This window comes from Peromyscus eremicus, chromosome 8b, assembly GCF_949786415.1.
Source record: "Peromyscus eremicus chromosome 8b, PerEre_H2_v1, whole genome shotgun sequence".
NCBI classification, from domain to species: Eukaryota; Metazoa; Chordata; class Mammalia; order Rodentia; family Cricetidae; genus Peromyscus; species Peromyscus eremicus.
The window spans coordinates 5,316,392-5,388,480 of NC_081424.1; the positions used below are offsets into that span (position 1 = coordinate 5,316,392).

At 39.2% G+C, this 72,089-nt stretch overlaps 1 long non-coding RNA gene across 2 annotated transcripts; it reads left to right on the forward strand.

Annotated features, from left to right (window-relative positions):
* The first annotated feature begins 28,243 nt into the window (after positions 1-28,243).
* On the forward strand, positions 28,244-39,912 carry LOC131918720 (uncharacterized). Of its 2 annotated transcripts, none has more exons than XR_009381073.1 (3): positions 28,244-28,406; positions 38,138-38,334; positions 39,277-39,912. It is a non-coding gene; the product is annotated as an uncharacterized LOC131918720 (long non-coding RNA). The 2 variants fall into 2 exon arrangements; XR_009381072.1 differs by lacking the exon at positions 28,244-28,406 and adding an exon at positions 29,781-29,878.
* The last annotated feature ends 32,177 nt before the right edge of the window (positions 39,913-72,089 follow it).

Sequence of the window (72,089 nt, forward strand, 5' to 3'; positions counted from 1 at the left end):
TGCCCTTCTTTTCCCAGATTTTTATTATAGGGCAGCTTGGAATAAACAAAATGAATGAATAAAAATGCCACATATGTGTTCAGTTGGATTCACATATTCAATTTTTGAAAAGCCCAATTCCAAGCCAAAATTTTCTAAGTCAGATCACTCACTTCCAAGTGAACCACTGCTATAGACCTGGCAAACTTGCCACTTTCCACTGTCAGCAAATGTTCCTACAGAAAGGCTGCGAACAGTCACTGGCTGTATTTCCCCCCTAACTTTGTGAAGTTGTTTAAACGACAAAGTATTTCAACTTATGGTGAGTGATCTATAGGTTTGGTTTGTATAAACCCAGAATACATTGTTTAGCATTCTAAACTGCTAACTTCTAGCATAAATGGACATGTTTTTCTCACACATTAATGCATTTTTAGAGTAGCAATATGGCAAGTGCAGGTGGCATGGTTATCCATAGATAAACTCCCCAACAGAATGCCTCCACTCTCAGAGGTGATGACGGCCAAACCCTGTCACTCCTGCCCGCTTGCATACATGCTGATGGCGGTAATCAACAAGACTTGTAAGGCATGTGCAGAATTTATGAGCTTTGTCCATTTGCTGATTGTGTAAGCCACTAACACTTCTGGCAAGGCTGTGTACACTTCTACACTGTCATCATAATTAAAAAGTTTTAGTGTGTGGTTTTGTGTTGCGACACCATCCATCAAAGTCCATTTTCTGACAGGGGTAGCAGGCGCAATACGTTCCACATAGGCTGTCTCTGGAATTGTATTACTTACTATAATAAAGTCCTGTCATGTCACTCTAGTACATCAACTTTACCTGCCCACTCTGCTGCTGCTACCTGTGCTGTGTGTACCTTTTATAACCCATGGAGCATGCACAAAATGGGGGAGATGAGGTCAAGAGAAATATATTTTAAGAATTATGGTTTTTTTGTTTTGTTTTGTTTTGTTTTGTTTTTTTCCGAGACAGAGTTTCTCTGTGTAGCTTTGCCCTTTCCTGGAACTCACTTTGTAGACCAGGCTGGCCTCGAACTCACAGAGATCCGCCTGCCTCTTCCTCCCGAGTGCTGGAATTAAAGGCGTGCGACACCACCGCCCAGCAAGAACTATGTTTTCTTGATGCTGAGGAAATGTCTCAGTCAGTAAAGTGCCTGCCGTGCAAGCAAGATGACCAGAGTTCAGATCCTCATGTCCACACAAAAGCTGAGCAGACAGAGTGTCATGCTTCTGCAACCCCAGCTCTGGGGGAATGGAGACAGGGAGATTCCTGAAGCTCGTTAACCAACTACCTAGCCAATGGGAGAGTTCTAGATTCAGTGAGATATCCTGTCTCAAAAACTGAGGTGGAAAACCGAGGGAAGGAAAAGAGAGAGGGAGGAAGGCAGGATCTAATATCTACAACCTCTGGTTTCCACACTCTGTGACACACACATGTGCACATACTCAAACAGATACAGACACACATCACACACACGCACACATAGAAAAAATTATATTTTATTGACAATTAAATCCAAATGTGGTTCTCTAGATATACTTTAAAACATAAACCCCCAAACTCCTATACTTCTTTGTTTATTTTAAATCCACGCATGATATAAGAGCCCTCTGAAGATGAAAGTGATTGGGGTGGTTCCCCTCATTAACTGTTTAGCAACTAACACCATCTTCCAGGAAATATAAAATATTTACTGTTTTAAAGAGCTTCTGATCTATTTTATGTTACTTTCTGTTACAAAACATGCTCCAGGCAACAGATAGTCCTTGTGTTTAAAAAAAAAAGCTTCTCTAAAATAGGACACAAGAGAAAAACGGTTCTTTCATGCATTTGATTCCATGTTGGGTTGCACAAGTGTTTCAAGGGCAGAAAGAGGGTTGAAAATGGAAACTGACAACATGATAAAATAGGTCTGCTGGAATCTGACAGGAAATTAGAGTATCTCTAAGAGGCGCTAAAGAAAGAGATGTGTATATTGAGAGAAGAGCCTGCTTTAATTGTAGGGAGAAGAAAATCCCAAATGTTGCCAAATTTAATTTCTTTCCTAGAATTTAACTAACTGCATAAGCGTTGACACACTACACCAATGCATTATGAAAATCAGTCACAATTACTGTCAAATGCACAATGTTCTGCTCTAAAAAGCTTTTGAATTATACTCACTTGAAAATATAGCATGGAAACTGTCTTATTCCTTCTTAATACCAGGACCATATCGTTTGAAATAAATCTGTTATGATTATAGTCTTCATATTTGAGAAACTGGAGGACTGAATGTGTAAATTTGTTCATTTTTAATCATCGGCAGTCCAAAAGAAAACCTCAAAATTAGAAAAGCGGCAAGGTCAAAAGAGATAATTCTTTCTTGCAGTTTCACTTTTTAAAAATTAACTAAGATTGTAATATTCATAATACAACAGAAAAGCTACTGAATATTATCATTATAATTGATTTATTTTAATGTTATCACAAATTATGGGCCCAAATTTATATATGCAAAACCATTTGAAATGTATAGTAGAGAGGGTATGCATATGCAAAGCAAGAAAGGAAAGAGAGAGAGAGAGAGAGAGAGAGAGAGAGAGAGAGAAGAGAAGAAAAGAAAAGAACAGAAGAGAAAAGAAAGCTTATATCTCAAGGGGGAAACACCTCAACTTAATAACAAGTAGCAGGACCAGTAGTAAAATCAGTAAGGCAAAGATTTTGCAGATACTTAGACTATGAATAGGTTGAACTGTATTTTCCTCTGATATAAAATCAAATTTATCACTTGATTCTGGTTATTTTTCTAAAGTTTAATTAAAACTACATAATTTTATTATATATATTCCCACCCTATTGTACCAAAATTTCCATCTTTAATTAAAAGTTTCTAAGAATACTTGTTAATAATTTGGGAAATGTGCCAGGGGTCTATTCTCTAACCAGAATGTTTCATCTGGCAGAAATATAGAAAGACAAAATCATTAAAAGATATTATAACTGGAAATGAGGGTGTCTGTTATTCATATTAATAGAATTGCTAGTTCATAGATGACTTCCAGCTCCATTATCATGTATTTGTAGACTTCACAATTTCAAAAAGGAAACACAATCTTAAAACATACCTCCTGCTGAGCGCATGACAGTGAACCTCTGTGGAACAATAGAAGAGTTACAATCACTCTTTCAGAATTTCATGGTTGAAAAAAAAGTGCCATAGACGGCTCCAGGATCAGAAAGTGACACTGACATTCTTACACACTTGTCAGCTCATCGGAGCAGAAGTTAGACCTGTGATAAAGCAGCCACAGAGATCACGCGTGTGACAGTAAGTTAGTGACATCAGTCCATTTCCAGGGGCCTCCAACACATCATAAAACTCCTCATTAATTAGGACATTTATTTGCAGACTGACCCAGAACCTAAGGGTTAAACAGACATGGGAGGGGCCAGTAAATCTGCCTTCACTTCTGGACAAAGTGCTATGGTCATAAAAATGCCCGTTGTCTTACATTTTGTTTTAAGTCAATATGACTGTGTTAATTTGTACCCATTCTGTCTTCTATTATGTATAAAATCAATACAATGCCAAAATGGAATGTATGTATCAAATAATGGTGGCTCCTTTAAGAAAGTCTTCCCTGACTTACCCAGTTTTGTTTGGGTGTCCCTTTGTTACTCCCACAATGCCCAGGGGATCTTAGCTGTTGATCTCATGAACATCTCATTATTTATTGTGTGTGGTATTTCTGACACACTTTCCAGGTTCTAAGCACCTTAGAGACACAAATCCTGTCTTGTTCTTGAATTGACACTTGGGTTTCACCAATGATTATTAGAAGCATAGACTCTAACACAGTTCTCCAGCAAAGTCAGAAATAGTTTTAAAAACAGTAGGCAGGGTTTCAGATTACCTTAAAGGAAGTCACACTGTGCCTGTTACCAGGAAGGTAAGGCGTAATTCAAATGGCCACACTTCAGATGGCAGATGGCAGCCACCTGCAGTCACAGGCAGGAGTATTGTTCTTTTGCCTTCTGTATATCTTGAACTTTAAGCCATCTTCTGATCCTCTCCATTGATAGTATGAGGGGTGACAGTTATGTCTGTAGTTCATATCCAATTCAACATCTCAGAAAACCACAGACAAGGACTCTTGGTAAAGCAATAAGGGGCATTGTGTGTAATCACAAGGTGAGTAGCTCCTCTGCCTCTTTTCATTAAGTATCTTAGAAGAGAAAATTGTGGAATGCATGTATACAAGCTTTATATACATATAGAGAACATATACAGACCCTTATGTACAAGAAGGTACACAAGTGTGCTTTCCTGTGTAGCTCCAGCTCTCTGTTCTGTGTCTGACTAAAGTATAAAATCTATAGCATCATAGAATATGTGGCTTTTATCTTTACCATTTATCAAGTGTCTAATACAGTGTCTCACATGTCAATCATAGAATATGTGGTTTTAATCTTCACCTTGTATCAAATCCCTAATAAAGTATCTCACATGTCATATATCTGGAGTCCCAAATATCCATGCCAAGTGAACACTCCCAGACATACTGATTACTTCAAGGCATGCCCATCATTGCTGCTTACAGCTTGGAAACCTTTATGGAGGAACATGAAAGGAAGGAACTTTCAGGTTTGGGTGGCCCTTGGTGCTGTTCTTAACAATGACAGAAAATAAAGCATGTGATGGGTGAAATCAAAACTTCCTCAACCTGGACTGCCTTTGGGGGACCAACACTCTACAGTTCAGAAAGAAAACAAACACTTGTCCCTATATGTAGGCTCAAAATTCTTAGTCTTCTTGGGTTATAAAAAGTAACTATGTCTCTCAAAATTGAAATCCAAGGAAATCAAAATATCATAAAGAGGATTCTGAGCCTATTCCTACAGTTAAATGCATTCTAAGGGTTTCCCGCATAAAAGTGTCTCTTATGCCCAGAGGAATGCAGGAGAGATGTAACAGATGTATCTCTCCAAGATGCTTACAGTCCGTGAGAAAGAAAAGAAACATTCAAAAATTACCAAACCAAGGCAATAAATGAGTGTATGTGAGTGGCACAAATAAATGTTCATGAAATATCAGAGATCAACTTGGTTTGGGTCCTGAAAAAAGTGAAAAGTAGCATTTGGTCCAAACCTTAACACTGAATCAGATTCTACAGCCAAGATAGGAGTGGACAAGGACATGATTGGCAGTTAGACTCTAACAATGAAATAACCAGAGTTGGGAGCTTAGAAAGAAATGGCTTTGAAAAATGAAAGCTATTTGAAGAAATGCATCGTACAACAATAGAAAATAGATTTGAGCACATATGCGGCAGCTTTGAATGTGAGGCAAAGATCTTGGAGTTTAATACGCAAATCAAAAGAAGTCTTGGAACATCTTGAGGAAAGTAGTGCTTAGAAAGAATAACCCTCAGCAAGTCTGCAAATGTATTGTTGAGGGGAGGCAGGTCTAGACAAAGAATGATAATCCCAAGTTCTGAAAACGCTTATAGAAACTATTGCTGCCAATACCATAGAGAACAGGAATATACAGAGACCTGTCTGATCCAGAAATGAAGGGGACAATATAACAGATAAGGTCTCTCCCTGCCCCCACACGATAGGAATAATATTGAGTTGCTATTTAACATACATTTAGGAAGAGTAATCTGTGCAATAATTTAGAATACTGTATTGTATATAATAATAAAATAAGCATGAAGTAGTTACTGTTACTATTGTTACATGATATAGCAGAGATAAAGAGAAACCAAAAATACTACTGAAATCAAAACCCAGTTAGCTGACAGAGCTGGAAAAAAAATCAATAAAGATGCAGACACAGACTTTATAGTAAAGAAGGATATAAAAGAAAGTCTTGTTATGTTGATTACAAAAGTATTGGGTTTATATGGAAATAATCAGTAGACAAGAGAAAAATACAGCCTAATCTCTCTTAAGAAAGCCACATGTTTTAGAATTATATATCCCAAACAATGGCAAGCTATGAGAATAAGTGTTATTCTCATAGAGAATAATAGAGGAAACCGAAAGTGAAGAAATCAAAGAGAGTCTTTTGGAGTGCACAGGCGTGGGGGTAAGAGAGCTAATCTTCATTGTCAGTCTGTCTGGGTCCTGAAGAATCTAAGAAGCATACATCTAGTTGTGTCTGTGAGGCAATGGAAGGGTGTTTATAGACATGATTAAAATTTGTTTAAGAAATTAAAATCTAAAGTGATATAAAACTGGTTTGGACAAATAATGTCTTGTTAAAAATCATTCCCCATCACTAGATTTAAAGAATGTTCTAAAGAATGACCTGTGGCTTCTGCATTTTCTGGACATTTGCTCAAAAGCATTCACTCCCCAGGGACTAACCTTCTATTATATGTCATTGAGCCCCTTCCAAGGGGTGTTGTTGAAATTGTTCTGTTTCATCTAGTGATTTCTAGTCTCATTGCAAAACAAAAATGTATAATCCTTGATATGTTTCAGACAATAATCTGAAATGAAAACATTCTAAAATATCAAATTACATGAAAAACAAGAGAATGACTGCCTATCTTACCACAGACCAGCTTACCTGGGGCAGGAAATCCCAGGCTCAGTATCAGCAGCACCATCCAAGGACAGAAAAAACACTGAAAAAGAAAAACCAGTGTGCAAGGTTCTCCACTTCTTGTCTTTGTAGCTGTGAGGAGAGCCAGCTGTGTGCTCCTGCCACCATGACCTCTGCAGTGTCCCCCACCGTGGTGGACTGTTGACTTTTAAGTGATTACGATGTGAAGTCATGATGTTCATGACTTTTATGTCATAAACCAAACTATGCTTTTCCCCTTAAATTTTTTTTTCGGGTATTGTGTCAAGGCAGTGAAAAGTGGTTAATAAAGGGAGCCAAGGAAGAGGGGCACTGAAAACAGGCATAGAGGACATTTAGAATATAGAAAATAAGGAATTGTGCTGTTTTCCAAATGCCATGGCAGAATTTAAGCAATTGAAGATGGGTTAAATTTCCAAGATGTTTAGGAAGGCGAAAAAGTCGGTGAATGTCAGTAAAGATGCAGAAGAGACTTATTGTGATGGGTCCTTGGGAGACTGACAGAGGCACCCCAGCAGTCAGTGATGGACAGATGAGAACTGGAGGAAGGGGGTAGCTTTCAAACCAGGGAGTGGGCAGCCAAAATTAAAGTGAGAATAAGATCAGGTGCACAACCAGGTAGACGGCCAGGCAGCCTACCTAACCAAGGCCGCTGCCTGAGAGGTTAGGGAAAGGCAAAGTTCAAAAGAAGAACCCAGCAGCAGAAAACCCAAAGCAAAACAGAAGCAATTCAGTTCAGTGGCTTAGAACGTTCTGAAGTCTAAAGTGAGACTGAATTCTTATTAGCTTTGCAACCTGGAGGGTGTTTTGTTCTACTGAATGTCTCTAGCTCTCACCATAGGGAAAATGCTAGGACCCACTGCACAGTGCAGGGTTTTTGTGTGAAGTAAGTGAGATGATACATGAAAAGCACTCAGTGCAAATCTACCTCATAAAGGGTGCTCCAAATGTTAGCAATCCCCATTATAGTGGGTAAGAAACAGAGATGGAAGCATTCTGCCAATATGCTAGACACCAAATTGAAGAGTTTTTAAAAGCTGCCCAAATGCTAGGACACAGTCAACTTGAGAATTGAATCACTTAGCACATTTGAAAAGGACTTTGAATATCATTACGCCTTGTGGTCACTGTCATGTAGGCACTGAAAAGGCATTTAGGTTATATTATTAGTACGAGACATGATTAAAATTTGCTTGAGAAATTAAACTCCAAAATGGTATAAAATGGGTTTGAGTAAATAACATCCTGTGGAATTTATTTCCCATTGCTATTTTAAAGAATGTCTTGTGTTTTTTTTCTATTTTCTGGATGTTTGCTTCAAAGTAAGTATTCCCTCCCCAGGGATTGTCCTTCTATTATGTGTCATTAGCCCCTTCCATGGGGTGTTGTTGAAACTGCTCTTTTTCTTCTAGTGATTTCTAGCTCAATGTAAAACAAAAAGGTATAATCTTTGATATATAATAATAATCTGAGATGAAAGAACCTAAATTATCAAACCACGTGAAAATAAGAGAATGGCTGTCTAACTTACCACTGTGATTGACACATCCACTTTATTTAACTTTATCACCTTGAAATCTAGCTTATTGTTATCAGAGGTTGAAGTAAAATACACATAAAGCATTACTGGTTTTCAGAAATGACAAGCATTTCTTACAAGTGGGATCCCAGCTTGTGACCTGCCCCTCCTCCTTCTCCGTGGGTCTAGAGGCTCGCCACATGCCAGGAATTCTGCAGGCCACTACCACATTTGCTAAAAATAATTGCTCTTTTCTATGTCTGTTCAGGCATGATGCTCTGAACTAAAGTACAAAGCACAGCAACTTCAATTAACAAATACAACTTCAATATTATTCAATTCAATGTAGATTCATTTTTACCCTAAGGATATTACAACACATCACAAAATTGAATATTATTCTGGAACATCTGTCATCAAAACCAGAACCATACACTTAGATCCATATAAATCACAGCAAACTCGCCATCCCGCAGCAAGAGTCAAACACCCACCCTGTGCTGCGGCCTTTAAAATACTGAGATAATTGACGGACGCTCTTCCTTGCTTGTCTCATCACCAAGGTTTTGCTTCAAACAAACACCACATGATGAGTCTACTGTTTTTGATGCTAATATGCAAGTGCTGTTTTCATAATTTAGTATGCAGCATGCTGGTGTAAATCGACATGTTTGTAAGGGATCCCATCAAGTCAAACAGAGGAGAAGAGAAAATCTGACAGCAGGCATTTGTCGGATAGAGCCAAATCTCTGCAGGATCCTACATTCACTGCACAGTCCCTGAAGCATAGAAAACTTATCGTACTTTTATAAAACCATGCATGCATGAAACTGAGGGAAGAATTTCAACTAGGAATTGATGACTTAGTAAAAATGTGTATGATTTCACCATATAAAAGAGAAATGGAAAGCCCACCAAGAAAACACTGCTCCCACACACGGTGATCAAAAATTCAATAGTCTCTCTTTGATGTGAAAAAATCAAAATCTCACAAAATTCATCAATTGTGCTTAAAGGTAGACGTCTTCCATAAGACAGGTCATACTGGAGAGTGAAGAAGCGGCTTTTCTATTTAATGTACATTTAGTATAGGAAATCCACTAAAGCAGAATGAAATCAGGGAGATTAATTTGGTAGATGAACAAATATGTGTGCTTTTCAAGGTACAACCATTTTGATTATTTCAAATAAGGATTGTCAAGGAAAAAAAAATTGCCCCCCCCCAAACTCAATGGTTAGATAACTAGACCTGCATCTTCTAAGCCACATTTATTATAAAGCCATTATCAAACTATATAAAACATTGACATGTTTGTAACTTAAGCTAGTGGGGAAATTTTTCAAAGGAGTAAAGACCAATTTACCATGGGGGAAGACATTCCACTGATTTTCGTAAAGAAGGCAATTCACATTAAATTCTGATTTTATTCTGTGGGTTATAGGATTAGAGAATAGGGAGTTGAGAGGGGAAAAAAGAAAAAAACATCTACAGAGTCTGCCTTCCTGGTCTCAGATTCCAGCTTCACCACATACTATGTGACAATGAACGTGTTGCTTGTCAAGCTGGGTCCCAGGTCCTGGATTTGTATTCTGCAGTTAATACATCAGAAGACTGTGTAACTTGTTGGTTTACACTTGTACTTGAAGGTATAGTTATAATTCTATTCTCTCCTTTATAGAGAGCAGAGGAAGCCCTGAGTGTGTGAGGTCCTGAGTGCATGTGGTTGACATGGGCATGACCATGTCAAGGGCCCTAGCCTGAGACACACAGGTAAATGGCAAAGCCTCCCCTTCTGACTCAAGAGTGGATGTTGACAGCATGTGCAGAAATTGTTCACCATAGCTTTCTCCAATCCCCAATATTTACCACCTGAAGACTGCTCCCCACAAAGATTGCTCCTACTTAGATTAGCTAAATCTGTCCCCTTGTAGACTGTGTCACTGTGTACCATAAACCCTGCCTCATTGATGATCATCTGTATTACCTAACCTTTTTGTTCAGCTGTGTGCAATGACCTTACCTCTCTGTTCAACTGTGTTTAATAAACATGCTGAGCTTCATGGATGTTGTACTTTCTCCATCAGAGAACCTAGTTCATCAGCCCCCAGTTGTCGTGTTTCCCTGAGTTCCTTCCTCTGACATTTCTCCACTCCTTTGCCACACTAATTATTTTCATGTCCTTGAAGCTGTACAAAGAGTTTGTGCTCCTTTATCTTTCTTCTTTTGAAGATTTTATTACTCTCTCTCTCCCTTGCCCTCTCCTTCTCTGTGTTTGTGTGTGTGTGTGTGCTCTCTCACACACACACACACACACACACACACACACACACATGTTCAAGCACATATGAGTGCACTGCCTGAAGAATTAGAGGCATCACATTCCCCTAGAGCTGGAGTTATAAGGGATAAGCTGCCATTTCTCCATTCCCTCATCTCTTTGCTGTTCCTAAAATCTTATCTATATATAACCAATTGTCTATTTCATAAAATCACTCCTAATTGTGGTTTATATTGGAGCAAAGGAAAGACTTGCATGTTCATGAATGGAGTTGAACATATGTCCAGGTAGGGGAGGAGCAGAGGACATCCACAGGTTGTCATTCCTCAGGTGTCATCTATCTTTTTTTGAGACAAAGTCTCTCACTGGCCTGGAATTTCCAAGGAGGATAGTGGGACTAATCAGGAATCTCCCTGCCACTGCTTTTCCATCACTGGAATTAGAAGGACATATCATCATGCCTGAATTTTAAGTGTCAGTTCTTGGAATCAAACAAAATCTTCATGTTTATAAGGCAAACATTTACCAACTGAACTGTCTCCCCAGCCTAGTGAAAAAATTTAATACCACAATATTCTGTAATAATGTCTTACAGTGCCATATTTTTATTCTTTGAAAATGTCACACATGTATGCAATATATTTTAATCATATCTACCCTCTATTCTATGCTTCTAACTCCTCATAGAAGCCCTCCCAACACAGCTTCCTTCCTACTTCATGCTCTCTCTCTCATAACTCATTGCATCTGATTAATACTGCTAATATGCACACAGGTGTGAAGTCATCTATTAGGGCATACCCTTTGTAGGCCACTCACCTACAAAGAAGAGTGACTCTTCCTCCCTCAGCATCCATAAACTGCCAATGACTCCTTGGCTAGGGGTGGGCACCAGAAGCCCTACTCTGCCCATGCTGGAACTTTCAACTGGCTTGTTCTTGTCCAGATCTTGAATGGCAACCAGAGAATCTGTGAGTCCATTTGTGCAACAAACAGGTATTGTCTAAGGAATAGCATTTCACAACACTCCTCCCATACCCTGGCTCTTACACTCCTTTTTTTCCAACACAATATTTGTATGAATTATTTAGGAATTCCCTACAATGCACCCTGATCACACTCATTTCCCAGATCCACCCTCCCACTCTTGTACACCCCCCCTCAAAAAAAAAAAAAAAAAACCAACCAAGTCCAATTTGTGTTGCCCGTATAGAATCCCTAGAGTGTGGCCAAACTCGCGGTGGCCATCCCCTGAAGAAGACTGAATCCTTCCCCACCTCTATCCCATGCCCGAAGCCATCAATTGTGAAGAGGTGCATTTCAGCATCTTTAACAGTTCTTAAGGGCTCTCTTCAATAGCTTCCTGTCTGGACTGTTCCCTTCCGGGAAGGGTATTGTCGCAGAAGCCCTCGAGGTCCCTCATCCTCAGTTATGAGTCTGCAGTCAACGACACCACTGCAAAGGCTTTCTTACTCACAGCAGCCAGCCCCAGTCAGATCATGGACGTCAACCTGGTGGCGGCACAGTTCACCATCTTAAACTCTTTTACAATGCCATCCTCTTCTGCAGCGTCACTAAGCCCAGAGACGTCACATCTGAGGCTGAGCATTCACAATCACTTCTTTGTAGCACCTTTGGCTGGTCTAAGTCTCTGCATTAACCAGTCCACCGCAATAAGAAGCTTCTCTGGTAAAGGTGCAAAGCAGTGCAAATCTATGACCATTTAGCAAAATAACATCAATAGGTTTTCTTCCTGGGTTATGGATTTGTGGACTGAGGAACTTTTATTCATTTTGCCAGAAGTGTAAACTGGTGAAGTCACTTTGGAAATCAGTATGGATGTTTCTCAAAAAGCTAGAAACAGAGCCACTATACTACTCAGATATATATCTCCTGGGCATAGCCTCAAGGGACTTTATGTCATACTACAGAGACATTTGCACATCCATGTTCATTGATGATCTGTTCACATGGAATCAACCTAGATGTACATAATTAATAGGTGGCACAAATACACAGTGGAATATTATTAAGCTACGGATAATGAATAGGAAATGAGTGGATATATTTTATTTCCTTACTCTGAATAAGAAAATGGATGGATATACTTTAAGAAAACAGTCTGCACACCACACTGGAGCAGCCCAACAAAGACAGTAAGATGAACAGCAGAGCTCTGCCACACAAGGGACGATGCTATAGGGAACACCAAGTGACAGTACCTGTTGCAGCCTGAACAGGACAAGTGTCCTGGTTAAATTTAACTGTCAGCTCGAAAAGCCTGGAGTTTTCTGAGGGAAAAGTCTCAATTGATGAATTGCCTGGATGAGATTAGTTTATGGGCACGTCTGTGGGGAAAATCTGATTGCTAACTGATATCGAGGGCCCAGTCTACTGTATCACTAGGCCGGTGGTCCCGGGGAAGACTGTATGAGTACATGTATACAGTGAGTCAGCCTGCAAGAAGCATCCTGCATGGTCCCTGCACTTCTTAGCTACAAAGTGAGTTTCTTGTTCCTAGGCAAAGGCTATGGTGTAATAAGCAGGTCTGCTTCCAAGTTTCCCACGTGAGTCCCGACCTTGATTTTTTTCACTGATGGGCTCAGACTTAGAATTGTGAGACAAGTAAGTCCTTTCTCCCCTTAGTTGCTTTAGTCTGAATGTTTTATCTATCACAGGAGTAAAGATACGAATTTCCAAGCATGATGAGCTTGGAGATGAGAACAGTGGGGGGAGGGCTTTGCAGTGCATTAGAGAACTGTGAGCTCTCAGAATAGATAAGTAGGGAACCTGGGAATGACAATACTAAAAGATGTGGTTGTCGTAGTCAGTGGTCATTAATGTCATAATGTCAGCTCTATAACCCCAGAGCGCTCTCTCTCTCTCTCTCTCTCTCTCTCTCTCTCTCTCTCTCTCTCTCACACACACACACACACACACACACACACACACACACACTCTCTCTCTCTCTCTCTCTCTCACACACACACACACACACACATTCACACACACACACACACACACACACGCACACGCACACGCACACGCACACACACTTGTGGACAATCCCTGAAGTCCTGATAGAATGAAGTCCTGAGTGAATGTGTGTTATTTGATATAAGCTGGACATAAGGACCAAGGCCAAATAGGATCCATGGGGAATTATCAGAGCCTTCTGCATATGGGTCAGGCTCAAAACTGGCAAAGCTTTTCTCTGGTCCAAATATGAATGCTTGCAAACACTTGACTACTATGTGCAAAGACTGTCCCTTCCTCCCCTGGGATGTTTACAGCCTGGGACTGCTTCCCTACAGAGACCTCCTAACTAGACTAGCGAGCCCCATCCCCTGTTGAATATAATGAACCTGCTGGTGTTCCAATTGCTGCAGTAGTTGGTACCATCCCATCAGAGTGCTCACGAAGGACGTAACTCAGCTTTTCTGTGTGTGTTTGTGCAAGTGTTCGTCTTTTCGTTGTTTCTCCACCCACTAGGTTCCCATACCCAGGCCATGCAGGACACAGCATACACTAAAGTGAAAAGGAGTCACGATAATTAAAAAAACAGTAGTTACCTTAGAAAATACACCAGGATGAAGGTTATAGAACAGAGGAATTACAGGTTGTAAAAGACATTATCCCTTATTCCACGGGAAGGAAGGGCTCTGGACCTGAGTGTACATCAGTAATGTTGAGTGTGTGTTTCCTTGCAGTGAGACATTCAAACAGCTTCTTCCTGGCAGCCTCTGCCTTCTCGGTGAGCATTGTCTGCAAGAACGTGGCAGGGGTTGGGGTGAGAGAGGGCAGTCAGGGTGCTAAGCAGAGAAATTAGTTTGTAGACAGGGATGATAAAGTAAGTTCCCTTCAGGCATAAGAAGGGTCAACCAGCAGTATTACAACTTAATGTCAGATGGAAGACCCAGTTTTATTGAAGTATCTGCTGGTTTTGCTGGTAGCACCCTATGGCCAAGATGTCTGGACTACATGAAGGGAACGTTTGCCTTCCTCTGGCTTTAGTGCCATGGGTTGTTCCAATGAAAGAAAGTTCAAGGGCCAATAAAGAAGGATGAAAGACAGAAATAGTTGAGGCAATAAAGTAACAATAATAAATAATTTACACTGACTGGAAAAAAACTGTTACAGTGTGCCTGTGATTTGTTCTCTCCAAACTAGCCAAACTAGTGTAAATTTGGACTCCGAGTTAACAGTGCTGCAAAGTGATGGGGGTGGGGAGATGAGTTACCGAGTGACTATATTTTTTACTTGAGCACAGAGTGCAAACCCTTCCTTCTGTACAACCTTAGCTTCCTCCTGCAACCTAAATCTACTCCCCTACAGAGACCTCCTAATCACCTCCTGCTTCTTCAGATGTACGTATAAGTATTAAACCCTGCCTTCTCGTTTGGCTATATACAATAAACCTACCTTCTCAATCTGAAATGTACAATAAGCGTGCTGAGTCTCTGGGCACATGACCCACCAGATCCCAGCTTTTCTGTAAGTATGTCTGAGTGTCTGTTCTTTCCTCATTTCTTCTTTATCCAAGTCAAGTCAACACAAACTGTAGAGCCTGAGCAGATGGAGATTTTAGAGGTGTGTAGATCTCATGGGACTGGGTTATTTTTCCATGAATACAGTTTCTATAAACCTGGTCAGCAGCTATAATTCTCACTTTCCCTTCCTTCTGTATGCACCTGTTTGTCCTTCGACATGCCACTCTGATAAAGCAACGTAAAATCCTCACTCTTGCTGTGCCCTTGGCTTCCCAGCTTCCAGAACCATGAACCACAATAAACTTCAGTCTTTTAAGTAATCCGCTCTCAGGCATCTTTTTTAACAATATAAAATAAACTAAGACAATAAGTAGAACTAAGAAAGAGTGATTAAAAGAAAAAGATCATATAAAAGATGCAGACAGGGGAACTAAATAAATACCTCTAACATCTTGTTATCTTTATGATAATAAGAACATTTAACATTGGATATACCCTTCTAACGTATACTTAGGTACATAATATGTCATTGTTAATTACAACTTGTACAGCAGACTTCTACAGTTTACTCCTATTGAATAACTAAGATTTTATACTCATTAAATAGCAAATCTTCTTATTTCAAAGGGATAAAGGATTACAAAAAGCTCCGTTATTTTTGACAACTTGATCACCTCTCCTTTTCTTATGATAAATGCATCTATCAAGGCTACTGAAAACACTGGAATAAAGTGGCTGCAAACTGAGATGCCATTGAGAGGCAGGGAGTTGTTAGAAATTATCCCAGAGGATGGACATCAGCCTGGACTATCATGGGCACCAGGAGATGTGTGACCACTTGATACTTAGTGAGTTAAAGAGTAACATAAAGGGGCTGAGGAGAGAAACTTTTGATAATTGAAGGTCCATAAAGAAAGGAAATTATTTCAGCTAACTTTATAAATTTTGCTTATAATTAATTCTATGACTAACTGTCCTATATCACAATATTCTTCCACAAGATAGTATCTCTTATGAATTTAAATATTTTGTAATTATGAATGAATTATATATCTTAACTAGTCCTTGGGGTATTGAATAGATCAAATCAGTGTGAATTTTTGTTGTTTTCAAGCAAAGGAAGATTGAATTACACTAAGAAAAATTCTATAAAGAGAATTTGTTTCTCCTTTTTAAGAAGAGATTGTGTAAATACCTTTGCAAGAGTTAATATTGTGGGGATTGGTAGAGAGCGTGCTACCAAATGATCCTGTTCACATGACCCTCTGCCTTCATACCTTCCTCAAGGCTGGATTCCTGTAAAAGGGGATTTTAAATGTCTCAACATCAGGCACCCACATGCTGCACTAATCAGTAATCAGGGTGACATATTGAAACCCTACAGAAATAATGCTGAGCAAAAAAAAAAAAAACACTCTGAGACAAAACATGTGCATTTAAACTGTTCTTTTCAATTTGTATAGCTTACCAATAGATGCTAACTTATTAATCCTACTCTACTTTTATTCAATAGTTCACACATGCAAATACAACTCAGGTTCTTGGATATATTCAGCAACCATAAAACTGGAGTCAAGATATATTCAAGTATAACGTTAAAAAGTTAAAAATAGGTGTTGCAATGGTGAGGAGTTAGCTCGACAGTTAGTACCTGCTGTTCTTGCAGATGATCAGAACTAAGTTTCCTATGCCCATGTTGTATCGCTCACAACTGCCTGGAACTCTGCTCCAGGGTCTCCAGTACCTTCTTCAGTCCTCTGAGATTATCCACACATATTATTGCATGCACACAGGAACACACATTGTAATGGCTATTCTCGGACTTATGATGGCTATTCTTGGTTGTCAACTTTACCATACCTGGAATTAACTAACACCCAGATGGCAGAGCACACTTGTAAAGGGCTGTTTTCTTAATTAAATAGTTTTTAAGTGGGAAGACCTTTGATTCTTGGGGTGAGAAGATCCACCTTTAATCTGGGCCACACTTTCTGCTGACAGCCTGTAGAGGATGTAGGAAAAGAAGGTATCTCTCTCTTTGGTGCTTGCCCTTGCTAGCAAGTCCATTCCATCACCGGCTTTAGAACCTACTTCTTCGGGTTTCTGGTGTATACTGAAGACTAGTTGAGACATCCAGCCTCATGGACTGAACAACTACTAAGTTTTTGGACCTTTAGTTGGTAGACAACCATTGTTGGACTAATTGTAAGTCGGTCTAATAAATCCACTTCAGATAGATAGATAGATAGATAGATAGATAGATAGATAGATAGATAGACACACATGCATACATACATACATACATAGATTCTATAAGTTCCTTTCCTCTAGAGCAGTGTGGTTTCTCAACCTTCCTAATGCTGCAACACTTTAATACAGTTTCTCATGTTTTGGCAATCTCCAACCATAAAATTATTTTGTTTCTACTTCACAATTGTAACTGTTATGAATAGTAATGTGGTATCTGATATGTAGGATATCTGCTATACAGAATATCTGGCCCACAGGTTGAGAACCAGAGCTCAGCAGACTGCTGACTAATCTAATACACACACATGAACACATAAAATAAAAACAAACAAATCTGAGTGGTAGGGAAAATTTCCTTGTAAATGACCCTCCAGATGGGCATACACCTCTTGGAAAATTAGTCAAATTCTTTTTAGTGCTGACTAAATGAACTGCAATTACTAGGTGGATAGAAGAAGGAATATGGTAGAAGGAGCTCTGGGGAATTAATTCACCAGTAGCATGGATTAGACTCTTTATCTAATCTTTGTTCCAAACAATAAACAAAGGCCTACTTTCTTAGTAAAAGGCCATTAAAGATACATTTTTCTATGCCAAAGATCATTGAAATGCTTCCTCTAATGTGAATAATTTCATAAACCTATCATAGTCTTAAATGAGAATGATTTGTCAATAATCAAAAATAAAATCTCCAAAATACGAAGTTGTACCACCACTTTAGTTATTAGGTTCTCTGATGGTCAATTACACACAGCATCATTTTGTAATCAGAAGTTTGCATTTTTAATAAATGAAAAAAAAGTGTCCTCACCATTTATTTCACTGTGTGCATACACCTAATTCTTTACTCACTTCTTGTGATATTCTTTCTTTTACATAAAAAAACCCTCTAAACCCACAGCAAAAGTCAATTGAAGACCTGTTCAGAAATGTGAAAATGTTTTAAAACATACACTGTCTAGTTAAGTAAGACTGGGCTGTGTGCTAAGAGATGTTAATGTTATATCCTGAGGATTTAAGACTTCAGAGAAATGACCAGGTCCAATTTCTAACAGGCTAAAGCATTTCATTAACATTGATTGAAGCAGTGGCCACAAGCCTTCTGCCTTACTTTGTGGTTTGAAACTGGATCCTAGGTGTAAACATCAACTATGACAAAAAGAAAAAAGTAGAAATAATGTAAAATGTTTATTTAACCTTTGAGCAACTACAAACACAACAAACGTTTGAATGTTACCTCAGCTGTGAGTTTTGTATAATTTTTAGAACCAAAAATAAAGCTGCCCTTAAAAAAAAGTCTAATAAGAACCAGATTTCATATGTAATTTCTGGGGTTCAACTTATCACTGTTCTAAAATCCCAGAGCAGCCAACTAACAACTGAGTTTCATTTCATATGATAAGACATTTTAGAAAGCCAAATGTGGGGACAAATGAGGAAAGTTTTCATTAAGGACAATGTTGTGTTTGGAGTTTTACTCTTCAAGTACTGAATAATTATATCCCTTGATATCTAAAAGAATTATCTTACATGCTGCCCATTTCTGTTCTTATATTTTATCCCCTTCCTTCAATCATCTTTTAAATGAATGAAACCGATATATTAAAGTAGTATTAGCTTCTCTTCCCTTCTTTTTACACTCTGTGACACAGGAGTATCCTCTGAAATACTTTTCTCTGCATTACTGAGGAGTATATGAAAGAAAAAGACTAACTTTTTAATATTGTGTTCATGTTTATTTTTATTTATCGATGTTTTGTCTACATGTATATCTGTGTCCATGTGTGTACCTAATGCTCACAAAGGCCAGAAAAAAAGAGATCAGATTTTGTAGAGCTGGAGGTAGAGATGGTTGTGAGCCACTTCGTGGTTGCTGGGAATCCCTGACAAAAGCGAACTTAAGAGAAAGAGCAAGGTTTTATTTGTCTCACAGACCTACGTCACAGGTCAGCACAGCCGAATGTCATAGGAGTTGCAGTCACATTATACACATGGTCACATTAGCAGCTGGTCACACACTCACAGCCAAAGGAAGAAAACAAAGAATGCATGCATGCTATTGCTCACTTGCTTCTATTCCTTCTTACACAGTCCAGAATCCCTTTCCCGGTATCCCTCCACATCAATATAATCAAAATAATCCTCCACAGACATGCCCACATGCCAACATAATTTAGAAAGTTCCTCATTGAGACTTCCTTCCCAGTTCATTATAAATTGTGTAGCGTTAACACTAGCTACTGCAAATACTGAACCAAGATCCAGAAGGTCTGGAGTAAAATATTCTGTTCATAACTTATTATGTGTGTGGCATTGGTGTGGTATGACAGACTTTTCCTACTGAGACACAATAAACATTTCACCCTAGAAATGGAACCCACCGCAGACCAAAGTAATGACTGTACTAAAATTCAGTGATGAACCAATGAGTTTTTATCGGAGTTATTAAGTGTGAGTATGGCAGAGGGGTTACTTACAAGACCATGGAAATCAAAAGTGGCTGCATGACCAAAAATCCTGCCACAACATTGGTGTTGGCTCATGGAAGCTGCATCCTTAGAGCTCCCTGCTCACCTCACAAGCAGCTTAACAGGTCCAGGGATGCCCTATCTTCAGCTCAGATGGTCATTCTCCAGCTCCATCAAGTCTTTAATGCTTCTAATAGCCGAGGAGGGCCCTGAAAGAATCTTGCAGATTTCAACCTTCCCATGTGAAGTTTGTTTACTTCCCGAGTTTGATGAGCCTCCCTAGTCCCTGTGGTAGGCTGTTTCAGTTCAGAGCAATCTTCTACACAACCCTTGTGTGCATCTCTTGTCCACTGTTCTTCAGTTCTCCTATTTTCATATATTTTGTCATTAATTTTACAAGTTTTGTCAGTTTGTATGGGTCCTTATTTTAATGCACCTACAAATATTATGCAAAATTTGAGTTATATAAAATGGTGACCATAATTTGATTATAAACATCATAATCGATATCATTAATTCACTGAAGCCACATACACATTTGGACAAGATACACATGAAAGGATGAGCTTTTATAGTCATTATCTTATTATCAACTATGCTGTGTGACAGTGAACAGAAAAGATACTATTCTGCAGATGTCTCATTCAGCCCTTTCTGCAGCTAATATTCATGTGCCAGAAATCCTTCTAAATGCTGAATAAACAAGGGATATGGAAATTTTCAGTAGGTAACCTGGCAACCACAATGAATTTCAGTGATGCTATTACAGATACGTCAGAAGCATAATGAGAACACATAAAAGCAACAATGAATCCAGTCTGGGAATAGAAGAGACAGTTTATAGACTTTCCTTGGAAGACACAGCATCTCACTTGCAAGAATGAGTAACAAGCAGAGTAGCCAAGCAAAACTTCCTTTTCCAAGGAAAAGGAAGAGTCTGGGCATAACTAGCTGCCTACAAATTACAATATTGCTGGAAAGAGTAGAAGATTGTAGCAAGGGAATGAGCCTATAAAGTTAGCAGGCATCAAATAATAAAGGGAGTTTGTGGCATGTTAAAACATTAAGACCTTATTCTTAGAAGCAATAGCGAGTAAATCAAGTATGTAAGAAAAGGGGAAGCTCAGCAAGATTTCCTTTTTTAACAGGAGAGGCAAAATCTCTGAAGAATACCAGACAGGCAACATAGGCATGTACTACTGTGACCAAAGCAAACAGTGGGAGAACCTGATTTAGGCATACTATGCAGAGAGAGAGAGAGAGAGAGAGAGAGAGAGAGAGAGAGAGAGAGAGAGAGAGAGAGAGAGAGAGAGAGAGAGAGAGAGAGAGAAGAAGAAGGAGGAGGAGGAGGAGGAGGAGAGAGAGTGGGGGGTAAAGAAAAGAGGAAAATAAAGTTTTATGAGCATGTAGACTTTCAGAGGTCAAAGAGAAAGACTAAAGCAGTATTCCATTGACTTAGTGGAGGAAGGGACATTCAATGGTAATGAAATTAAAGGAAGAGAATATGTGTGTTAGATAAGATAGGCTTAGCATGGAATTCTCACAAAGAAAGGCAAGAGATGATGACATTCAGTCTATGGATATCTAATTTATGCTTGACACCTGAATACAAATGTCTATTAAACATGGATAGAGTCTTAAAGACATTGTGGATTGAAAATACAGATTTAGGGCTTTTCACAACAAAAATTCTAAAAAAAATCATGGCAAGAGATTTTAAAAAATAAGTTGAGAAGAAAAAAATTAGGACATTACAGTAAACATATACAAGTATAAAAATAAATGTGTAACATTAGCACAATGAAGCTAGAGACAGTCTAAAGATAGTGTATCTACTTCTGAGTCTGGTGAACTTCATTAGAAATAAGTAATTTCAATATTATTCTTATCCAATACACAGGTCATATGGACAAAAATTAAACAGAAGAATCAGAACTGAACAACAACATAACTGCCATGGCCCTAACAGTTATATACAGAGTAATTCCATGCAAATGCCAAAGAATGCACACTGTATTTGACAGCCCAAAGAAGTTCCTCTAAGACAGAAAACATTCTGGGACACAAAAACAATCTCAATGAGCTCAGAAAACCTGAGATAACTCCATGTCTCCTATCTGCCACAGCTCAATACAACTTAAAATGAATAATAAACAAACCTCTAGTAAGGACAAAGATATATGGAGATTAAGTAATTCGTTACTGAATGATGAATGGGTCAAAGAAGAAATCAAAAAAGAAATTTGTAAGACTTCTGAAACTAAATGAGATTGAAAAGCAACACAACAGAAGTTCTGGGACACAATAAAAGAAGTCCTATGAGAGAAAGTTGTAGCTTTAAGTGCCTACACTAAAAAAAAAAAAAAAAAAAAAAATCAAAAAGACCTCTGGAAGACACAGCAGCTGCTCAGGTGCAGGCCGTGCCAGTCAGAACAGTACGCCTGCCCCTACATGGGTGGATATCTACTGCTCAAGCGCAGGACATGCCAGTCAGAAGAACAGAGACCCCTGCTGGACCAAAGGCCAGGCTAGCTGCCTGAAGTCCAGGCACCAACTCTGATAGAGACTCCCTGCTGGATCAGAGGTCATGTTGGCCAACAGGAATACAAATCACAAAGACCAAAGACCAAAGAGGAAACAGAAACCAAGGAACAAAATGCCCATTCAATAAATAAATAAATAAAATAAAACTCAGAATTCTGCACCTAGATGTATATTCATCCCAAACCCAGATGCCTAGACACCAGCATAAGAATATAACCAACAACAGCCAGGGCAATATGTTATCGGTAGAGCACAGCTATCCTACTATAGCAAGCCCTGAATGTCCCAGAATAGCTGAAGCACAGGAAAATGACCTTAAAACCAACTTTATAATGATAGAGGTCCTTAAAGAGGAAATGAATCAATCCCCAAAGAAATCCAAGAAAACACAAACAAACAGTGGGAGAAAATGAAGAAATCCCTTAAGGAAATACAGGAACACACAAATAATGGGAGGAAACAAATAAAATCATTAAAGAGAGCCAGGAAAAATGAACAGGTGAAAAAAATGAATAAAACTGTTCAAGACCTGAAAATGGAAAGAGAAGCAATAGACAAAACACAAAATGAGGAATTGGAGATAGAAAATCAAGGTAAGAAGACAGGAGCTACAGACACAAGCATCCAACAGAAGGAAGAGAAGGAAGAGAGAATCCCAGAAGCGGTAAATACAATAGAAGAAACTGACACATCAGTTAAAAAATAATGTTAAATCTAAAAAGCTCCTGACACAAAACATCCAGGAAATCTAGGATATTGTGAAAAGACCAAACCTAAGAATAATAAAGAAGAATAAAGAGAAGATTTCCAGACCAAAGGCACAGAAAATATATTCAACAAAAATCACGGAAGAAAATTTTCCTAACCTGAGGAAGGAGATAACTATATAAATATAAGAAGCTTACAGAACACCAAATAATTTTTTATGGAAAAAAAATTACCCTCAACACATATTAATCAAACACTAAACACAGAGAACAAAACAAAACAAAAAAAAAAGAAGAAGAACACTAAAGTCTGCAAGGGAAAAAGGCCAAGTAACATACACAGGCAGGCCTATTAGAATTACACCTGACTTCTCAACAAAGACTCTTATATTCAGAAGGGCCTAGACAGATGTGCTAAAGACTCTAAGGGACCGCAGAAGGCAGGCTAGACTACTATACACAGCAAAACTTTCAATAACCATAGATGGAAAAAAAAAAACAAGCTATTCCATGACCAAGTAAAATAAAACAATATCAATTCACAAATCTAGCTCTACAGAAGGTATTAGAATGAAAACTCCTAAACAAGATGATTAATTACAGCCCTGAAACACAGGAAATAAATAATCTCACACAAACAAACCAAAAGAAGGGAAGCACACACACACACACACACACACACACACACACACACACACACACAAAATAAAAGGAACTAACAATCATTGGTCATTGATATCTCTCAACATCAATGGACTCAATTAACCATTAAAAAGACAAAGGCTAAGAGAATGAATATGAAAACAGGACCCACCCTTCTGCTGCATACAAGAAATACACCTCAACCTCAAGGATAGATATTACTTCAGAGTAAAGGGCTAGAAAATGATTTTTAAAAGCAAGTGGATCCAAGAAGCAAGCTGGTATTCTAATATCTAATAAAATAGACTTCAAACCAAGATAGATCAAAAAAGATGGGGAAGGACATTTGACACTTATCCAAAGAAAAATCCACCAAGATGGTATCTCAATTCTTAACATCTAAGTAAAGGCACCCACAATTGTAAAAGAAACATTACTAAAGCTTAAATCACACATCAAACCTCACATATTGGTAGTGGAGACTTCAGCATCCCATTCTCACCTATGGACAGGTCATCCAGACAATGACTAGACAGAGAAATAATGGAGCTAACAGTTATCAGGTACCAAATAGACCTAACAGATATCTATAGAACATTTCACCCAAACACCAAAGAATCTGCCTTCTTCTCAGCACCTCACAGAACATTATCCAAAATTGACCACATGCTTGGTCAAAGCAAATCTCAACAGACATAAAAAAAAATTGAAATAACCTCATGCATCCTATTAGACCACCACAGATTATATAGCCAGATTTCAAAAACAACAGAAATAAGAGAAAGCTTATAAACTCACAGAAACTGAACAACTCTCTACTGAATGACTATTGAGTCAAGGAAGAAATAAAGCAAGAAATTAAAGACTTCCTAGAATTCAATGAAAATTAATGCACAATATACCCAGACTCATAGGATACAATGAAAGCAGTATGAAGAGAAAAGTTCACATCACTAAGTGCCTTCATAAAGAAACCAGAGAGATCTCATACTAGCAACTTAAGAGCACACCTGAAAGTGCTGGAAGAAAAAGAGGCAAACTCCCAAGAGGTGTAGATGGCAGGAGATAATAAAACTGAGGGCTAAAATAAATAAAATAGAAAGAGAACAATACAAAGAATCAATGAAATAAAGACTTGATTCTTTGAGAAAATCAATAAAAAGGACAAACCCATGTACAAATTAAAAGACACACACAGAGAGACAGAACATCAAAAGTAACAAAATCAGAAAAAAGGGCAAATATAAGAACAGACACTGAGGAAATCCAAAGAATCATTACTTTATACTTTAAAATCATGTACTTCAAAAAAATTGGGAAAAAAAAGAAATGGACAATTTTCTTGATAAATACTACTTGTCAAAGTTAAATCAAGATCAGATAAACAATTTAAATAAATCTATTACCGCTAAGGAAACAGTCATTAAAATTCTCCCAACCAAAAAATCAGGGCCAGACTTTCAAAGAAGAGCTAAGACCAATGCTTCTCAAATTATTCCACAACACAGAAATAGAAGGAACATTGCCAAATTCAGTTCATGAGGCCACAGTTACCTTGATACCCAAACCACACAAAGACACAACAAAGAAAGAGAATTACAGACCAATTTACCTCATGAACATTGATGCAAAAATACTCAATAAAATACTTGAATCCAAACCAAATTCAAGAACAGATCAAAAAGATCATCCACCATGTTCAAGTAGGCTTCATCCCAGAGATGCAGGGATGGGTCAACTAAAATCTTTCAATGTGATCCACCACACCAAAAAAAAAAAAAAAAAAGAAAAAAGAAAAAAAAGAAAAAGAAAAATCATCTCATTAGATGCTGAAAAAGCCTTTGACAAAATCCAATCCCCCTTCAGGATAAAAGTCTTGGAGATATCAGAGATACAAGGAGCATACCTAACCTTAATAAAGACAATTTACAGAAAGCCTATAGTTAATATCAAACTAAATGGAGAGAAACTGAAAGCAACTCCATTAAAGTCAGAAACAGGACAAGGATATCCACTCTCTCCATATCTATTCAATGTCGTACTGGATGTTCTAGCTAGAGCAAGAAGACAATTAAAGGCAATCAAGGGGAAACAAGTTGGAAAGGAAAAAGTTAAAGTATTATTTACAGATGATATGATAATATACATTAAGTAACCCCCAAAATAATACCAGGGAACTCCTACAGCTGATAAACAACATCAGCAGAATGGCTAGACACAAGATTAACTCACAAAAATCAGTAGCTTTCTTATATACAAATGACAAATGGGCTGAGAAGGAAATCAGGGAAAAAATACCCTTCACTAAAACATAATATAAAATATGTATAAAATATCTTGGGTTAACTCTAACCAAGCAAATGAAAGACCTGTATGACAGTAACTTCAAGTCTTTGAAGAAAGAAATTGAAGAAAATATCAGAAGATGGAAAGATCTCCCATGCTCATGGATCAGTAGAGTTAACATAGTAAAAATGGCCCTCTCGTCCAGCCTTGATGGTATGTGCCTAGTTTTACTATAATTTGACATGTTGTATCTGGTTGATATACCTGGGAGCCCTGCCCTTTTCTAAAGGGAATAGAGAAGCAGTGGATCTGAGGGAGAAGGGATGTGTCAATGAGAGACTGGGAGGAGATAAGGGAGGGGAAACCAAGGTTGATATGCAATATATGAAAGAAGAATAAATTAAGAAATAATAATAAATAAAATTTTACAATTAAAAGTAATATAATGTATTTACACTTACATGTGCATCAGCTTAGTGAGAAATTGAATTGACATGCCATAAATGAATTAGTACACCTCTCAATAAACTTCATATTACTAGAACTCAAAGTATATCAAAGCCTAGGGTTATGTATGAAAATAACAGAAATGAAGATCTCTGATATCTACAAAATAAAATTATCTCTGGTACTAGCTATTTTATCCTGAACTGACGTTCTATACTTTATGAGTTTTTGAGTTTTTAATGTCCAAATAAAGGAATTGATCTGGAAAACCTGATTGTTATATCTGCTTTCTCAGTCATTCACAATGCAGTAATTCTATACTGAGTTCCTCATTCATTCATTCATTTATTCATTCAACGAGTATTTGTTCAGAACCAACAATGTTTTAGAAATTGTTCAAAGTTCACGAGAGGGAGAAATGAACAAAACAGCTCCAGTCCTTGGTATCAAGAGCTGGTAGGGAAGAAAAGAAGAAATAAAACCCATATATTCTGGGTAAGGAAAAAATACTTTGAAGAAAAAAATCAAGAGAAGGAATGGGAAGAGTGGCTACGTTTTATACAGAATTGGCATCAAGAGCTATCTGATAATATATTTGAACAAAGATCTGAGGTGAAGAATCAAGCTCAAAATATTTTTTTGAAGACAATAGTCTTCTTCAAACAACAACAACAACAAAGTCCATGCTGCAGATACAGGTTTGGTGAACACAAAGAATGTCAGAGATATGATGAGGCTGGGTTGTCCCTTGAAAGGAGTACCAGGTAAGGGGTTTTCATCTGTCTAAGATAGAAAACTGTAAAGTTCTGACAGAGTAACATTAATCAACATATTTTTCCAGCTATTTGAAAACCAGACTTGTCAAGATAACCAGAAATGGTTAGGATAGCCTGGGCGAAGGCTATGGGATCTGAACTGGAAGGGAAGTAGATCCACCAGTGAGAAGTGATCAGATAGTTCAGCTTTAAACAGATTTGTTGGCAAGATTGTGACATTACACACAGATGGGATAAGGGGTGTAAGATTTTGGACTAACTAACTATCAGGATGGAGTTACCACTAACAAAATGTGGCTGCCTCGAAGGAACAATTCAGTGCCATGAAATTCTAGTGCTAAGTTCAAATGCCAACTAGGAGTCATCTTGCAGAAGTAAATAAGCAGTTATATATACGATGCTGTACTGGAAATATACATAGTGTAGGTGTTAGAGACTGAAAGTTTATGGATACCCTCAGATATTAAAGCCCTAAGTCTTGAGAAGATGTTAAGCATCAGGGACTTTGGGAAAGACCCAGTCAGGAAGGTCAGGCCTAAGTGATGGGTGTTGTGGAATAATCTTTTTGTCCACTGTGAAGATGTGACACTCAGATTGGTTTAATAAAAAGGTGAAGGGCCAATAGCTAGGCAGGATTGTCAGGGCATGGAGGGTGCTGTGAAGAATTAGGGGAGTTGCCAAGAGAAGGAGGATAAGCAAGACATGCAGGAGGGGAGGTAACAGCCATGAGCCATGTGGCAGACATAGATTAATAGAAATGGGTTAATTTAAGTTATAAGAGCTAGTTAGAAACAAGCCTAAGCTATAGGCCGAGATTTCATAATTAATAATAAATCTACGTGTCATTCTTGGGGAGCTGACAGTCCAAGGAAAAATCCACCTCCAGATGGGATTACTGGCTATAAGAAAAGAAAGGGAAACTACAACTCAGTCTCTCTCTCTCTCTCTCTCTCTCTCTCTCTCTCTCTCTCTCTCTCTCTCTCTCTCTCTCTCACTCTCTCTGTCTCTCTGTCTCTCTCTCTGGTTGTCTAGCTCCCCTCTCCCTCTTTCCCCTTTTTTCTTTGCCTCCCCCACCCCCTCTCCCTTTCCACCATATAAGAACACAGTAAGAAAGTTAGAAAGCAACTTCCTGCAGGCTGGGAAATTACTCCCGTAAGGAATCACCCATTTGTGTCTTCTTATCTTTTAGAATTGTGGGAAAGAATGGCTGTTGTTTATTTGAGTGTTTTGTCATAATCAGCCCTAACTAGTTAAGACAGGAGATGTAAGTCTGACTAAAGTTCCTAGAGAAAGAGAGTTTTAGACTAAAATGGAAGTCCAGGGACATACCAGAAGCATTGCCACTGGCTGATGTTTGAGAGAGGGAGACACAGCGAGGGAGCCTGGGTGGGAACAGCAACCGGGAAAGGAGAGAGGTGAACCCCAGCAACCTGGAGATGGGCGATTGTAAGAAGAGTGTTCAGGCAGGAAAGGCGCCACTGGCAGATTGAGTATTCGGTAGTGAGTACGATGGGAAGCAATGTTGACCTAAACGGGAGAGCAATGAACTGGAGGCTGTGAGAAGAGCTAAGATTTCTAGGTGTAAAGGAGGCTGTCATGGCAACAGAGAAACGCTCCAATGGCTAGAGGGGAATGTGGAGGAAAAGATGGCTTCCCTTGACAAAACATTCAGTAACAGTATTTAAGCTACTCATTCAGGTGCCATATAGAGGAATCTCCATGACACAGACAGCGTTTTTGAAAGGTGTCTGTGTATCTGTCTGTTCATTCCCTCTCAATCCCTAGTCAGGACTCTGGAACCTCACAGCACAGGCTGCAGTGGGATACATGTAGAAGTTCTTGTTTGTGATTAATTTATATTAGAAGCAGTGTCAATTGACCATAAATACAAAGTATTACCATGCTTAAAAAAATAATCACAATTCTGTTGATTCAAGTAGTTACACAGGAATAAATAAGTCTGCAATTCTAATATGTTGTTCTATATAGCATGTGACTACATAAAGTTTGCAGCTTGTTCTCCTATGCTATGCTCTTAAGAGAAGCAAAATGGGGGCTGGAGTGATGGCTTGTTAAGGGCACTGGTCCTCTTTTCCAGAGGACCCCAGTTCAATTCCCAGCACCCACATAGTAGCTCAAAACTGCCTGTAACTCCAGTTCCAGGGGATCCAACACCCTCACACAGACATGCAGGCAGGCAAAACACCAATGCACATACAATAAATAAATAAATTTTTTCTAAGAAGAGAAGCAAAGTGAAATTGTGTTTTGGGTAATATTGAGTTTCCCAGAATATAACACCATCTGTTACATTTTCAAACAGTCATCATAAAGATACTAAGATCAATAAGCGCTCAGTTTTCCCTCCCTGTGAAATCATGTCAATCATTCTTTAAAAATCAACACTAAGCATCATTTAATCAACTTACACTTAGTACAGGCTCCATATTTGCCTATTTCAGGAATAAGTAAATAATGCCCTTTAACCTTTTTAAGAATCATTTTACTTAATGTGTTTTGTCACAAAAAAAATAAATTCTTAATCTGCTCACTATTGCTTCACACTTTTTCACCTTAGTCTATTGTTAAGTAAATATAATATTTAATAAGTTGTGTGTGGTAAGCACAGAATACACATGCATGTGCACATACGCTTGAATGTGTAACACACACAGAAACACACAGAAACACACATACACAAGCAAATCCACATGCAAGCACACACATGCACAGGCAAACACACACACATACAGTTGTCAATCTCTAAATCAATAATTCTTTCCATCTTCCAGTCGGAGGGAGGTAATCCTGACTGACAGCATTTCTTAAGCAGAAGGGGACATGAGAACTACGAGTCTCACACTTGGAGTCTTACTTTAACTTTCAGGTAAGCCTGATTGGCTTCTGTGATTTAAAAGCAGCTCTGAAGTGAAGTCCCCTCCCTGTGCCACCCTCTGGGCAGCAGGGTGTATGGAGCAGGGGAGGTGATATGCGCCTTTCCTTCTGGAGTCATCCGTGAACCAATTCTCTGGCTTCACCAATAGCTAGCAAGCCCAGTTTTTGGATTTTAAAAGAGCACCTCCTTATCTTAGCCGGCTTCTCTCCCTGCAGGTTTCTATTCTTGCTCTATCTTCTGGAAGTCAGGAAGCATTCATTCATTTATCTTCCCACTTCTAAAGTTTCACTGATGTCTTCCTTGGTGCTTCTTTCTTGTCAGCTGTAGCAACATGGTTCTGTGTTTTTATTTCCCTGTCAGTGGCATTTTCATGCAGGATTTTTGGAGCTAGTAGAAACAAATATTTGTTTACATTTTTAAATGGATGTTCCTTTAGGGATTTTAAAATATTGCCCATCCTTACGTTCCAGAAAGAAAACCTATCTAATCATGACACATTTTTCTTGATATATTACTCAATTCTTCATACTAAAATTTAATTTTCAGTTGTCTCATATTCTTTCTTACCTGTAAGGAATTAATATTTTTGCTAATCCTCTTTTTGAATTGCAGTACCTACATGACATTAATGTAAGAAAATGAATTTAGTAGGCTTTTAATATTTTTATATATTATTTGAAATTTTCATACAATGTATTTTAATCATATTCACCCCTCCATTGCCTCCCATTCACCTTTTTTGTGAGACGACAATCTCTCTCAGCAGGCATCCCATTCTGATCCACTGGTCCTTATTATCTGTCTGCTCCCTCTGAGCTTTAGGTATATAGGCTCTGTTGTAGATGTCCAACTAGGGATGTGTACCCCACAGTCACTTCTCTGTGTTTTGACTAGCTGTGGCTTTCTATAGTGGTCTCCAACTGAAGAAATAAAGGGGAACAAGGAAAAGAAAAAGTTCTTAAATGAGGAGGTGGGAGGTGCACATATCTCTTGGTATAAGTATGTTTACAATGCAGTTAGAAATTATACTGGTTTAAGAAAGTGGCTGTGGTAGTTTCTCCTCTAGGTCCCATGGCCTCACCAGCCATATGTAGTGGATTAGGTTTAGAGTGCCAGGCATGAATTCCCTCCCATTGAGTCAGCCTTAAGTCCAAGTAGACGGCTGTACATAAGTGTCACTATTACACCTTTAGGAATATTTTGCCAGCCTGGTCATGTTCGCTAGCTCAAAGGCATTATAGCTGGGTACAACTGTTTGTTACTTTCCTTCCTTGGCAGCCTACATGGCTCTTTCCATTGCTGTGAGAGCTCGTCCTCAGTAAGGAGGCTTCCATGCCTGCTCCAGTTCATCTCCTTGATTCTCCAAATGCCTGTGTCTGAAGTGTCTTCAGCAATGGAGTCTTACCTTCTTTCTCTATAGGCAACCAATGTGATGGCAATATTGTTTGGTAATTTTCCCTTGTATATGCTATGAGAAGTTTGCATAAGATTTTTCTATGCTTATATTGCTACATAATCATAATAATGTTAATAACATAATAACAAACAAGCCTTCACAAAAATCATGTGTGTGGTTGGATAGATATGTGGGAGTACTAATACTAAATACAACCTTAGTTTTAAATTTAAATTTAAATTTAAATTTAAATCCTTGTTTTAAATTTCACCTTGAGTCACTATACTTTATTGTAGATGGAAGTGTTTCTGTGTCCTGCCTGGCCCACAGTCAGGACAAATCTCTCACCCACAGTCCCACAGCCTTTTATAAAATAATCACACAGGGGCTTAATATTTATAACTGCGTGGCCATTTGCTCAGGCTTATTACTGACTAGATTTTACACTTAAATTAACCCATAATTCTTATCTATATTTAGCCATGTGGCTTGGTATCTTTTCTCAGTTCTGCCTTCACATCTTGCTTCCTCTGTGTCTGACTGGTGACTCCTGACTCTGCTCTTCTTCTACCCAACATTCCTTTAGTCTGCTCGCCCTGCCTATACTTCCTGCCTGGCTACTGGCCAATCAGCATTTTATTTATCAACAATCAGAGCAACACATATTCACAGCATACATAAGGACATTCCACAGCACTTTATAATCCTAAATATTTTTACTTTTCTTCTAAGTTAAAAATTCTATGGAAATAAGGATTGAAAGTGTTTGTGATTGTTGAATATCATCTAATTGTATCTTATATTTGAACTTACATCTGTCTCATTCTATAGAAAACATGTTTACTTGAACCTGTATTAGTTACTCTTTCAATTATATTGGGAAGATGTTTGACTTTGTCATTTTTTTTTTTTTTTCAGTTAGCTTCAATTTTATTAATGACATTTCTTTGGAGAAATTTTTCCTATTTCATTTATTCTTCCCACTTCCTTAATTGCATTTTAAATTCCTAAATTTTCATTGTTTTTCACATACATTTCAATTTAATAACAAAATTATATTGTAAATACTTGTTTTGTCATCATATGGAAATCTAAACTACTGCTGTTCTTTGAGGTCTATCTTAACCACATTCCCTAAGGCTTTATTTATATAATAATTGAAATTATTGTCTTATCAATACCTCCTGATTTCTAATTAATTTTCCATTTAAAACACAAATTGTTTATAAGCACCCCCTCAAAACAAATCATCCTGCATAGTGGAGAAGAGGACGAGAACATTTCCATTTCTCTAATTTCTCAAATATTTGTAATTTGTTGATATTTCCACAACAGCCCTGCGCAAGAGGAATTTTGAAAATAACTTGTGTATACCCTGAAATAATATTCACTGTCTGTGCTGGATGAAAGCTTCTATCCATATTTATTAAAATACACTCTCTGTGGCTTATTCAAATCTCCAATTCTTCAGTTCTCCTGGCTGTTTGTTTTGGGTTTCAAAGAAGGGTATATTAAAACTCTGTCAGTGTCTGTGGGTTTGTCAGTTCTCTTTATAGTTTCCTCCTTGGGTATTTCAACTCTTTGTAGTTTGGAGCTTTGAATTGCAGAGATTAAAAAGTGAGTTAGGGGTTTATTGAACACTGAAGAGGACTGGAGGTACAGCTATAAACCATAAGAGCCATGGCCTGTGCCATGACATGAGACACAAAGGGCTAGTCTGACAAAAGACGGGGCCATTTCTCTCTCTGGGTCTCCTCTTTTTAAGTCTGTTTCTTGCTGTTGTTTTGTTTTGTTTTTGCTGCAGAGCTATAGGAACTATCTTATCTTAAGTCCAGAAAGTCCTTCCTCATTTCTCCCAGCTCCCATCTCTTCCGAGACAAATCTCCCTGTACTTTGTTGATCCTTCCCTGGGTTCCCTTCTCCTTCTCTCTTTCTCTCCTGTTATTTCCTATTTTCTTTTTCCCTTTCTGTGCTAACTGGTCATAAAGTGGAATCTGAGGATTTTCATTGATTTTATACTTGGTGTTCAATTTAAATATGCCAAATTGTTTTAAACAATAAAATATTGTGCTAAACATTTTTCTACTTTCTCAGATAGTTATTGTAATTTTTCACACTTATATACGTACAACTATTTCTTTTTTTCAATTTAGTTCAAGAAATAATGATATCTTAAAATCTTTTGAAACCCCATGTTACAATTCTCCCTGTTTTAATATGCAAGGAAATCTACAGTACTACCTTCATTTATCGAAAGAGTCCATGTAATAAGTGTGATCTCTCTGAAGCTTTGTGCCTGCATTCCAGCTGTAGAATAAAGATGAGTGTGTGTGAGTGTGATTTTTTTTTTAGGAATTAACAATATCTTCTTTTTAACAATTAGGAAAACTGTGTCTGGGAATAAAACTATTCTAATTTGTGCAAGATCAGGCCACCAAAATGCAGTGTTTAAATATACTAGAGCCAAGATACAAAAGAACATTGTCACTAAAGTGCAAAATAGCATATGAAATTTCAATAGTAAGAGTATCACTGAGGCTGCCATGCCTTTGCATAGCAAGGCTGGATGGATGCTTTGTTAAAGCTATAAATAACATGAGCATTTATGGCTTTAAAATCAAAGAGTAATTATGCTATAAGGCAATAAGAATATACTTGCCTACAGAATTTTTATGCCATTCTTGTAATTTTCAGATTATATTAAGAATACATGGCTATGCGTACATAAACACACTGTCATTTTCCTCCGCTGTCAGGAGGTTATATGAAACAATAGTTGGACATCTCACTAACCCCTACAAGACTGTTTGAAGAACAGTTTGTGCTGAATTTTGCGAAGTTTCCTGTCAAGGTGATTTCTATGGTAACCCTATTTGCTTCCTTTCAAGTGGTGGTAAAATCTGGCATATCCCATAAATATTGATGACAGAGTTTCATTCACTCTTCAACCACTTGGGAATTCTTCATTTTATCTACTAACTGAGACTTGTAGGACCAATGCAGCAAGCTTTTTATTGTTAAAATGTTAATTAGATTTTTATAACCATTTTATAGTTCTGCTCTTCATCTTGACTGCCACAAACATATTTATTTACAGTTCTATAATGTTCTCATTAATATGCTATGGTAAAATGGCATGGTGCACAGAAGTTAGCTTAATAACAAGCTATAGAAATATATCCTTAAAGACATCTGTGAAACATCTGTGCAATTGTAGTGAGGCAGAATGACTTTTCAGCAAATGAGATAATGAGCAGATGATACTCGAGGTCAGCATTCTCTATAACAGGAGCTTGTTTGCTTTTATAACTGTTCTATGTACCCAATAGCTCTGACACCACTACTTAGTAATGGTTATTTGCTAAATATGTTCATTAAAAGCAATGTGCCTTCAGACCAGAACATCCTGTCTCTAGAACAATAGATGTAGTCATAGCATTTATTTATAACAAGACATGTCAGGAATCTCATTCTTTTTGATGTCTAATAAGTGTTTCATTCACCTCACTTCCCTGGAGCTTAGTGGAAAGTTGTAGGGGATGGGATTAAGTACTCCTTGACAAGATTAAGTATTCCTTGATGGGATTAAGTACTCCTTGGCTGAGTGGGAGGGGGTAAATGAGCCTACATGGAGCCCTGCAAACTGTCAAGAATTCTGAACTGTGATTCTCTTTTATCCAAGTCTGGCATTTGGACAAAAACTATCAATATGGAGACAAGTAAAAATGCATTCATTTTCTTTATTTATACAACTTACATCAAACTTTGTTAACACTACAAATTATCATCACACAGTTCTGTGAGTTAGAAGTTCATCACAGTCTCACTAGTCTTCTGCCAGTATTTGGCCAAGGCCTGTTCACATTGTGGAAAATCCAGGTAGAATCCTCTCCCTGCCTTTGCTGTTCTAGAAACCACCTACTTTCCTTCATCCAAGAGTCCTTCCTCCTTCTTCAACAGTGACAATGAAAACACTCAAAAACAGGAGATAAAGGCAGAATGATAATGACCCAAGGTCCTAAGACTATAAACACTGCCAAGATACTCATGACTGTCATTTCAAACCAACATTGTGCTGAATGGTCTTTATGAGATGTTTAGCAAGAAAAAGAAATTCCCTGTTCACATTGGAAAAGATAAAACCAAAATGCTCTCTGTTCACAGATAGCAAGATCTCGTGCATAGAAGAAACTCCAGGTTTCTTATACACCATAATAACTAACAAATAAATTCAGCAATATTGTAAGATATAGCATTAACATACAAAACTCAATTGTATTTCAAAAGTTAACAATAATATAGATTCCACAAACAAGAGAAAATATGATATTTGTTGTTGTGGGATTGTCTTTGTGTGTGTTGTGAATATGTGTTGCTACCATTGGTTAATAAAGAAGCTGCTCTGGCCTATGGCAAGGCAGATATAGCCAGGCGGGAAATCCAAGAAAAGATACAGGGAGAAGAAAGGCAGAGTGGGGGAGATGCTGAAGCTGCCAGGGGAACAAGATGTAATGGAACACAGCTAAAGCCATGAGACATGTGGCAATACATAGATTAATAGAAATGGGTTAATTTAAGATGTAATAGCTAGCTGGCTAGCAATAAGCCTGAGCCATAGATCAAACAGTTTGTAATTGATGTAAGCCTTTGTGTGTTTATTTGGGAAGGAGTGGCTGTGGGATATGGGAAAATATCCAGGTACAACTTGTTCTTCTGAATCTGGCTAATTTTGATTAACATGGGACTATCTGGACATGGACTTCTTTTCACTCGGCAGCTTGTTTATATTGCTATCCCAACCACCTTGCTTGTTACACAGCTGTTTAAATTGCTGAATTCATCCTAGCATAACTTATGGTTTATCTAAGAATTTACTCATTTCTTTGAAATTTTCCACCTTAGTGGAATATAGGTTTTCGGTATGCCCTTATGGTTTTCTGAGTTTCTTTGACAGCTGTTCACGAGGCCCTACCCTACGGTACATCGGTGTGAGGTCCTAGGAAGGGCAGGTGCAGAGGTGAGCAGCCTAGAGAGGAGGAAGAAGAGGGACATGCTCTTCAACAGGCAGTACAAGGTCCTGGGAAAGGCAATTTACATTCACTTTTTTGCACAAATCAGTCCAATGGAAATAATTTGCTCATTTGCTAAGAAAGCACAACCCCAACACTTAGGTTGACTTACAAGAAAATAACAGAAATAAAAAGGTAAAAAAGAAAACTATTAGTTTTTTTTCCACTGATTTTGCCATATTAATTTTGTTATCTGTCAATTATATCTCAATTAAAAAGGAACAAACAAAAGGGATGAAGTACTTTTAAAGTTCCAATGTTAGACTTTGTTGAAAATTTCTATTTGTTTTAAATAAGTAGTAATATGTAGCATATATGCCTATGCATGTTCTTTTTTTTTTTTTTTTTTTTTTTTTTTTTTTTTTTTTTTTGGTTTTTCGAGACAGGGTTTCTCTGTGTAGCTTTGCGCCTGTCCTGGAACTCACTTGGTAGCCCAGGCTGGCCTCGAACTCACAGAGATCCGCCTGGCTCTGCCTCCCGAGTGCTGGGATTAAAGGCGTGCGCCACCACCACCCGGCCCTATGCATGTTCTTTTATTCTACCCTTCTCCCTAATCTTGCATAAAAATGAATTCCAAATGGACCAAATTTCAGGCGGTGGTGATGCACGCCTTTAATCCCAGCACTCAGGAGGCAGAGCCAGGTGGATCTCTGTGAGTTCGAGGCCAGCCTGGCCTACAGAGTTCCAGGAAAGGCGCAAAGCTACACAGAGAAACCCTGTCTTGAAAAAAAAAAGTCTGCAATGTAAACCTGTAACTGCTATGTGGAAGTATGAAGACTGTTACAGCATAAGACATAGGGAAAGACTCTGTAAAAAGGAATTGGGTAGCTCAGGAAATAAAATCAGCAACTGACAATTGAGGCTTCATAAAACTAAAAAGCTTCTGTATAGCACAGGAAACAATGAATGGAGTAAAGAGTTGGCTTACAAAATGGAAGAAACTATTTGGCAGCTGCACATACAACAGAGGATTAGTAGCCAGAATCCATAAAGAACCCCAAATAAAAGACAGGATGTATATTTGATCAGCAAATTTCAAAACTGTTTGATTTTTTTTTTGTTTTTGGTTGACAGAAACAAGCGTTAACATCGATGGCTGAGATGCAGCAGATCAATTTAGCATTTGTTTTCAGTATAGATTTCTTTTGAAACTGAAAGCCATGGCTGGGGAGGAGGTTCAATGCGTAAGGGCCTGTGTGCAAGCTCACATGCCTACAACACACAGAAACCCAGACATGCCAACACCTGCAATCCAAGGACTCCTACAGTGACACGTGAGACAGGGACATCCCGGGAAGCACATGGGACAGTTAACTCGGCAAAGATAGTGGTGACAAAGACATGGGCTCAAACAAGGCTGACTCCATGACAGGGTAAGGAATGCTTGCCAGAATGCTGTCCTGGAGACAAACTAGAAAGCAGCTATGGGGGGGCCCGTCTTGGAGTGGATCCAGACTGTACTGACAAGATAGTTCCTCTCCCCTCCCAGTGCCCTTTCATCTTCACCGTCTTCCACTCAGGGGAGCACACTCCTGTGGTCAAGGACCCAAAGGACACACCTGCACTGTGAGATGGAGTCGTAGTGCAGAACACAGTGTTTTCCAGTTCCATTATGAATTTCACTTCTGCACCACACTGAGGCACTAAATTTCTGGACATATATTATAGCATTTACTTTTCCTGGTTAATAAATCAAGTATCAGAACATCTAACGGTGAACTCCTCACTCTCCCCATGCAATTCAGTCAGTATTTCTTTTAACCAGAGGTATTGGTTCATTTTCAGTTCTCTTCTACCACAAAGGCTTCTGAATATTCTCTGAGGTGCTTGTCTGTCATCACTGGAAAGAAGAGAAAGAATGATGACTATGCTGAGAGGAGAGGAATAACATCACCTAAATAATTCACCTTTATGTCACGTAACCACACCAGCGCTAAAGAAAACACGGAGAACAAAGGGCTGGGTGACACTTCCACACGCTGGTGAGAATTTAATCTCAGATTTCAGTAAAAGCCTTTTTATCTTTCCTCACACTCCTTTCCTTTCCCCCAACTGACCCAATTTAATGTTCCACAATCAGGTCTACTCGGTGGGGAATACAGACGACAGAAAAATAGATTACTGTTCTTTCAAACGGAGGGAGGAAGGCAGGAGCCCAAGAACTACAGTGGAAGACTTTGGAGAAATGATTTTAAAGTTAAAATGAAAAGGGAAACTAACAGATGTTAGAAAGAATGGACAGGTCATTGGGTTTTCTTTCCTGATCAAGGGAGACAATGTTCTGACCTGTTTTGTGGTGTTTGCAGACACACTTGAACTAATGATGAATTACTCGTGTTGCACTAATGAGAACCAACATAAACCAAGAACTCACTGTGCACCTGCCATGTATTTAGCATTTAAATGCTTTAAGAAGCTTAATGATCATCAAAAGCCCACACCTCCACCTTACTGTAGAAGTTAGAAGCCTGAGTTTAAACACCTTGCCCACAGCCGGAGTGGAGAGAAAGCAGCTCAAGCTTTTCGATTCCTGGGCCTTTGCTCTTTACAGCTTCACCATTTTCTCATTTGACCATAAAGTACTGCTTCTCAGAAACTGTCCACAGACCATGACCCTCACCATTAATGAGAACTGTCGCTAAGTCTCCTGATAGCTCTCCCAGGCCAATGGGATTTGGCCTCACAGGAATGGAGGGGCCCAGACACTGCATTTCCACGAAGTCTCTATGTGTTTCTGAAACACTTATAAGTACACATACTGAGTTTATGGTGCTTTTGAGACAATACAGAGCAGGTCTCACAGGCAAGCGCTGAGGCCAGCACAGGGTTCAACTCCTTTACCCTTCAGCAGCCCTGTCACTTGAACAGACTGCTTTTTCTGTGCCTCAGTTTCCAAAGACGCCTCTATCTTTTCTTAATTCTAGGTCTGTTTGGTGATTTTATTATTCATACTCAAGGGGAGGCCAAACGGATAAATGATCCAAAGGACAAGCAACAAAAACAACGATTACTACATCTGGAATATTTTTACCTAAATATGAATTTAATTTCTTAATAGAAATTTGTCAGAATAATGATAACCAAAACAGCAAACAATACAAAGCTGTGAATAGCTTCACTTTGAAAAAACATAAGGAAGTGATGTAGTGTCTTGACTTTAACCACCTCTGAAATACAAAGTTCTCCCTTTGGCCCCTGTCAGCTACTTCTGTACACTGTGCTACGCTGTCCTCTCTCCCTCTCTTAAACTGACACCTATTTATCTCATTCCTTCTATAGAGCTTCTGGGGAGACTGAGATGAAAGGGAGAGGAAGAGACAGAAAGGTGAAACATAAAAACTCAAAAGAATATTTGGGTAGAAAATTACTCCAATGCACACAAAGAACACAGAGCTCCAAGAGTCTGTTAAGCCAATACTTACCTAAGTAGATTTAGCTAGAATAAAATTGAAGACAAGATTTACCACAAAATGTAGATAACCATCCCAGATAGAAGGGAGTTCATTGTTCTAGAAAGCTTGGACCTAGCCTGTGAATGTGTGAGCAGAAAGAAATAAAAATATCTAATGCTTGAGCAAAACAATGTAATGACTCTACCCGAAGTAACCTACACCCCTGAATATAACAATCCTGTGCGTCTGTCCCGAACAGTGTGTGTGTGTGTGTGTGTGTGTGTGTGTGTGTGTGTGTGCAAGCAATTAAAAAAAGAGGCCATGAATTTTAAGTAAGAGCAAGGAGGGATATACGGGATGTGGGTGGAACAACTAAATGGAATATTTTTTTAAAAAAATAAACATCAGAGGCTTCAAGATGATCCAGTAGGTAAGGGATGCTGCCCATCCTAACGACCTACTTGGTGGAAGGAGAGAACCAATTTTACAAGTTGTCCTCCCTCCAGCCTCCATGCTCACGCCACGGCATGCTTTTGCTATGGCATAGACACACCACACCACACACACACACACACACACACACACACACACACACACACACACACACACACGTAAAGCAATACTTTAAAGAGCATACATGAGCTCCATCTCAGTAGACCAAAAGGCACTCCTAGAAAACTCCAAGAATCTTCAGATTTCCTAAAACTAAACAGCTCTTCAACAGAGCGATTAATTTTGTAATAATTAAAACAAAATCACAAAGTCCTGCAAGGATGGTGCACCCAAGTAATGAGATCTGCTTCTGAACCTACTAAAAGAATCACCTCACATGAACACACACCCACACACTGCTAAGGTTGCCTCCCATGTCTTCTTCATGAATTGTGTTGTGGATTAATACCAAAGTCCCCTCGGCTGTCTGCCCTGAGGAGATTTCCCCCAGAGTCCCGGGGAAGACACTACATGCAGCAGGAACACTGATCTGAGGGATAGCAAATGAACCTCCTTACACGAAACTCTTTAGTCCATCCACTTTACTCTTCTGAGTCGAAATCTATCCATACAGCTTCAGTTCTGTTCTCATACTTAGCTGCCCTCTGTCCCTTCCTCTCCTGTCCTCTCATAGTTCTATGTTCCTTCATCTTTGTTCCTCATCTTAGCTCATCCTTCTAGTCTTCCTCAAGTCTCTGAGGTTCTCAGTTATATATCCATACAAAGCAGCAATTCTCTGGCCAAGGCAAGGTCTCCAGGCTTGAATTCTTACAGGGTCCCAAAGACAGATCAGAGTTTACCTCAGGCCGTGAATGTCAGACTTTCTTTTACAATCCAAAAGGGGAGTGGTTAAAGGAGGTGGGGTCAACTAAGAGCTAAAATCGGTTAATACCTCAGAAAAAGGAAATTTATGTGCTCAAACTACATTCCTAGAAGTGGTTAGGTAAAATGTTAGGAGTCTACAATGTTAGTATAAATCATGAGTAAAATAAAACTGCCTACATTTCTTTAAGGTTTTAACTGTCTCAGTATAACTTGGCTGTGCTGTTTTCTGGCAGGCCAGGTAGCTAGGCAGCCTGTCACAGCTTGATGTACCTGGCATGTAAAAAACCCTTTAGTTATAAGAAGGGTTAAAGCTTAATTTGCATGAGAAGCAAAACTATGGACCTAACATCCACCTGGCCTAGGTGGTGTCTCTGTACTGATATTTACCTTATTTTAGGAGACTAGCAGGTGGTCTGGAATGCATATTCTGTCTGTCATTTGTCCTGGGATGTTTGAGAGGTATTTTAGATAAAATATTTTTGTCCAGAGCTGGCCCTGGCCTTGGATGCTAAGTAAAGGAGATATCTGATTCTAATGCTAAAAAGGAGAAACAAAAAGCCTGGAAGAAGGAAGCCTTGCCTGTGTGAGTGTTATCCAAATACCTTAAGTGTACATGGAAAATCTATGCCCAAAGAATGATCAATACATTGCAGTAGCACACGAGAAGTGCATAGCAGGAAACGGCTAATATTCAAAGCCCAGTATCACCAAGACTCCTTAAGGCTCGGCTTTGTCCTCCAGAAAGGCCCTTGGCTTCTCCCAGCTATGGCTTTGTCATAGTCAGCTGACTTCCTACTTCATGTTTCTGCGGCTCACAGCAGACTAAAGGCTCTATGCCTCAGGTGCCAGAGCTCTTGGTTGTATTCTCTTGTATCCCTGGCTCTTAAACTAGTGGCTGGTACACACAGATTAAAGAGAGGGTGGAGGCACTCAAAATGGTTAAACTAGCAGTTAAGTTGGTATTAATATTGTAGGTCTGGGATTCTTAACTGTTCTTCATTTTTTACATGCTGGTACAGACAAATACTATCTTCCTTCTTCACTAACTTCATACTGGGAAAGCTGTAAGAAAAATTAGAAAGGAATGTGATTTACTTGATTTGAGAGTAAATGGTCCAGAACTATACATCCAAGTTCATCATGTGTAATTTTGGTTTGGTTTGGTTTAAAAACTAATCTGATTATATGTCTGCTAGCATGAGTGACTCCATGCTGGTCTGGCCTTCTCTATGTTGAACCTGGTGTAAAACCTCCTTCAAAGACTATGACATCTCATAAATTCCATTGAATAGTAGCTTCAAATTCTAAAAAAAAAAAGACAAGGAAAGCTGTTCTTCCGGAGTCGGTATGCTGACCTGGTTGCCTTTGGGAATGCTAACAATGACTCTGTGGAAGATTATCCACCACAAACATTCCCAGCATGCCTATGAGATGAACAACTGGGGGAAATTAACAAAAAAAAAAAAAAAAAAAAAAAAAGGATGAAAGAAAAGAAAACATGGGGGAGTGAGTAGTGACTGTAGGATCTCTCTGTCTCTGTAGCTGCCTCTCTCTCTATCTCTGTCTCTCTCTGTCTCTCTCTGTTTCTCTCTCTCTCTCTCCCTCACCTCACCTGCCCGCCAAATGCCTTTTGTTCATCCTAATTTCTTCTTGGTTCTTAGCTGATTTTTTTCTCCATTGGACAAAAGAAACTGTCAGTCCAGTGGCCAATTAAATGTGTGCTAATTAGGTCTCTCCATCTGCAGGTCTCTAGCAGCAAGAGAGAGGCCCTCAGTTAAACAACGTAAAGTTGCAGGCCCAGCTCTGGACTAGTCTGCCTTGGGACAGAGACAACAGCTCCCAACTCAGTCTTGTTTTGCCCTGTGGAAGCTACCTTCACTTCCATTATTCAGAACACATTCTAAATGTAATAATAAAAAATAGGCTGATGGAACTGTCAGAAAGTGTAGTGTGTTTTCAGGCTGAGCACTGGCAGTTCTTGGGGGGTAAATAGTTAATGAAACACTATTATTTGCCTAAAATGCATTCTGATAATAAAACACTTTGTTTCTGTGCTAAAAGATTTCATTTCAGACTTATTTACCTGTGGCCGGATAGAACCACTTTGCAGTGTCTTCCTAGATGAAGGATGACTCTGGAATGTAAAGGAGAGTAGGTGGGGGGAGGGAAGGAAGAACTGAGCCCTGCATCCAAATCTGTGGCTTAACAAACTTCATCTCCTGCCACTGAGCAAGGACACCTGCTGAAGTAATCACAGAGGCCTGAGAGGTATGTTTGGGGCTGAACCTTATATTCTGATTTAATCCAAGTGCTGGTAGCCAATGCAAAGCTGGACCCGGGGCGCTAACAGAGCACTAGATGCGGGTGAGCCTAGAAATTCCCTTCTGAAGATGGTGCAAAATGTGCATGTTTCAAACTGCAGCAGGAGCCTGGATTCACTCAGCGTTCCACACCCCTCCTCCTCCTCCTGGAGCAGTTTCTAAATGATACTGAGATTAAATATGACCTCCGAGTTTGCCAAAGGTTGTGCTCGATGCTTGATGAAGAAGCTTCAGTGTACTTTTTTTTGGAATAAAAACCCACAGCAATTTCAGTTTTGTTGAAAGTCATGTACTGCTCTGTTTGACCATTGAAGCATCTCTGTTCAAGGATTATTATCGCTGCTGAACAAGTAGACAGACGAAGGCCGAATGAAAAGGAATCTGAAGCTCCCAGTTTACAGTTTACGATTGGGTAAAAAGCTTGCAGACGGGGCCCTGGCCAGGAGCTCTTATCTTTATGGTGCAGAATGACTGAGTTCAACTTCTGGATCACTGGGTTGGGACTAGGTTTCTGCACAGAAGCAAATGGTACTGTGAGTGTGGGTGTGGAGAAAAGCTTAGCTGTTAGATGTGAAGCAGCAGACAGGTGGGGGAAGGGAGGCTTGTCAACTGATGCAGATAATGGAGAAAGATAAGCCTTAGATCGTAAATCAGCTTGCAGCTACCACCTATGGCTTTGAAAGGGCACCGTTGTTTCTTGCCTTACCAGTGGCTCATTAATACCAGTCAGCAGTCATTACAGGTGGTACAAGAGAGAAGATAATTTACATATTAAGTAGTTAATCGTGGATTCCACCTCATTCAATTCTCAAAGGCATATCTTTCTAAAACGTTTCAAGGGCACAGTTCAGGTTCATGTCGATACATTAAAGTTTTCTTCTGTCTATAAAAAGGATGCTTGTTAAAAGTTATGACTTCAGTACAATTGTGCAGGCCATTTCAACTGTGTGAACCTGTGGCCCATTGTCTGAAATGGAGGTGGGAATTTTTCCAGCATGAATGATGATTCCCGCTGACATCCTGGTGAAGTTAATGGATACAATTTACATAAAGGATCACATTTGGCAGTTCTCAGTAGAGATAGTTATAGATAATATTAACTTTTCTAATGCAAGACCATAAAAACAAATAATTTTATTATAACCGTAAATAAACTTATATTAATAGAATTGCCTTATTTTGAAAAAATTTATGGCTACTTGAATAGTTGAGTAACAGTCCAAACTCCATGTCTTTCTGTTCTCAGTTGTGATAATCAGCTGTGGGCTGCCAGCAGAGTGGAAAAACCAAATCCAGGAAGAGTCTACTGATCAACAGAAACATGGATTTGGTACATGCTTTCCCGTGGTGGAGTTAGATCATCTGTAAATAAATGCTCCCTTGAAAAAAAAGCAAGTTCCAAGAATAAACATCTTGGCACACAGAAAAGAATGCTTGGGAATAGTAGCTCCGGGGTCTCTGTGGGAGGGATCAGTTCAGCAGGTCCTCCCTTGCCTTCAAAGGCAGATTTATCCTGCCATCTGCAAGACAATGTGGACTTTCTCAAGGAGCAGACTTATATATAAGAAAAATATGCCATGAGAGTGACATTCGGGAGCCCCAGTTAGAACCTTACTGCAGGACTGTCAAATATATTTATTTTTCTCATTACTAAAGTAACATATTGCTTTGAAGTACTACGTTATCCAGGGTCATGGAAATAGGTGGCAGATATTACTTACTAAAACTCGACCACATTGCTTACTAAATCATGACCAGTGCTAGCCTTTTGGTGCCTGCTTCCCACTATATTCTGTCTACTCGCCTTCGAGTTCTCTGGCCCACCTGTTCATCTCCAAGTCTATTACAAGTTCCGTTTGAATGGGCATTGTGAGGATGAGTTCAATGAGAAAGACTGAGGGAATTTTCAGAAACCTGCTGGATTTTCCACACATGCAATATTTTTTGTTTGTCATTATTAAAAAGAGATTAACAAATGATGAATCCTGGGTAAATATCACCAGTAAGCCATATAAGGGAGAATTCTCCAAACACTTTCAGTTATTATCTGGAATCTTACCAGTCTACTCTTTTCCGCGTCTGAAATGAAGATAAAAGGTGTACATAAATATATACTAAAAGCATATTTGGCCACTGGCCCAGCATCAGGATTCGGTTTCTACAACCATTTGCAAAAGAGAAGCTGCCTGGGCTTCTCTTAACCTCCCTTTTCTGGTGTGAGCATGTGCCTGCCTGTGGTGATCTGAATGTGGTGCCCCCCTTCAGTCTGCAACACTGGAAAACCTGGTCCCCAGATGGTAACTGAGGAGGTGAGGTGCTGCAGGCCGCAGGAATATATTATAAGAACTCAGCTGGTTATGGCAAAGTCACTACCTGGAGGAATCAGGGAATTCCTCCAGAGGAAGCCGAATCCCAAGGAGTTTTTGGTGTTACTTGGCTTGTTATATATCAGCTGTATTCTGTTATGAAAATCATGTGTGCCTTCATAGTTTTCCCAATTGACTTTTCCCTAAGAAGGGCTAACAGTGTGGACTGATCACTCTCTGGACATACACATTCCAGGTATTTGGAGAACTGCCTCAGGAAAGGCTTTCTCTGGAATCAGATACCTCCCTTGGCCACTTTCAAGGACTAGCAGTAATAACAGTCCACATGCAAGTCTCCTGATTTAAGACAAGTTTCACAAGGAGACACCGCCTAGGTCAGGTGGATGTTCAGTAATAGCTTTACACAATTTAGCTCAGACCCTCCTTTCTTACAGCCTTACTAACTTTATAGACCTCTAACTCCTTATCTAACCACTTCTAAAATTTGGATAACCTGCACTGACAGCTATGCTCAGCCAGAACCCCAGTTAAGCCTCCCTGTAATTATCATCATTGGCAGCATCCGGCCAGGTCCATCCCCAGATAAAGGAGAGTACTATATCAGAGATAACTCTGTATTCTCTAAGAACAGACTTAACCATCCAGGCTACCTGTTTGAGAAGGCCTGGTGGATGTGCCAATTAAGCCTTACTTCCTCCTTTCCTAAACCTTACCTCCAGTTCCAGATCTCCCTTTAACTATCACCAGAGGCATCTAGTGGTACACAGGTTGCCTAGCAACTGAGCACACTTTCCCCCACCCTGGGGTTGCAAACAATAATTAATGGTTATTGCCTCTCAATGTTATTCTTATCACCCCTCCCTTTGACCCTGGAAGCCTGGCTTTGCACTGCTAGGGAATACTGCTTGTAAGTGTATATATACCAGGACTTCCAGGGCACAGAGACACAGAGAAGAGAAAAGAGAATGGAAGAACTAGATGGGTAAGAACTTGAGAGGAACAAACTGAGATGGGGAAGAACTAGATTGAAGGGCTAGAAGAGAGGACTAGAGGAACGAGATGGAAGATGAAGAAGAGCCAGATGGGGAAGAACAAGATGAGGAAGAGCCAGATGAGAGAGAAGGAGACAGGAGAGGAGTTGATAGGAGAAAGAACTAGATAGATGAGAACCTAGAAGGGACAGAACTAGATGAAGGAATTAAGATAGAACCTAGAGGGGACAGTAGATAAATATAGAGAAATCAGGCAAGAAAGGAGCTAGACATGAGAGCAGAATAGAAGCTGTGTAGACAGAGAACTATCACAGATAATAAAGTGTATGAACTAAGAAGTTTCATGTACATAGATTCATTTCTTTTCATCAAAGATTAATTATCAACTGGTTGTAGATTCTTCCCAGACCCTGGGAGGGGACTATCGAGGGGCTGGATCCCCTTAGTCCCCCTTAGTGAGGAGGTGTGGCCTTGCTGGAGGAAGTGTGTGACTGCAATGGACAATGAGGTTTCAGAAGACGAAGGTCATTCCCAGTGTGCTCTCTACCTTGTACATGCAGCTCCAGATGTAAGCTCACCATCACCAGCACTCTGAAAAATGTAGCCCAGTTAAACTCGTTATTTTGTAGACTGTCTTGGTCATAGTGTCTTATTACAGCAACAGAAAAGTAACCAAAAGTGAATGTACGGTTTCTGCCTTCACTCCAGTTCTTTCATTTACTCAAACCACTGAGTCACAGCTCAGTCAAAGCTAAGTTTGTATGCCAAAACCAAGGGAGAATCATTGTTTACTACTTGCCTTTGCCTGGTAAATTTTAGAATGGAACCTAAATGGGATCTTAGCTAAGCACAATATTATGGTCCCAATTCCTTGGGAGGCTGAGGAAGGAAGGAGGGATGGAGGAAGGGAAGGAAAGGTGGAGGGAGGGAGGGAGGGAAGGAGGGAGAGAGAGATGGTGGGAAGATAAGAATTAAGGTAGAGCCGGGCGGTGGTGGTGCACGCCTTTAATCCCAGCACTCGGGAGGCAGAGCTAGGCGGATCTCTGTGAGTTCGAGGCCAGCCTGGGCTACCAAGTGAATTCCAGGAAAAGGCGCAAAGCTACACAGAGAAACCCTGTCTCAAAAAACCAAAAAAAAAAAAAAAAAAAAAAAAAAAAAGAATTAAGGTAGAAAGGAAGGAAGGGAAAAAAGCAGGGAGGGAGGGAGGAAAGCAGGAACATGATGGGTTTAATCTTATTTTTAAAAACCAACGAGTTTCTTCACTTAATCTGAGAAATGTCTGTGTTTTAGTTCATGGTATATTGCTAAGATGTAATGAGAATTCTCACACTGGTGGTTATTGAGTCTTAAGTATTTTAAGGAGAAATTGGGCACTGAAATTGTTGTGGTGCTCTTCCCTAGTCAGGCTTGCTCTATGGAAGAAGCTACAGCTACATCACAGTGGTAAGAGTTACTTCTGTTTCTCTGGAAGTCAAATGGAACAGCATCCTCATTTGAGGCTTAAAACCAGACTTCTGTGTCGTTCCTAGGGGAGTTCCACCAGGAACATTCCAGAGAAACAAAGGCACCAATTTAGATCCCTTGAATCCATTTATACTAAGTAATCTACATAATTAATTTTAAAATAACCCCATTAAAATAAATACGTGACTGTAAAAGATAGCATTCTTTTTCTAAGGGACATGGCCTTCCTGGCCACATGGATGCCTCAAAAAAATGAAAGTGTTGGGGAACGATTTGTATTCTCATGTCAATAAGAGAACTACAGACGGAATATATGCTTAAACTTCTCACAGCCCCATTCTCATAAACCCCTCTCCTAAGGAATACTTTAGGAACAGCTTAGGGAAACCTGCTGAGGTCAGGTAAGTGATAGGTTGCCCTGAGTTTCAAAACCAGGTTGTCATGGGAAAAAAAACTGTTGCCCTTGCACACTGGATTACCACGGGAAAGGCAGCAGCACCCTTCCTGAACTCCATATCCTTCCCAGACTTCAAAAGCTTATTTCTTTATTCACACCGCGTACAATTTTTTTTGTTTAGCACCTGTCAGCCAAATGTTACGATAAGTGTTGTAGCCATTGTTTAACGATAATTGTAGGTAATTATCTTTAAAACTGTGATTATTCAATAATTCAATATCAAAATTGTAATATTTTTATTTATGAAATCTTCTGCCACAATGAATTATGCATTAGCTAATATAAAAGACAGCTGTGTCATCACTGGGATTTAACATAGGCAAATATTGTACCCCATCAGTTTTCTCTTATTCACTGAAGATCAGATGCAATGGCTCACTAAACTTCACCCCTCCCTGTTTCCTGGGAGGAGCCATTGACTACTGTGTCTGACCTGCATTCCATTACTGCAAATGCCTCTCTAAAACTTTGCTTTGTTCTCTTTCTCAGGACAGACTTCACAGAGGTCTCCTTTTCTTCCAACACTTCCCTCAAAGCACTTGGCACTGATTACATTTTTGTGAGAGAAAAACGAATGTCTCCTTGTCCTGTTCTGCAACACCCTGGCATCTGCATAATGACCATTCAAAGGTGGTTATTGTCTACTTTCATCCATCTGTACAGATATGTCTTTGAGACCTGGGGTTTGAAGACCTTAAAGAATGGGATAGACTACAGTCTAATGCTGTAGACAACTTTACTTCAGTTTCAGTGGACTTTTATACACAAATGTAACAAAGAAATCAGTGAACCAAGGGAGGTTGTTGAGTCCAGAGAAACATGATCAGAAAAACATGTTAATAAGCATCAATAAGCATGTAATAAATATTAACAGAGCATCCCTTTCCCAGAACTTTCTCAGCACAGACCAATTTAAACACAGTTGCCTGGGACATACTACAGATAATATCTGGGAACGCATGAAAGCAAGGAGGAAAGCCATATCCAGGTTCAGGGCACACTGAGGATGGCGTTCAGTGTATCCTTTCACCATATCGGGTGCTATACCTGTGTTCCTACATCCAACAAGAATAAATATGTCTTATAGACTGAATGCAAATGTTTGTCACAAGAAGCAGGAAATCACGTCCAAGACCAATACAGGGAACAAAATGTACGTGAGGTAAAGGCCCTCTGCCTTTTTCCCTGAGCCTCTCTCTCAGTTCTCCAAGGCATTCTTCACCATGCCTCATTCTTTTGGCTGCATTCTGGTAGCTACGAGGCTGGATTTGTAACACTGGTAACTAGGAATAGAAAGTAAATAGCAGGTTTGTGCGGAAGAAGATGTCACTGGTGTGTGTGTGTGTGGTATTGTACCATTGTCTGAGACATGAAATTTACTTAAACAGGACAGAATTTACTGAGGCAGGTGCAGGGTTTGGAGTATATTGAATTTAAGGATTCTAGTTAGAAATAATTGAGATCTAAATTATAGAATAGAAGAAAAAAGTCTCTCTCTCTTTGTGTGTGTGTGTGTGTTTGTGTGTGGGGGTGCATGTAGAGATTGGATAATTTAAATGAAAATACAGAATTAAGTTATTTGTTCTCTACACAACTGGTTTTGTTCACAAGTTCTATATAAGTTAAGAAAACAGGGATAACGTGGAAGCAACCACATTTTCTGTAGGATTTCAAGAAATTTCCAACCACAAATTCTCCATTACTATTAACTCTGTGGGTTTTCTTCTGTCTAGCTGCCTGTCCGTTAATTGTTTCTCTATAACTCCTGAGTATAGGAATATAGTGTTCATGCGGTATCACAGCAGGAGAGGAGAATGGGTCCTTGGAGAACTGTGTCTTACTCTGGATCTACATGTTTCATAATTAGAAGTGTTTGGAGAAGATTATCATGAGTCTTTCTTATTATCAAGGAAATGTAACAAGTCATAATTTAGTGTGAAAATCAGAATGTTTAATGCTGCAAATATATTTTCTTTACCACATGTAGATATGGAATCACGGCTAAATAAGTGATTTTCTCAGCAATAGACAGTAAAGGAATGGCCAGGAGAAAACAAAGAGTTGGGGGAAAGAAAGGATGAGACGTGAGAGACTGCGACAGAAAGTTAGAATATTTCTGAAGTCAATAGTCTACACAGAGCCCACAGAGGTCAAGTAAGATGAAAAATCACTCCTCTGGATCTGAAAATAAGAGGTCATCGGGAACTTAGCAAGAATACTTCTGATAAAGGGATGGGTCAGAAAGCATGTAAGGGCTAAGGAATCAAAGAGAAGTAAAACCTGAATAAAGAGAAGTTTCTTTCAAGAAAGCTGGTTAAGATGAGAAAAGGTATCAGAGACATGAAGGAATGTTAGCACAGTCCCAGGGAGGCTGTCTTTCAGAAGGAAGGCTGTGTCTGTCATACATGTTAAGTTGTACTGTAGGAATGAACAACTCAAAGATTATGCAGATACTTTTCTCCCATGGTTAGGAGAGACCTGCCCTGATCATGACAGGCCTCAGGGACATAGGGGCACCAAGGCTCCATCACTTTGGTCCTCAAAGCTTGCAGTTATCAGCAAAACTTATCACTCTACTTGCTAGTTATTGCCCAGAGCAAATCACAATATAACTTCAAAGGGGAAGGAAAGTACAGCCATATATGGTGAATGGATATTGAGCATCACTGTTTGTCATTAGAGTTACTGACTACTCTGGGTAGGAGTGGCTTGCAAGATGAAAGAAAATGATGTCAAAGACAGACTGGAGAAGTATTAAGTTTAAGGATTAAAAGGGGGAAGGAAAGAATGTAGAGTTCAAGATGAAAGTAGAGATTAGCTTTTATGAAAGACCTTATTCTTTGACATGAGCAGGAAGTGAGGATGGTCAAGGATGGAAGTATGTGCAGTTCATATCTCGTCACCTCTGTTTACTGTTACTGAAATAGGAGGAAAATCAATAAATAAATGTGATAGAGTTGGGATCAAGTGAAATTAAGGCTACAGAGAAATTTAATGCAAGGTTAGAATTGTGATCATAGTAAATGGAAGAAAAGCTGGTCAAGGATTAAATGAGAAATTTCTGGTTAATAGTATTTTGATAGGATAGCTTAAAATTGCACCACTGCTATTTATATAATATGATGTAAGAGGAGAAGGAAAAGATGGGAACTAAAATGATTGGGCCCTTCGTCGTTAAGGCTTCTCATGCAAGCTACAACATGGGCTGCAAGCGTGGAGTTGTTGAGAGGATGGGCAGAAAGCTGAGGGGATAAACCAAGGAAGTAGCTGAGCAGCTGAAAGGGCTGTATCGACTGCTTTCTTGTACCTAATGAAAATTATGACTTTGTAGACCCCCGGTAAAGCTAATCTCTTAAAGATATTATGTTTATGAGTCCAATGAAATCAAGTAATATTTGCATGCTGTCTTTTGTAAACCTCCCAGAAGAGACTCCTTACCAGAACTACTCTGTCACTGCAAGTTACTACCACAGGGCAGTTCATAAATCTACCCCAATGATGAACACAAGCATATGTCATAGGAGCTAATACATTTTATCCAGCAGTAAAGGATGTATTCTAGTAAACTTGGTTTGCTACTCTAAGACATAAATCATTTTTAAGAATGATCATTAGAACTAAAGGCATGAACACAACAGAAATCAGGGGAATCATTTAAGAAAAACTGTTATTAGAGGCAAGGAAATTTTTTTTTAGAATTCACTTTATTGAAATAAATTCTGGATTGAGTGATATTGCATGTAGGAATATTTACATGCCTAGTTTAAAATTCCAGGTAAAAATAGCTATTGAAAGGCTATCAAATCTATCATACAGGCATCCAACTGCTTCTTATTTACATATTGAAGAATATGAGAATTATTTAAACAGAGAAAGTTGAAAAGATGAAATGGTTTTATGGCATTTCCCCCATCATTTTGCCCCCTGGGTCACAGTGTATTTCCTTTGCTGTGTCAATTCCAATTGCAGCTTTCATGGAGATCTTTCTTCTTACCTTCTATTCCTTAGATTAAGAGAGAATGGGTCTACCTGTTATAAAAGCAAAGCAGAGAAAGTACTGCATAAACAGGCCAACTCCATCTGGTCAGGGAAACTTCAACCAAAAAATGTAACCTATGATTTAGTTATTTCTAGTGGGGGTTGGATCAAGTCCAGAAGGAGATGGCCTTAATCAATTGTTTTTAGGAAGAGAGTCTATAGCCCACTGATTTGAAAATCTTCAAACAGTAAGTCTTGTAGAGATATAGCACACTTGCCAAAATTGCATTACTGCTTCAAACCATCACAAATTACACTGCACTTTGAGTTTTATTACCAAGTAAGACAGCACACAAATTCATTTCCATGTCTGTTGCCAATTTAAATGAATGGCTGGCTCCTGCCAGCTCAGGAAGGCACCAGAGGAAATGCTGCACAGATCATTGGTGCATGCAATAAATGATAGCAGGGCTCTTGGTCATTTAATCTCAGGGCAGAATTTATATTTTAAGTAGGCTTTAAAAATCTAATGTGAATTATGCTGTAGGAAGGATATAATTCAAAAAGCAACCATGTTAAATGCCTACTATGTACTCAGACCTTTCTACATGCTGTGGATGAAAAGATTTAAAAGATGTGAGCTCTGTTCTCACAGAGCTTCCACCACCAGAGGTCAAGCAAGCAAACACACAGGAAAGGAATTCAGATGCTCTCGGGGTCTAAATTAAGTGTCCTACAATTGACAGGATGAAACCCTAAGCCCTGGTACTTCAGAATGTGACGTCATTTGGAGATACAGTCTCTAAAGAGTCACTAGGGTCATCTCTAATCCAACATGCCTGGTGTACTTTTAAGAAAAGGAAATGAGAACTTACTCACACAGACACACAGGCACACAAACACACAGACACACAGACACACAGACACACAGACACAGACAGAGAGAGACAGAGACAGAGACAGAGACAGAGACAGAGAGACAGAGAAAGATACACAGCAAGAAGATGGGCATTTAAGCATCAAGGAGAAAATTCCTGGAGAATTCATCCCTGCCAGACTTTGACCTTGACCTTAGAATTCCATCTTCCAACATTGTGAGAGGGAAAACATCTGTCCTTTAAGATACCTTGTACAACAGACTCTTTAATTCTGTAGTATTATGTTATGGCATCCTGACAATAACTCAATTCTACTGCAAGGTTACAACTGTGACTCTTCTGGCCAGAGCCTCTGCCTTACAGACGTCGCTGCCTACAAACCTCAGGGCTTTTGCATCTTCTACCAGAAAAAGGCATGCACACAAGCCTCTCCCTCCAAATTGCTTACTTCAGAGCTGAAATCTCATACAAGTACTTCTGATTACTGGAACCCAATCAGCACTCATGGCACATCAGTCAAGTGAAATGAAGAATAAAATAAATTATGAGAAATATGAATTCGAATCATAATCATTAAACTTGACACACAGAGTAATTCATAATTTCTTTACGTGCACTTGAAATACAGTCACACCCAGAGCTCAACATGTCTATGGCTCTATTGCCATTATCTACCACCAGGATGAGTAAAGAAAATCTTATCAGTTACCAAATAGCACACTCGAATTAGAATTTGTCAGCTTCCTCCACGCTGCATGCATTACCCAGATGTTGTGCCTGTTTCATTTTGGAAGCTATTATGATAGCCTCATCTTGGCTTTTGGAACATCATGTCTACACAACAGTCACTCCTGCAGACACACATTTGAAAAGTCCTGTAATAGTAAAGTGATGGTTTTACAAATTTACATAACTCATATCCATTCATAGCTCATGTTCCCCTCACTATACATTATACATTCAAACCAATGCAATAAGAACTGATTAATCCAAGACCCTCTCATCTGAGACTTAATCTCAGCTGATGACTCCATATTGCTGCTACTGTCTTTCCTCTCACCTAGACTACCCTTTTCATTCAACACAAATCCATGTGTATCAGTTCCTTCCAAACTGAGTTAAAGATCTCCTATTCCAAAAGCCTTTTCCACTTAAACCCACTTGATTTTGATCTTCTGGGTGGCTATACTGCATCAGAGCTCAATAACTCTGTTGGTTCTTTGCCTTGTCCGTTGGGAGCCTTTTACTGTCGTTTTCCATGTGTGTGCTTTCTCCCCAGTGAGGGATGAGCTCCTCAGAAGACAAGGACACATCTATGTCCTATGTATTCCACCCCAGAGTCCACCAACACCACCCATGTAATACATGCTCAAAGTGGGTGGTGGTCAGACAATGGGGAAGGAAATGACCAGTTTACATGTTGGACTTCGTAGATTTATACACAGGCTTGGATTTTAAAGGTTACCAGATAAATTTTTACCTAACTTGATTGATGCTTTAGTGATTTCTAAGCAACATAGATGCATATATAAACACACATACTGCCTGAATAGATATGAGAATTGGTGGAAAAATGAACCGAAGTCAGAATTCTTTCAAAATAAGATTCTAACTTGGGGTAGAGGCAGGAAGTTCAAAATGTAACTGCTGATAATCATTTATAAACCTTAATCTTACCAGTGGCAGAGGTATGCCAGGAGAAGCTAACAGTATCTACAGTGTCATCTTTAAAGAGGCTGAGGACTGATGGAACCACATAAGCAGCAGGCAGCAGCTAAATTATTTAAACAGAAGTAACAACGTGCAGAGATTTCAGCACCAAATCTGTTGTGATCTCTGGCAGGAACTTTCCACATGTACATCTTGACAAATTGTCATAACCCAAGTCACTAAGGGAATAAGATGTAGAATGTTTCATTCCATACATACAAAATAATAATATGTTTACTCTGTGGGGCTAGAAGTTCAAAAGTCTAGCTCATCTGTGAATTGCATGATTTATTTTCACAATATATAACTTATAACATTTCCCCAAAAAGCAAACTGTTAAAATAACATTTTTGTGCTGGGCAGTGGTGGCTTTTAATCCCAGCATTCAGGAGGCAGAGCCAGACAGATGTCTGTGAGTTCAAGGCCAGCCTGGTCTACAGAGCAAGATCCAGGACAGGCACCAAAACTACACAGAGAAACCCTGTGAACAATATAAAATTTGAACTCTGTTACTTGATCTTAATAATTGTCAATTTAGAGGACATAATTGTGATTCCCATTTGTGTTTTTGCAAGATTTGTCTTTTAGTGGCACATGCTGAAATGCTTCTGGGTAAATTAACATCTATGATTTACCTCAAGATTATTAATATATTTTATATGTCATTTTAATCACTTGAATACTTTGTAAAAATAGATGCTCTTTTGTTCATTTTATTTCTGAAAAGAGGTTTGGAAACATGAGGTCCTTCACTAGGATTACACAGGTAGTACCTGGCAAAGTCAAGTTCCAAACTGAGAACTACTTGATTCCAAATGTCATGTTCATAACCATTGAAACACACTGTCTAAAGAAATTTAACTCTAAAAAATGTTCTTTTGATGTAGATGAAATTTTTATTCAGAAGACCCATGATATGATTTGAAGCTGTCATCTTTTTGTTGAAAAAATCAAGGCAATAAAATCCGGTATATTCAAGAAGCCAAAATATCCAGCAGTAGTATCCATCACTGGTGGCTGACAAGGCACCACAAGGAGGAAAATGATGTGTAAGGCATAGGAAAATATTCCTATCATCTTATTCTGAAACATTTCTGACTTAGATTCATTGTCCCACTAATAGTCATTCAGCTAGAGAACATATGTACATACTATATGTGTGTATACATATGTATATATGTATGTATAGAGAACATATGTACATACTATATGTGTGTATACATATGTATATATGTATATATATATATGTATATATATATACAGAGAGAGAATGACAAGTCATGCAAATTAGGCAAATATTTATTTGATGACTTATGAAATTCAAGCTTTCTGTATGAAACCACAAGTTCGGTGCATACTTAGACTTCCTTTAGCCAGTGCCTGCCCTCTAAAGAATACAGATCTAGTTGTAGAGGGGAGTATAAAATGATCCTAAGCAAAGCATAATAAATGTTATGAGAAAAAAGCAAAGTACTATTGAAGGCCTAAAGATAAGCTGACACTAGTGAGTGAGGGATGCAGCTCGGCTGGCAAAGTGCCTGCCCCACAAACACGAGGACTTGAGTGTGAGCCAAGCATCCTGGTCAGAAGGCAGGCCCAGCAGCACATGTCTGTGATCCCAGCTATGGAGGAGCAGAGACAGGCAGACGCCTGGAACTCACTGGCCAACCAACCCAGCCAAGGGGGGAACTTCCGGTTCAGGAAAAGGCCTTGTCTCAAAGATAAAATAAATACATAAAGTGAAGAATAATTAAGGAAGATGCCTGATGTTGACCCCTGGTTTTCACACACATATACACAAAGAGAGATATATGTATAATATGTATACATGTACATACACTGAACACACACACACACACACACACACACACACACACACTGCATTAAGTTGAGAAAATAACAAAAGCATTATGGATGAGATAATAATTTTATCATGCAGCATTTACTGTAAGGATTCGGAACCAGTGGGAAAATCCCACCATCTTAACTTGTAAATCCCATGGTCACTCCAGACTGACATTTTTCAGCAGATGGGAAGGATAAAATATTCACAGAGAACATTTCTTTCTAAGTTCTTATGTCAAACATGTGCTTTTACTTTCACTCACATCTCATACTTCTATGATTTGTTACAAATTATAGCTTCAAGAGGGGTGAGGAAAGTAGTATAAATATGCAATTATGCCCAGAAAAACCATGGAGGATTCAATATGCAAAATAAAAAAATGGGAAGTGGACACTGGCTTGAACTCAGTAATTCCTCTAGCCAACCAAATATCTGTGTTCTCACTTCTTTCCATAGTGTACAATCAGCTGCTACCTAAGGGAGTTTCTCAGTTATTTTTCTATTGAGGTGATAAAACACTATGACCAAGGCAATTTATAAAAGAAAACATTTAATTTGGAGCCCACAGTTCTAGAGGGTTAAATCCCATGACTCCCATGGCAGGAAGCGTGGCAGCAGGTGCCTGCCATGCAAAATTAAAAGTGGGGAATTGATACTGGCTTGTACTCAATACTCCCTCTAGCCAACCAGGCAGGCATGTCACTGGAGCACATGCTAAGAGCGTATATCTCCCTCCACAAGCATGAGGCAAAGAGACAAGTAATGGGGATGGTGTGAGCTTTTGAAGCCTCAATACATACTCCCCATGACATACCTCCTACAACAAGGCCACACCTCCTAATTCTTCAGAAACAGGGGACCAAGTGTTCAAACATGGGAGCCTATGGGGGCTGTTCTCACTCAAGGCACCACAGGGAGGTAACCAAAAGTCCATTATGACATTACACCAATTTGGAGTTCAGGATATCAAGGTGACATAGTGTTCTCATGGTGCCTAATGTGTATTTTCAGTCTTTAGAAATCTATGGAAAGAGTAAATATGATGAGTTATCTGTTCTCCAGTACAGAAAGCAGAAATGAAGTAAGCATGGTGATCAGCCCCACGTGGAAAAGGGAAGAACACAGGGAATCACTGACTGGGTCAACAATGGCAAACGACTGTGCAGCCACAGTGCGCGACAGCTCTTAGTCCTCTTGGCCACCCTCTTCTGCTGTCCTGCAGTAATGCATTTGTCTATCGTCCAAGGTCCTTGGCTTTGCCCTCTAGGACAGCATTGCCGAATAGTTTTCATGGAGCCAGAAAGTAAGCCTTGTAGATTATATGGGCTACATATCATGTGTGCTCCATAGTTTTCATTTTGATGTTCTTACTTTACCTTTTACATTTTAATACCACCCAATGTTCTAGATCATAGAAGATAAGAAAGTTATGTGTTTAATTATTTGTTTTCCTTTGACTTAGTCCAAAGGCTACAGTGACCAGCACCTACTCCCAAGATTTTTGTTTGCTCCATCCTCCATTTTCACATAAAAATAAATAAGTGCAATAAAATTTTTGATCAAATCCTATATGTAGTGATTAAAAGGAGAAAAAAGAGGGAAAAAAATCAGAAATGAAATCTCAGAGAAGCAAATAGAGAGGATGGGAGGATTCATAGATGTAAAGTGGGAAGAGTTTAAAACTGAAAAGAAAATAATCACAGGTGGATTTGAATGCAGCCACAGGTAGATGAATGACAGGGTCGTCAGTTGGCCACTGAGGACAGACCGAGTTGTCCCTTGAGAGAAGCAGAGGTAGACCGGAACTCAGAGGCTGAAGACCAACTGTGAAGCTAGCACTCTTGCAATGGGGATTTCCACCAGGAAGGGCTTTCCTGTTTCCTCTTTCCACCTGGGGTTCTGCAGGAAATTCAGTGCTGCTGTGGAGCATCTCCATCAGACTCCCTGGGAATGCAGCTAAGAGCACTTCAGACAGCAAGGCCTAAGGGAACCACTAGCAATCAGCAAAAGGACTGTGGAGCAGGAGTTGGGGCCCAGGGTAAGGAGCAGGCATTCCTGCATGGAAATGCCCCACTAAATGTTGAATATTAAGAATCCAGCAACATTGTTATTGTGTTCTAACACCTTGTTTCTACTTAGCGCATACAAGGAACTTAACCAAAACATACTAAATGAATGGGGAAAAATGGTCCCTTCTCCAGGAGAGCCGGTGGTCACAACCAGAGTCAGAGGAGCAAAGCCGTCAGATGAACCAGAGGGAAGGGAAGAATGGACTCATAGGAAGTGTCTGCCCACGTTATCAAGGGAGGAAGCAAAGGGTAGTGGTGTGAATACAGGCAAAGTGACTGGGGGAATAGAAAGTACAATAGACAATGAGGAAATCAAGATTCATCAGAAGAATAAAATTTATAATCAGAAGCCCGATTTCTACACATAAAAACTTAACAACGGTGTCAAGTGAGCCAAGATGGCTTAAGCTACAGCTTATCAAAGAGAAATGGTTTAGAAAATTTTAACACATTTTCTTAGGTCACCATGTCAAAAGCACTTAAAGATTATGCGTGGCAGCCTGCATCTTCAGTTACTAAACTCCCAATCATAAATAAGAACTAATCCCACTCCATGTAATTGAAATGCAGAAAATTTTTTTTTTTAATCTTGGCTGCTAAACAGGTAGGTCAGTGGTTACAAGTACTGACTGCTCGTCCAGAGTACCTAGGCTCAGTTCCCAACACCTACATGGTAGTCCACAGGGCCTGTGACTCCAGTCCCAGGACACTAAATGCTTCCTTCTCACCTCTCAGCACCAGGCATACACGTGGTACACAGACATACATGTGGGCAAAACACTCATACACATAAAATAAAAATAGTTTTTAAATTTTTAAACATAAAAATCTCATCCAACCAGCACAAGCATTGACGTGACATGCTCTGAGTTCCTGCTGTGTCTACTCTAAGGAATTAAGGACTTGTATAGAAGACGATGTAGTAATATTTCATGTCATCTTGAGGTAAATTTATATAGCTCTATTCAAAACCATCAAGGTTAGGAATCAGAATGTATAATAAAAATGTTCAGATGAAGAATGGCTTACTGGAGAGAACACTGGGACAATGTATGTTGTAAAAAAAATGAATAAAGAGTGAGGCAAATACCTGAGAATCTGAATTAGAAAAATAATAATTAATGCTCTCCCCAAACCATTTTGCAACCCAAACTATATTATAAATTATTGATCTTTTGAGTTGAGTTTAAATTAACATTGATATCCTTTTCTAAATGTCATTTAAAAGTTCTAGGGTGGAGCTGAAGAGATAGCTCAGTGGTTAAGAGCACACATTACTACTGCAGAGAACCCCAGTTCAGTTCCCAGCACCCACAATGTGAAGCTCACAACCACCCATAACTCCAGATTCCAAAGGATCTGTGGCCTCTGGCCTTCATAGGCACCCATACTCATATGTACATAATCATGCAGATGTGCACACATACACATAATCATAGATAAAGTAAATCTTTAAAAAGATAGATTGAGAGTAGAAATAGTCTATAACAAATGATATTTGGAGCCCCCCATCATGTGTGTGAGTGCACATGTGTGTATGTGTGTGTGTGTGTGTGTGTGTGTGTGTGTGTGTGTGTCCATTTGAAAGCATTGCAGACTTACGTTTTCACAAACTCATGATAATTTACAAAAAGAAAACAAATTAAAGTCCTGAGAGTGAGAAAAGTAAAAGTGAATGCAGGAGAGTGCTATTGAAACACTGGTGGGTTGTTTGTTTGTTTGTTTGTTTTAATTTTCTTTTTTTAATATATTCTTTGTGTCTTTCACATTATGCATCTCAATCCCATTCATTTCCCATCACTGAGTACCCATACCTTTGTAAACGTTCATTGCAGAGTCATTGGTCTGGTTCAATGTCTTTGGTATTCGATGTCTCTGATATCTGCTACACTATCTATGCAGGGCCCTCACTAGGGCTCTTCTTGATTACCCTGCTATTGCCCTGGGTTATGGAGATCCTGCAGATTTGGGTCTGCAGGACCAGTCCCTCCACCTGCTCCAGCAGATAATAGATGGTGTGGATATTGGGGGGGGGGGGGGAGCTAACCCATAACCCTGCTTCTGGGCCTGGGTTCTGCTTCTCTCCCTTGTCCTCACCACCAGAGTGAGCTCTCCTGCATTGCCTTGGTGAGTTCACCCCTTGCAAAGACGAACAAGGGGTAGGGCCAGTTCTCTTGCTGTCATGTCCTCAGGGTTGTTCTCTCACATCTACACCTTCAGAGCCAGGTCTGCAGTGTTGCCCAGGTGTGGTGTAGGGGCCTCTCTCCTGAGTGCTGCGGCAGATGAGGGACAGGAGCAGCTCTCCTGCTCTTAGGACCTCAGAGACAGCTCTCCCACCTGCCTCAGGCAAACGTTGGCCTTTTTTGCATCTCTCTCTCTCTCTCTCTCTCTCTCTCTCTCTCTCTCTCTCTCTCTCTCATTGGTCTTGTTTCATTCATTTGGTAGATTATTGCCTGCATTTTGAATATACAGAAACTAAAGTTCAGGGAAATTAAACAACTTCCCAGGTCACCCAGCAACCAACACACAGCATACCTGTCCTTTGTTCCACACTCCTTTCTATTCTGCCACTTTGCCTTCAGTATGATTTTAATTATTCTGACCCATTCCATAAATATACATTAACTTACTCAAACCCTAGGCATTCAAAATAGTGACTGTCATTGAGACCACACTTGAGTAACACACTGTCCGTGAATAACACATGGCTCACGCTCGTGACTTTAGGGGCACAGTGACAGCACTCAGCAGAGAAGGCAGGTGCGGAGAGCCGTGTGAGTTCTTGGGAGGATGCCAGGCAGAGCAGTAATGGAAGCCCCGACCCCATGTCTGACATCGAACAGATTCCTATAAGATCAGTTCACTGTGTGGACTGTAGGGGAAACGGATAAGTGCTGGGAGAAACAAGCTGTTCTGGAAGGAGAGCGTGCCTGAGACAGTTAAGGAAAGGAATCCAGGATACAATGACCATGTCATGAGCACAAGATTTCTGCCTTTATCTGCAGTGCTGTGACCTGACATGCCCATGACATACTGGTTTTCTTTAACACACCAGTGTGAGGTTGCTGCACTTCTGGAATCCTCTACATACCCATGTGAATTGTGCCAGCAATTTTATCTGAAGGAATAAGCACTGAGAACTCCTAGGGACAGGGCTCTTGTGTCCAGGACAAATGGTGTATTATAATAGCATCCCAGCCCAGCAAATCAGGAGTACTTGGCCACTCAACACTCAACACCTGGACATTACGGAAATAACAAGAAACTCAAACTTAAATAAAATGTAAAATAAATAAAACCTTAAGAATTGAAAACTCTAATATGTGTCAGGCCAAGAAATTTAATTCAATGAAAATTATTTTTTTTAATTTTTGAGAATTTCATACATGGGTTCACTGTGTTTGTATTACTTCATTCCTCCTCTCCCTCCAGTTCTTACCGTCTCTGCTCACCATCTCATCTCAAATTCATAACCTCTTATTCTATAATTATTGTGTTATATATCATATATATATATATCATGTATCATATATATCAGCTATATATAACATGCTGAGTCCTGTGAGTCCTTGTAGTATTGCCCACTTATCTATATGTTTAGGGATGACTCGTTAGGATTGGGAAGCCAGTCTGGGAGCTTGTCCCTGAAACAACACTGATTCTCCCTTCATCTGGAGCCATTAAGTGTCTGTCGTTCTCCACCTGAGGTGGGGCCTTGTGACTTTTCTCCCATAATAGAGCTCAAAGAGTTTGATTTCACCAGTTGTGTTGGTTTCTGAAAAGCATATTTTTCTAACCATTTTCAAATATATGAAATATAAAAATATTGCCTCTTACATTACATATTAAAAATCTCTCAATCTTGTTTATCAATTTGATAACTAAAATTTTATCACCTTTAATTTGTAGTGCATTTTTTATGAGTCCTACATGTTTTTCATTGGTCTGTTGATCATTGAATTCCCTCTGGTGAAATTTCATTTCCTGTTCTTTACCACTCTAATTCTAGAATATTAATATTTTCTTATCAGTTTTTATTACCTATTTGCACTTAAATTGCACCAAGCCTTTCTTATCTCATTTCAGAATATCTTACGGGGTGTTCTTTTCATTTTGCTGTGGAAACTTTTCTATAGGTCATAAGAAAGTGGGTGACTGGGAAGAAACAAACAAGAGAAGAGAAAGTTGCTATTTTCCAGGTAAGAGCAACTAATTCATTTCAAGTAACTTTACTCTTTATTTTTCAATTATGTGTATGGAGAGGGGACGTGTGCACAGGAGTACAGGTGTCTGTAGAGGCTGAAGGAGCACCCTGAAGCTGGAGTTACAGTGTGGGTGTTGGTAATTGAACTCAGCCTTCTGCAAGAGCATCGTGTGCTTTAATTACTGAGTCAACTCTCCATCACTAGTTTTTAAATAAAAAAAATTTTTTTTGGCCTTTAAAAGCAACTTCTATCTTTTTGGATAAAGGCATAGCATACATAAAGAATTGAAAACTAACACTAAGTGGCTCCCTAAGCATGAATCTGTCATGTAATCACCCACAATCAAGGCGGAGTGTTATTTCTGAAGTTTCACTTCGGCCTCCTCCAAGTCCAAGCCCCGGCAGTCACATAAGCCACTCTTATTACCTCAGTCTCTTGATGCTTTATCTTTGCAATTGCAAAACATACTACAATAATTCAGTAGACCCTTCATATTATCCAGTAGATATCATGTTATATCATATTCCTCTTCAATTCAACCAACTTTACATCAAAAATGTCTGGTTAAAAATTAAAAGTACACTAAATATGTGCAGACTTTTTTCTTGTCATTATCCCTTAAACAATTATGATGACTATTTATATAGCATCTACATTGTATTAAGTATTATTAAATAATCTGGAGTTCATTTAAACAAGATAAAAGATACATGAACCTTATATACAAACACTGCTCTATGTTTTGCAGGAGACTTCAGCGTTCTTGAATCTTGGCATCTGGGTCCCACTCCCCACAGATGTGGGAAAACAGTTGCACTGAACTGAACCGTATCCAGTTCTTCCCTTTTGTCCTTTTTGAAACAAGATCTCGCTAAATATATCATACTCGCAACTGGAAAGTGTTAAAAGACAAAGGCTTTTTCTGCTGTGTCAAGATGGATACTTATAAGTCAGAACATATTTTTTAATTGAAAATAGATGTTTTAGTATAGACATTCTGATTATGGTTTTTCCTTCCTCAACTCCTCCCCACTCCCCCACCCACCCAAATCCACACCATTGCTTTCTCTCTCTCATTATGATAGAAACAGGCATCTAAATAATAATAATAATAATAATAATAATAATAATAATAATAATAATAATAAATCAGGTAAAGTAAAAGTAAACTAGAACAGCACATACAAACAAACAGAAGAAAAGGAACCAAAGAAGATGCTTATGAAACACATAAAGACACAAAGACACACACACACACACACACACACACACACACACACACAAATCTAATAAAAACACAAAACTAGAAACCATAATACATATGCAAAGGACCTGTAAGGTTAAAAAGAAAAAGAAAAAAGATCTGATAAAGCATTATGAGACAAAGAACCTCCAAAAATGCCATTGAGTTCATTCTGTGTTGGCCATCTGGGTCTGGGACCTGGCCTTAAGAGTGGTTTTTATACCCAGTGAGACTCCCTTGAAGAAAACTAATTTTGCATTTGCTAGCAGTTATCAGCTGGGGATAGTTTCTGGATGAGGGAAGGAGGCTTATGTTTACTTCTCTTATGCTGGGATCCCACCAGGTACAGACCTGTGCAGGCCCCATACATGCTACCACAGCCTCTGTGAGTTCATATACGCAGCCATCCTGCTGTGTTTAGAAGGTTTGTGTCCTTAGTGTCCTTCCATCCCCGCTGGCTCTCACAATCATTCTACCTCCTCTTCCACGGGGTTTCCTGAGCCCTGAAGGGAAGGAATTGATAGAGACATCTCATTTAGGACTAAATGTTCCAAGGTCTCTCACTCTCCATGCATTATCTAGCTGTGGGCCTCTGTATTTATTCCCATCTATTGCAGGAGGAAGCTTCTCTGATGATGGCTAAGCAAGACACTGATCCATTAGTATAGCAGAATATCATTAGGAGTCATTTTATTGCTACATTTCTTCAGCAGAACAGTGGTATTTGGTTTTCTTCTAGTTTCCTGGGCTATCTAGTCTAAGCCAAGGCCACCAAGCAGTATCAGGGATGGGCTCTGTCTCATGGAATGGTCCTTGAATCCAATCAGATATTATCAGTTAGTTGTTGTGGGATCTTCTGTATGCTGTGAATATGTGTTGCTCTGATTAGTTGATAAATAAAATGCTGATTGGCCAGTAGCCAGGCAGGAAGTATAGGCGGGATAAGAAGATAAGGAGAATTCTGGGAGGAGGAAGGCTGAGTCAGGAGATGCCAACCCACTGTCCAGGGAGCAGCATGTAACTACACACAGGTAAAGCCATGGAAAACATGGCAACATATAGATTAACAGAAATGGGCTGAGTTTAAGTGTTAAGAGCTAGTCAGTAGTAAGCCTAAGCTAATGGCTGAGCAGTTTTAATTAATACAAGTCTCTGTGTGTTTACTTGGGTCTGAGCAGGTGTGGACTGGGTGGGACACAGGAAAACTTTCACCTACAGCTAGTCCATCAAACTTCGTGCCACTATTGTAGTAGTCAAAATATCTTAAAGTGCTTAGTGACTAACATGTGGTTTCAGAATCCTGTGTGTAAATCTGATCCAAGTACAATAAAATTTTTCTGTAGCTCTCTTTCTAATTGAATTCAAGTTTCCTTTGGTGCACTAATCTGCACACTCAGGGATCTTATAAAAGTACTAAACTGGAAGTCATGACAAAGACCTTGTGCAGACCCTGTGCATATGAAATCACCTGATTTCATACGAGCTTTGCTCGTGTTCATTTAACGGGTCTTCTTTTCCTGGTGTCTTCCATCCCCTCTGGTTCTTATAATCCAGAGCACAAATGTACCTCAGCTTATATGTCAGTAAGCTGTCAACTGCCGCACAGGGGACAAGGATATCGCTGGTCGCTGACACAGACCCACCCATCAAGTGGTTCTTCCAGAAACCTCAGTCTACTGACGTGCACCAAACGGAAGATAGGAAGATATCAAGTAAGTAGAGTAAAACCTAATGTAGAGAAGAGTAACTTGCACAATCAGTGCTGCTGAGAAACTCCCCCAAACACTCCCTGGACAGTGCACAAGCAGGCCCAGCTCCTGGCTCTTACCTTTTCATTATTCTCTCATATATTGTTCATTGTATCTTACAATTTCAGTCAAACCACAGAAGATTTGTTGTAACTACATAACCCCCTAGTCAAGACAGTGCAGAATGTATTCTGGGATGGTCCCTGAGGACCAGAAGGTTTAACTCTTTCCTCCTCCCCAGCAAAATCACAGTATTCTTCCCAGCCCTTAACAGGCAGCAAAGAATTAGATGGCCATAGGATATGAACTCAAATTCAGGGAGGGAGGTGTTTTGAATTCTCTTACCACAGACTTGAGGACTGAACCTCAAGTAGCACAAGCAGGTTTTTTTTTTTTTTTTTTGAGAAAGTATCTATGAAATAATTTTAATAGACAGTGTTATTGCTTTGGTGAACAAATTAATTCCAATATATCTGGCTCAAAAGAGGCTCCAGAGCATGACAAGAAATGTACAGAATTTAGAGTTTCTAGCTTTCCCACCTCAGGAGGAAATAAATGAACCTCTCTGCTGCTTAACTTCTTCATTTGTAGAATGGAGACACATATCCCTACCTCGAGGGAATTTTTTTTTTTTTTGGAATAAAATGTGGTGGTAGGTGGCAGCTGTACAAACTGACAGGATTAAATCACTGACTGTTTTGAAAAGCCGTGGCCTGTCCTCATATTTTCCCTGCTGAGTCATTCAGTTCTCCTGGGAAGCAACTGTCTGACTTCTGGATCGCCACTCAATCATGGCCAACTTCTACTTCTCACCTCTCCCTGTGGAGCTCAGGAAATTATTCTGTTCTGTCTTGCTTTTCCCCTGACTCATACAAGCAGACCACATAACTCCTCACCTCTGAGATTTGCAAGGCCTGCTAATGCCTGACTGCAGGTCACATTTCCCTAGCACAGGCCTCTAAAATACTGTACACTGGCTGAGCAAACATCTCATTAACTGCCAGCCTGAAATTGTACCTTATTTCACAGAAGTTGAGTCCCAAAATAATTCGCATCAACATCATTGTATCTAAATGTTGTCAAACAACTGACTGGCCCTCAGTTACATACTAAAAAAGAGTGAAAAATCCCTAAACTGAGCTAATACTTTCTGAGGAGGGATTTAGAGAGCCCAGGCTTCCAGGTTTAGAATTGTTTATTAGCCAGTTTCACATAATGCACCCCCATCAACCTTATATCCTAGTCCTCCAGGTCTGCACCCCCATTCTTGTGGCCTCCCCCAAAAAATTTTTTATAGAAGTCTAATTTGTGCTGTCCATGTAGGCACTGGAATATGGTCAAATTCCTGGTGGCCAACCCCACCCCCTACCCTTGTCAGGAGCCATCTATGTGGAGAGCTATACTTCAGTGTCCTTACTACAATTTTTAAGAGTTCTCTTCAATGACCTCCTGTCTAGGTTGTTACTACTTGGGGGATGGGGATTGGGGTCAGGGGTGGTCATCACAGTTGCCTTCAAAGTCTCTCTTTCTCAACTGTGAGTCTACAATCATTGACACCACTGCAAAAGAAGCTTCCCTATCCTTTACAATCAGCGAGAGTACAGATCATAGATTTCTCCCACAGTATTGGCAAAAACATGGACCACAGACATCTACCAGGCCTCTGGCATCAGCATGTACCAGGGACCTCAGTGGTGTGATGTCATTTTTTTAATGGCTGAGTAATACGCCATTGTGTAAATGTGCCAAATTTTCTTTTTCCATTCTTCTGTTGAGGAACATCAATGTTGATTCTAATTTCTTTTCTGTTATGAAGAAATTAGAGATAAACATGGTTGAAGAAGTGTCTCTGTGATATGGTGAAACATCCTTTGAGTATATGTCCAAAAGTAGCATAGCTGGGTCTTGAGACAGATTGATTACCATCCTTCTGAGGAACGGCCACATTTATTTCCATAGTGGCTTCAAGAGTTTGCACTCCAACCAGAAATTTATGAGTATTTCTCTTATTCCACATGCTTGGCAACATGAGCTGTCACTTGCTTTGTTGATCTTAGCTGTTCTGACAGGTGTAAGATGAAATGACAAAGTAGTTTTGATTTGCATTTCCCTGATGGCTAAGGATGTTGAACATGTTAAGTATTTCTCAGCCATTTGAGATTCCTCTATTGAGAATTCTCTGTTTATATCTGAACCTCATTTTTAATTGGATTATTTACCATCTTGATATCTAGTTTGTTGAGTCTTTTATATACTTTAGATATTAGCCTTTTATTGAATGTGGAGTTTGTAAAAATCCTGTTCTGTAGGCTACCACTTTGTTTGAACGACATTGTCCTTTGCCTTACAGAAGCTTCTCAGTCTCATGAGGTCCCATTTATTAATTGTGGATCTTAGTGCCTGTGTGAATGGTGTTCTGTTTAGGAAGTCTTTTCCTGTGCCAGTGAGTTCAAGGCTATATCCCACTTTCTCTTCTATAAGGTTCACTGTATCTGGTTTTATGTTGAAATTTTTGATTTATTTGGAGTGGAGTTTTGTACAAGGTGATAAGTATGGATCTCTTTGGATTCTTCTACATGCAGCCATCCAATTTGACCAGCACAATTTGTTGAAGATGATGTCTTTTTTTCCAGTGTACATTTCTGGCGTCTTTATCAAAAATTCATTGTCCTTAGGTGTGTGGATTTATGCCACGGTCTTCAATTTAAATCCATTGATCAATGTGTCTGTTTTTGTGTCAACAACATGCTGTTTTATATTACTATAGCTCTGTAATACAACTTGAAATCAGGGATGGTGATACCTCCAGCAGTTCTCTTATTATTTATGATTATTTTAGCTAGCTTGGCTTTTTGTGCTTCCATATGAAGCTAAAGATTTTCTTTTCAAGATCTGTGAAAAATCGTGTTGGGATTTTGATGGAGTTTGCATTTAATCTGTAGATTGCTTTTGGTAAGATCGTCATTTTTACTATGTTAATTCTACTTATCCAAGAGCATGGGTGATCTTTTCATCTTCTGATATCTTCTTCAGTTTCTTTCTTTAGTGACATTAAGTTTTATCAAACAAGTCTTCCACTTGGTTGGTAAGAGATACCCCAAGATATTGTATATTATTTGAGGCTATTGTGAAAGGTGTTGTCTCCCTGATTTCTTTCTCCATCCATTTGTAATTTGTACATAGGAGAGCTACTGACTTTGGTGAGTTAATTTTGTATCCAGCTATTTTGCTAAAAGTTTTTATCAGATGTAGGAGTTTCTTGGTGGAAATTTCAGGTTACTTATGTATATTATCATATCATTTGCAAATAACAAAACTTTGACCTCTTCCTTTCCAACTTGTATTCTCTTGATCCCTTTCAGTTGTCTTATTATTCTAGCTAAAACTTCATGTACTATATTGAGCAGATATGGAGGGAGTGGATGCTCTTGTCTTGTTCTTGATTTTAGTGGAATTGCTTTGTGTTTCTCTCCATTTAAGTTGATGTTGGCTATAGCTTTACTGTAAACTGCCTTTATTATGTTGAGGTGTGTCCCTTGTGTGCCTAATCTCTCCAGGACTTCTGTCTATTGTGGACAAGCAACAGCCAGGAAGAAGAAGTCACCTCTTTGTTCAGTCACAGGTTACCAAACTTAGTTTTGAGTTTTGTTTTGTGTGTGTTTTCTGAAGTTCAGCATAGACAGAAGAGCAGAGCAAGCATCATTCCTTTTTCAAATGAGGAACTTGGTATAGCAATTCTCAGGGTCATCCAGTAAATGGAGGACTACTTGAGCCTCACATCAGATTGTTTCATGCCCTCCTCTTCATTTCATAAGAAGTTAGTGACAATCATCAACACAGACTCTAAAGGGAAACAATCAAAGATGCAAAGCACTCCTTTTTTCTCTGTGTGGCCATGTTGAAATATGGAGTTTAGTCCTTAGATCATCTATGATATGTGTAGTAATTTATAGCTCTTGTCAAGAGTATAAAATTGAGAAATACCACAATATTTGCAAATTGTTTATTCATACGTATTCATCAATTCATGTTTTACTTATTGTGTAAAAATACATGATATAAACCTTCAATCAAAAACTTTAAACCAGGTACGGTGGCAAATGCCTGAAATTCTAGTACTTGGGAGGCTGAAACAGGATAAATACTAGTTTGAAGGCAGCCTGGGCAACAGAGTAGCTTGCAGACAACCTGAGCTACAAAGTGAGTCATCTTTTAAATAAAACCAAATGTTTAAAAAAAAAAAAGCCCAGTTTTACATGGAGAGACCTTAAAAAAGATTACATATGCAGGGATCTGAGAACTTACAGCCTTAACTTGAAGGCAGGCTGAGGGTCGGTATCACCTAGGAGCACACAGACCTCCTAAACTCCACCCCACACCTTGTGATCCCGTCTGCATATTAGCAAGAATGCCAAGGGACGCGGCTGCAGGTGCGAATCTGAGCAGCCCTCATCTGTTCAGCCAATGCAGAGAGTGTCACATGCTCGTACTAACTCCACCGGCAACAAAGCAAAGGCAGTTTCCAGCCTCCGGATCACTTGTTTCAAGCTCGCTAACTCCTCTGCAGCTATTGCTGTGGTGTTCGGTTTTATTAAGTCTTCGCTGATTTATTTTCCTCCATGGCCCCTTCCCCTGAACTCCAGCACAGAGGAATACATCTGCACATACGTAACACAGCAACATGCTCCGGAAGCAATATTTAAATGAAGACAAGTACGTGTCCATAAAGCTTTCTTTTCATATCTGTTTCTTTTTTCTCTACCCTCTCCCAACTCAACCCAAAAGGGCAGCAGCTGTGGAAAGTAAATGGAGAGGCTTCTAAAATTAAATCAAGGAAAAAAATTATATTTATTACTGAGGTTGAAAGAGAAGGTGACATTTCTAAAGGTTAAATTAGGTAAATTAATTGCAAACAGAACAAGTAAAAATCAATCTTCCTTGCTGAGAGTAAACAAGCCCAACTTTCAGTTGTTTGATTTTTGTGTGTCTTTTTATAGCTCTCCTCAAGGTAGATCCCTCTGTGACTGTAGGAGACAGGGACTTCATTAGTCCTCTTTCATTACATCAGTGCCATGGCCATTGTGTCTCCATGGCCTGGCAGAGCTGTAATTGTTGGCCAGAATAGTGTAAACACAAGCTGACCCTAACCAAACTCCACATTTCAACCAAAACTTTAGTACTGAGGACTCTGGCCTAAACCATGAGCTTTCTAAAGCAAAAAAGAGAGATTTCTCAATAACAACAAGAATGTTGTTATTTTTTAAAAGGGGAGCTAGACATTTATCAAGTAGAATCAGCCCTGGATTCCACATAGACATTGAAAGCATAACTGGGCACAACCAGTACCTCTGTTTTCTAGGTGTGTGATTAATTGGGCTCCAGCTTAGGAAACAGGATCCTAACACCCCTCTGTGTTCATGTGAAGATAGATTGAATTCAAATTATGTAAAAACACTGTATTCCATGGTACCATTTAGTAGAAAAAGTAATATTGGTACCCTTCACACCATGGCATTGGATCTAGGTATAAACATTTTGTTATCTCTAAACATGTTGAAGAAAAGTTTTGCTTGTGGACATAAACCTTTGGGAATTTGTAAGTCAGCGGTGAACAATGTCAGGGCTCCCCTGACTGCCAACCTCTTAGAGGAAAACACTTAGCTTGCTCTTTTACCTGATGTCACCAATGCCCAAACAAGATAAAATTCTGCCTGTTTTACCTAGAAATTAGTTTGAAATTACCATTTATCATAAAATACAGTTTCAATGGTAGGGAATAGAACAGGAAAT